General features: G+C 32.3%; 4 protein-coding genes across 5 annotated transcripts; 2 read left to right on the top strand and 2 right to left on the bottom strand.

Annotated features, from left to right (window-relative positions):
* Positions 1 to 234: 234 nt before the first annotated feature.
* Positions 235 to 11,408, bottom strand: LOC132641753 (glutamine--tRNA ligase). The gene is made up of 23 exons (XM_060358839.1): positions 11,140 to 11,408; positions 10,192 to 10,242; positions 9,860 to 9,931; positions 9,346 to 9,445; positions 9,056 to 9,151; positions 8,349 to 8,410; positions 8,127 to 8,228; positions 7,939 to 8,034; positions 7,095 to 7,247; positions 6,877 to 6,932; positions 5,694 to 5,784; positions 5,538 to 5,624; positions 4,958 to 5,155; positions 4,774 to 4,872; positions 4,319 to 4,450; positions 4,077 to 4,213; positions 3,884 to 3,983; positions 3,134 to 3,229; positions 2,947 to 3,047; positions 2,743 to 2,848; positions 1,562 to 1,651; positions 1,335 to 1,464; positions 235 to 525 (listed from the first exon to the last, which is right to left on the bottom strand). Exons 1-23 carry the CDS (start codon positions 11,263 to 11,265, stop codon positions 431 to 433), a joined length of 2,376 nt encoding a protein of 791 aa, XP_060214822.1. The 5' UTR covers positions 11,266 to 11,408; the 3' UTR covers positions 235 to 430.
* A 13,269-nt stretch (positions 11,409 to 24,677) lies between these two features.
* On the top strand, positions 24,678 to 26,083 carry LOC132642780 (uncharacterized). Its single transcript, XM_060359823.1, has one exon. It carries the CDS (start codon positions 25,022 to 25,024, stop codon positions 25,874 to 25,876), a length of 855 nt encoding a protein of 284 aa, XP_060215806.1. The 5' UTR covers positions 24,678 to 25,021; the 3' UTR covers positions 25,877 to 26,083.
* An 11,905-nt stretch (positions 26,084 to 37,988) lies between these two features.
* LOC132641752 (uncharacterized) lies at positions 37,989 to 39,534 on the bottom strand. Its single transcript, XM_060358838.1, has 3 exons — positions 38,882 to 39,534; positions 38,689 to 38,766; positions 37,989 to 38,284 (listed from the first exon to the last, which is right to left on the bottom strand). The coding sequence occupies exons 1-2, from the start codon at positions 39,383 to 39,385 to the stop codon at positions 38,698 to 38,700; spliced, it is 573 nt and encodes a 190-aa protein (XP_060214821.1). The 5' UTR covers positions 39,386 to 39,534; the 3' UTR covers positions 37,989 to 38,284; positions 38,689 to 38,697.
* Positions 39,535 to 46,199: 6,665 nt separating this feature from the next.
* On the top strand, positions 46,200 to 53,427 carry LOC132641751 (cysteine--tRNA ligase 2, cytoplasmic-like). 2 transcript variants are annotated; one of them, XM_060358836.1, is made up of 9 exons: positions 46,200 to 46,512; positions 49,120 to 49,183; positions 49,349 to 49,510; positions 50,408 to 50,626; positions 50,702 to 50,983; positions 51,069 to 51,194; positions 51,736 to 51,957; positions 52,043 to 52,159; positions 52,507 to 53,427. In XM_060358836.1, the coding sequence occupies exons 1-9, from the start codon at positions 46,334 to 46,336 to the stop codon at positions 52,846 to 52,848; spliced, it is 1,713 nt and encodes a 570-aa protein (XP_060214819.1). In that variant the 5' UTR covers positions 46,200 to 46,333; the 3' UTR covers positions 52,849 to 53,427. The 2 variants fall into 2 exon arrangements, with proteins under 2 accessions (XP_060214819.1, XP_060214820.1); XM_060358837.1 differs by having other exon boundaries at positions 46,202 to 46,512; positions 50,456 to 50,626.
* The last annotated feature ends 18,662 nt before the right edge of the window (positions 53,428 to 72,089 follow it).

The raw sequence follows: 72,089 nt of genomic DNA, 5'->3' as shown, positions 1-72,089 counted from the left end.
AAAACTGCCAGATCATTGAAGAGGAATCTAAATGATAGTTTTTCCATCAAAATACCAGCGCTTATACCAGCGCTTAGAGCACGTGAAACTCATCACTACTTGAGACCATAGCTTATTACATGATCGCACCGTTCCGTTTTCTCACAACTGCCTTCCTAAAGAAAGAGTAACTCGCTTTGTAGTGTTGTCATACAAGATAAGTTTATGATCAATGATTAGAACCAAAGCCAAAGATTGAGTTGCCAAAACTGTATTGTCTTTTGAAGTATAGATGATTTATACAAATCTAAAATTGGTATATTCCTGAAATATGGAAAATTTGATCCCTTGGAAAATCTTCTATTTGTACACGTAAATATCAAGAAAAATACATTAGATAATCTCACTTAATCATACACTACCCTTTAACTACTATTTCTTCATGAAAGCTTCACTTTCCACCCTTGGCATAGCTATCACGCAGTGTAACAGTCCGATTAAAGACCAGTTTTTCAGAAGTTGAATCCTTGTCAACAGCAAAATACCCTGCAAAAGTCATCATTTGAAACAACTCAAGCGTTGACCTTCATTTTCTCTGAGAAAATTAAGAACATCAAGAAAAACGGAGGGCACTAGGAATTAAGTTCCTGCTGGGCTTGATCAAGAACGAGGTGGCTATTTCAACCCTCAGAATTTGTAACGCGAAAAATGAAGAACAAAAATCAGGTGGTCTAAATCTTTCACGTTTGTTTTCTGATGCTGTCGGTTTAAAATTGATATCGTTAAAGCACATCTAAAACTATATTTCGGCACATCAGACTTGTTAAGACGAACACGTGCTTATTACGCTCTATGAGGAATAACTGAGAGAATGCATCAGGCAGAAATCAGTATTTTGGTATTTGTGTTTTAAGGCCTCAAAAGAAAACATCAAAGTAATAGAGACAATAGAGGAACCTATTTTAGGACTCAAGGAGAGTTAACATAGGGCAAGCTGCTAAATAAATACTCCCTCTTGTCCCAATTTAAGTGACACTCTTTCCTTTTTAGTCGGTCCTAAAAAGAATGAGATCTTTCTAATTTTAGTAAAAATTAAACTTTAAACTTCCCATTTTACCCTTAATGAAATGATTTATAGCCACAAAAATTTCTATAACTTATTTTAGACCACAAGTTTCAAAAATCTTTCTTTTTCTCTTAAAACTCCGAGCCCACTCAAATACCTTCACATAAGTTGGGACAGAGGGAGTACAAATTTATTGAAGATCCCCAATTCATAAGTTGATGCTAAATACAACCTAAAAGCAACTTCCAGATAACTAGTCATGCATAAATTACCGGGAAGTAGAACTTACCGAGCCTTTCAAACTGAAATCTGTCTCCAAGAGCAGCATTTCTGACTGCTGGCACAGCATATGCATTTTGTATCACCACTTTAGACTCGGGGCTCAAATCACCAAGCCAGTCATCGAGTTCGGCGGGATTCTTATCAGAAAACCAAGCAACAGTTAGTTTCCAAAATAACCTCCGCATAGGGGGAAAGGGGTTATAAAGTAAGTTTGACAAAGTAAAGAAAATAAACCTCAGAGCGGAACAGTCTGTCAAATAGCCGGACCTCCACCTTAAGTGGATCAACCCCAGGTGAAGGTTCTGCAACCCAATGAAGAACACCCTGCAACAACATTGTTTCGAAGTTGAAGGTACATTAGTTTAGAGTAAGTTTTTTGGAATAACAGCACTTTTGGTCCCTCAATTATTGATAAATTATGATCTTGGTCCTTGTGATATTCTTTTTTTAAACCGGTAAATGTGGTCCTTGTGATATCTAACAACCTTCAATTACTCAAAATGTGTGTTTTTAGTTCCTTTATGTAAGAAGTATGTTGTATTTGAAGTTTTGATCTGTCAACTATGGAGCAACAATACAAGTTAATATACCAAATGAGTAATTAAGTGATGGAACGACTAATAATTATTAAAAATTTATGAATATTCACAAGCAAAGGGATCAAAAGTGCACACTTGAATTAGTTGAAGGTTAAATATGCTTAGTCAGATATATGGAAGAGTTTAGCACCAAATAAAGTGAAGTGCTTCACTTGGCTGGTAGCCAAGAGAGCATGTTTGACTCATGAAGTTTTAAAGAAAAAGGGTGCTATCGTAGTGTCCAGATGCTTTCTTTGCTAAGAAACAGATGAGACTAACAACCATTTATTTCTGAACAGCAAATTCACAGCACAAATATGGGCACTTTTTCTCAGCCTCACAGAGACAAAGTGGACCATGCCTGAGCAAGATGCAGACTTGCTAATTTGCTGGATCAGAAGAGGAGGTAGCAAAAGTCAGAAGAAATGGTGGAGGATAATACCACAATGCATCTGGTGGACTGTTTGGAGAGAAAGAAATAGATGTTTTAAAGATGGATCCAATTCCATTCAAAAAGTCAAATGGAATTGTACAGTATCTTTTTATTTTTGGTGTAAAGAGATAGGCTTAGAAGATATAGATCAACTTGTAGATTTATCAAGATCACTGTAAGTATTTCTTTTTACTCTGTTTGCTCCTTTTTGAAGGATTCCAGCATGTCCTTAATGCTGAGGAATACAATTTTTACCAGTTTCAAAAAAAAAAATGCTTAGTCAGACATCACAAGGACCAAAATTAAATTTACTAATAATTGAAGGAACAAAAATACTAATAACCCAAGTTTTGAAATACTAGCCAACCATAATATAAAGAAAAATTTAACATCAAAAAGCGCACCTTAGGCTTAATCGTCTTGGACGGATCATACTCTGCCCGAATCTCAAGAACTGTCTCTTTGTCATCAGCAAGAATTACATCTGTACACTTTATCGGGTATGCATACCTGTAAAGCAAATAAGCTTTATAGTTTGAACTTGTACATCTAAGGCAAGTGCTGAACAGAAATCAACAAATTTTTGGATGACCAAAGAGGGACAGTACCTCAGTAGGACAGATTTTCCAGGAGCAAGGCCATAATAATCTTTAGAATCTTTCAACCGAAAATCTGTACGTTCGATGTACACAACTCTAGAAAAGGGGACCTGCAAAATGACAGAAATAGTAAACAGATATAAGGGATCAATGACCATAAGCAGTTGATTATTGTTAGTACAAAACGCTTGCACACCTTGTAAAATGACGAAGCATCATCTGCTGGTGCTTCAGGCCATTTCTTTGCATCTAGATCCATTACTAATCCAGCTTCAAGGTTTGTGATGACAACCTGAATATGAAATTCGTAACTTAAGTTTCTGAAATTTGGAAGTAGATATACATACGCACACATATTCCATGAGAAAATGACAAAAATGATCCTTTATGTTTGAGGGTAGGTTCAAAATAATCCCTTTAAGTATGCACTGAACAGTTTTGGTCCTTTAAGTTCGCCAAAAGTTTAACACTTTTGATCTCCTACTGAACTGTGTCTGTTACATTTGAGGGAAACTATGAGGGAAAAAAATGAAATTAGCGGGAACTCACATTTAGAGTTACAAATTTTGTGGTTTCTGTAAAAATATATTTCTAGAGTCCGGTGCTGTATTGTGAGGCGTAATCTAATTTCTACTCATTTTGTTATATCTTTTGGTGTCTAGTGCAGTTTTTTGTGTCGAATATTTTTTTATTTGATGAGATTTTTCCGTGTTTATGGTTAAAAATGTTTTTCCCGCTGTTTCCGCCATATCTATCCAACATAAATTGTCAAATATTTGACGGAGACAAAAAGTGTGCAACTTTTGGCAAAACTTAAGGGACCAAAATTGCTCAGTGCATATTAATTTAAGGGACTATTATGAACCTACCCTCAAACATAAAGGACCATTATTGTCATTTTTCCATATTCCATCTACGAACACTAACTTAAATCTAGAATACCCACCTTAAGGGGATGTAGCACAACCAGTGTCCGAGCAGCTGTTTTATTTAGTTCTTCTCTTATATGGTATTCTAGGCGACTTAGCTGTATCATACTACAGTCACTGCATCAAAAAAAGGTCATTAACATGCTGTCAAACAGATTTTCTTTTGTACCAGAAACACACAAACGCATTTATAAATAAGATGGGCCTGACCTTCTAGTTATTCCAATCCCACGAACAAAAGCATTAATTGCTGTTGAAGTTACCCCTCTACGTCGCAATCCTGCTAATGTCATGAGACGAGGATCATCCCAGCCATCAACCCATTTGTCTGTTACAAGAAGGTTCAACTGACAACGATAAAAATCAAGCATCAGTTTGGAACAAGAAATTTACCAGCAGGAAACCATTATAGATAAATCTTAATAAAAGGAATACTCAGGATTCAAACTAACTTTACGCTTAGACATCACAGTGTTGGACACATTCAACCGTGAGTACTCCCAAACAAAAGGCTGGTAAAGGCTTAACGCATCCAATAACCAGTAATATGATGCACGGCGGGTTTCAAATTCCAGGGTGCAAAGCTGCATAAGAATGTGAAATTGAAATATGAATTAATTTAGGCTACAATTGAACAGCAATATTATTTTTCCATAATAATCCGGCACCAGCATGATGAGCAACAGAGAGGCCGCACAGCAAGATAGACCAGTATTTTATAGTGCACTCGAACAATATTTTTTGTGAAAGATACTCTATGTAATGGATTTATAGTTAAGTTCCATTCAAATGAAAATGAAAACAAAGAGCTACATGCAGAGGACGTATAAATCCAAGATAGATCATGCTGATTTGACAAAGTGAAAGAACAAACACAGTATTTGACAGCGACAGGTTACATCCGCACCGAATGAGTGATATTTTCCAAAGAATCAACAATGCAATGGGCGTAATCGTAACTTGGGTAGATGCACCATTTATCCCCTGCATGTGGATGAGGAGTGAACTGTAGAGCCAAATTAATACGGACTAAATGTCAGTAAAAACCATAACTGAATTCAAAATGTTTTTTTTGGTCAGAAAATACTTGCCTTGATACGATATGCAATGAGGTCATACATATTGAAATTATCATTCTGCATATCCTGTTTCATCCTCAACGTAGCCTTGCCTTCATCAATCATCCCCCTCTTCATTTCATCAAACAATCTTAACGACTCTTCTATAGGCCTATCTCTCCAAGGGCTGTTCATCTTTTTCTCCCGGTATTCTTTAACCTCATCAGGTGTCTGGGTCACGTAGAAAATCAGACCATATTTGTCATAATAATATCTAGATAGCGTAAAATCACAACAATCAATTAAGCCCCTAACAATTAAAGTGTTAAATGGGCGGGTTGGGCTGCATTTGGGTGGGTCAAAATGGGCTGAGTTAATAAATTGATCCACCCAAAAGTTACTTGGGCTGAAATGGGTTGGGCTAAAAAGTGGGTCATAACCCAACCCGCCCAATTCTTATTTAAGTTTTAATTTCTTCATTTGTTCTTTAATGATCTTCTGGTAAAATTATTTTTTTCTTTATTACGACTATATATAACATATCAAATTAAAAAAATAATAGCAATTTTCATGTATTAAACATATCACACTGTATTTATGTTAACCGTATTACCTGGTGGTCAACATATGCATGGCCTCTTCTTATCAGCTCTACGGCTAGCTCATAAAGGTCTTGGAAATAATCACTAGTGTAACTGATCTGCATAGTGCCAACACGTTAGCATTGATAACATGGAAAGTAGACCATTAGTATTGAACAGTATCATACCTTGAAAGGCTCCCATCCCATCCAGCCAACAATTTCTTTAATATGATCAATGTACTCTTTCTTCTCAGCTTCAGGGTTGGTATCATCAAACCTAAATACAACAGCAAAGTCACAAAGAATTTAACACTCCAAAGTATTAAAAAAAAAAAAAAAAAAAAAGAGGTTCTGTTATGTAAAATTAGAGGTTTCATGTGAAGAGCAGACAGAGGACACAAACCACCTATTACTGCATTGTAAAACTATGTCCAAAATTCTACCATTTCTGGAACTATTTTTTTGCCCTTTTTCAAAAAAAATCTACCATTTGAAAATTATCCAATATTGGCATTATGTTGTAGGGTCGTTTGGTAACAAATACAACTCTGCCTAACCACAAACTACTTGGGATTGACGATATAAATCCTTGTCTCATTTTCAATCCAATACTCAATAATTAGTTTTTTAAGACAAATTAATGGTTCTCAAATTACACATTCTATGAATCTCACTCTTAATCCTAATCTATTATAATACCTTTAACCAAACTAAAAAGATTATAGGCTAACATTGAACTTAATGTAAGCATGTCAACGACGACTAACCTCAATTCTGACTAGTTGATACCGCTTATATGGGTCCTTTGATTCCGTTGTATTATCCACTTTGCTAAGTCCGTATGGATCTCAAGAAGTTTTAGGTCTTGCGAACAACTATCCACTATGTGATTCTATGGCGTTCTTGTCCTCTTTAATATCCGCAATGATCATAGTATTTCACCTATGCACCAAAGCGTTTGGAATTCTAGATATGATATTTACTAACCATCTCGAGTGAGTTCTCTTTTTATCCTCTGCGTGTTACTCGCATCTTCAGTCTTTCTAAACTTGCCTATCTAATCTTTTATGACCGCATATATTCCAGCTTAATATCAGCATTTCTATGAGACACATCTTGTGGATAAGTAATTGTAAAAGCAAAACTCAATATCTCACTCCCATATAATGTTGATAGTTTCACGGTCATTCTATAGAACTTGAGAGAACGGTTAATGGTCCATTCTCACAACACACAAGTATGTATCCTTTCCATAATTTATTGCTTCATCTTGAGCACAAATCAAAGCTTTAGCAAAAATCGTGCTGTAGTATTTACATGAGATAATGAGGAAGGAAAAGCACATAGCGAGAAGAACAGGAATGCCTACCTCAAGTAACAGCCACCACCTCTTTCTTTTGCCAGACCAAAGTCCACAAACATAGCCTGTTTAGTAACAAAATAAAGGTTTAGATTTTTTTAGTTTTTATTTTATTCTATTTTCACTTCTTTTTAAATTATTATTTTTATTCTTTTTTATCAAAAAAAAATCGAGATTTAGAGCATGATTATAATCACAGTTACCCAATATTTAAGATGTATATATACCTTTGCATGTCCAATGTGTAAATATCCATTAGGTTCAGGTGGAAAGCGTGTCTGAACTTTTCCTCCAGTCACTTTCAAATGTTTTTCGAGTAGTTCTTTGGAATTGCAAGCTCGAAGCACAGGCCGGTCACTGAAATATACTTCTGTATGCACCTAATTATCAGGACAGCAGATGTTCATACCACTAAAAATAAGAACATAGCTAACAATCATTCCATAAACTCTTCTAAAGAGCTTGAAAGTAGGAGAATTTGACAACAAATAGAGTGCTTTGATCCAACAACTGATGCTACAACCATGCAAACTAGCCCGACAAGTGACTACCTAAGTTTTATAACAGAAGTTTCACATACATAACACCAGAGCTGCAAAAGAGGATAAACAGACCAAGCACCATATGATAACAAACTTCGTCCCAATTTATGCAACACTCTTTCCTTTTTGGTCAGTCCTAAAAAGAATGACACATTTCTATATTTAGTAACAATTTAACTTTAAACTTAGCATTTTACCTTTAATGAGACGATTTCTAGTCAGACAAATGTTTATTGCTTATTTTTTACCACACTTGTAAAAGTTCTTCCTTTCATTCTTAAGTCCCATGCCTAGCCAAACACCTTCCCATAGATTGGGGCGAACGTAGTAGTAAGGATGTCCTCATGCAGCCAAAGTGTATCTGTTCTAATTTAATAGCCGTGTACTTAATCATGTAAAAGATGTGAAGCATGGAAATGACATTAAGATTTCAAGTGAACAGAAAAATCACAGTATTAAGCTTAAGACTGACAACAAATAAGACATAAACACGAGTACACCACAATGGATATAAAATTAGCTTAAGCACCTTATAATTTTCCTCAGGTGAGGGGAAGATCAAATATGGATTTAGCTCTTCTTCAGACTGATTTGGTGCAGAGGTCTCCTCAACTTTTGCTTTATCCTACATAAGAGGAAGAAACAGCAACCAGCCTAGCTTAGGACAAAATAATATTAGATGAAAAATCTCCACCTAAACATCAGATGAAGCACCACCTCAGACTTAGCAGGCTTCTCTTTCTTCTTTTTAACAGGCTTTTCATTATCTGCTGCAGTTCTTTCCCCAAGTAATTTATACAACTCCAAATCTATTACTTCCTGTGACAAAACATAATCTTTAAAGATCAAAAAAGAAGCACAATACAGAAACAATCTTATAATTAAAACCATTTGTAGCACATAATATAGCCTAACCATCAAGACAAAACGAGAACACACCTTGACTACTTTCGGATCTGCCCATGGCAACTTCTTCCGAACATGAGCAAAGAGTTCACCAACTATTAAGGAGAGATCAAATAAAAGCATATTATGGAGAGAGATTATTCCATGTCCACTTTAGTTATTAAAAAGAAAGTCCCAGATCAAAGAACATTTATAGTTGCCAACATTTCAATAAGGTCACCACTGCACATACATATGAGAAACCCCCCCCCCCCCCCCCCTTCCACGTCAAATCATATCAGAAAGCTTATGAATTTATATTGCTCAGAGAAAAAGGGCCACAAGTAATAATTGGAAGTTGAAACTCCTATTCTTTTTATGTCTAATTTAGCAAACAGTAAAAATATCTTTATCAACCTAGGTGATAATTTGATCATTTTTATTATTAGTATCATATAAGAAGCATCACAACAATTAATTAATCCACACTCTTTCTTTTACTGTTTTTTAAGAGATAGATACCAGTTGGTATAAATGATGGACTGAACTTTTTAAAAAAAATTGAAGACTTGGTTGAAACCCAAAAGATACGTTCCCATATCATGAGGACTTACTGTCTTATGCCTTTTGATATGTGTAATTGACCAATTGCTAACATTTCAGAGCACTCAATAAATTGCATACAAACACAGAGACAGACATTGATTTTATTCAATCAGCGAAAAAGTAATCAAGTGAGTTATAGAAGAAACAATACTAACCATTGGTTCTATAACGCTGCTCTAATATATTGGTCTTCTTCTCTTCAAAGACCTCATTGACAGCACATTCGATGTCATCCTTGGATACCTCAACTCCTGCTCAAAATTAGAGGGAAAAAAATATTTTCTTTTGGTTTTAAAAGGAACATATTTAATTATTTCTAATAAAGAATAAACCAACCCACCGCCCACCCTCAAAAGTATACCCCAATTATAATAGAAGAGATTCATAAATTCTAATGTCATAAATATTACATAGTTGGACTTGAGAAAAGATGATTTGTTCGTACCAACACCACAAGCCTCTTCAAAATCATGGACCTTCAGATTTTCAGAAGCGGTTGCAGAAAGAAAGGCAAATGCAGCTTCTAACTGTGCAGGCGTTTTAATCTGCAAAGGTCCAGTAAAAGAAAATTTTTGAAGGGGCATCATCAATTAATCATATCGCCTCAATACTTTTCCAAGCCTAACTCAGACAAAAGAAAAGGACTTATGCTGCTAGTGCAACAGAAAAAGATGATTTACAAAAGTTAAGGGCCAGTATACTTCTATGCTTGCATAAATGGATCACCAAATAAAAAGGCAAGTTACAAATTCGGCCAGTCGGCCGAAAAAATTACATTTGCTAGCTAAATATACAAAAAATATATACGAAATAACAAAATGTATATTTTATGTATATTATACCCTAATATACAAAAATATATATTTGTTGGCTATTATTTTGTTCGACAGCTATTTATGTCAATTTCTCGAAATAATAAAAGAGGAGTAGATAAACGTTGCCTTGAGTGAACAACAAACCTTTGTAGACACAATGTATTGAAGCAATGTGGGCCGGTGGTTAAGTGCATTGGCTGGAAACTTTGTAGCAACCTATCATGCAAAAGGATAAAGCTCGGTTACATCTTTTACATACTCATAGTACTTTTCCTCCCAGCATAATGGAAAGGAATAAGATATAATTGGATTTTAATCTTCACAAATAGATAAATTAAAAGAAACAGAATGTCCCTAAGCTTTGAATAACGCCTTGACAGAATATGAACCTCACACATCTTATTTATTTATGCATAAGCAAGTAGAACATAAAGGACAGATTTGCCAATTTATATCTCAAGATTCTAGAAGCCTACCGTGTACAGCATGTTGCCTACAGCACGATCACAACCATCGGTCACAGCTGCCTGGATTAATCACGACACAAAGTTAGGAGCAAATTTAAGACATAGAATTTCTCTTCTGGGAAATATTGAGTATAAATTATCACATCTCACAAGATGCTTAAACTACAAGTAGGGTGTTAAACGGGGAGATCAGATCAGATATGGGCGGGTTGACAACGGGTTAAACAAATTTACACAAATACAGAGATACTCATATGCATCCAGAAATCTTTGAGCTACAACACTTCCTCAAAAAATCAGATCTTTTTGCATGCTAAGTAGAAAATTTACACAAATATAGAGATACACATATATATGCATGTAAAAATCTTGGGACTAATACTAACATTACCATTCTCAAAAAAAAAAAAAAAATCTTGGGACTAATACACTTCCTGAAAAATCAAACTTTTTTTATAACAAGTAGATCATTAACACAAATATAGAGATACACATATGCATTTATGCATCTAAAAATCATTGAAGCTACAAAACTTCCACAAAATCAAACCTTTTTTGGCATAAAAAGTAGGAAATTTACACAAATATAGAGATACCCATAGGCATCTTATGCATCTAAAATCTTTGAGCTACAACACTTTTTCTCAAAAATCAAATATTTTTGCATACAAAGTAGTAAATTTACACAAATATAGACATACCAACATGCATTTATGCATCAAAAAAAAAATTAAGCTACCTTTTTGCCTACAAATTAGGAAATATACACAAATATATAGATACCCGTATGCACTTTATGCATCCAAAAAATATTTGAGCTACAACACTTAAGCAAGAAATTCACACAAATATAGAAATACCCAATTACCCATATGCATTTATGCATCTAAAAATCTATGAGATACAAACATTCCTCAAAAAAAAAAAATTGCAGCTTATAAAGCTAATGGGGTTTACCTCATGAATAACAGCAGTAAGATTAGTGGTAACTTTATTGTTAGCCAAAGTATTTTTTGCAGTTTTTTCATCCAATCCAATTTTCAAGAACAGTTCCAAAACATTGCTGTTATCTTCCTTCACCATAGCTTCAAGCTGAATCTTGACTTTTTAGTACTATGATCACAAAAACACAAAATTTGGCAAGTTTAACAAGTGATATACTAATATAAAGATTCTTAAAGGAGGAATCTTTTCCAAGTTTTGGACAATAAGAGATGATGATATTTTTTCATGGAGAATTTTTAGTAGGTTTTTTCCGTAGTTGGGCTACAAGATAGGCCCGTTATAACATGGGCTTCAGCTATACTTCAGGCCCAAATAGAGTTGGACTCTTTCAATTGGCCAATCTAGGGGTTATTCCAAGGGCCCAAACCAACTGAGATCAAAAATTTGCAGGATTGTCCTTCGCTGCGGATGGTCTTTAATTTTTGGCCCTCAAATCAGTGGTCTTTAATTTTTGTCCTTCGCGACAAGCCTCTTAGTTTCAGGTTCGAACTCTCGCTCAATAAAAAATAAAAAAAATCGCAAGGTATACGTTGGGATTCACAGGGTATAAGTTGGGTTTCAAACTCTGTCTTAAGGCAAAACAAGAAATATATATATATTTGCTGGAATTTTACAAATTTCTGCCTTAAGGCCTAACTTTGAGCCGTTAAGGCCTAATTTTTGCCTTCGCTTAAAAAGGTGGTCGAAATACCCCGAGATTCTAGGTTCAAAACCCAGCAGAGTCAAAAAACAATAATAAACCTATGCCTATTCGAGCGAAGTTACATAGAACTTGTGCCGAAGACGACAGACTTTTAATTATGTCTTAAGGCAAAGTCTACCGCATAAGATAGACTTTTTGCATAAGCCTTGCCTTGCGAAATTATCATTCTTTTGACTGAGCAGGGGTTCGAACCCAGAACCTCGAGGTATTTTCGGCCACCTTTTTAAGCGAAGGCCAAAAATTGAAGACCACCCCAAAAGAAGGACATTCGCACAAAAAAAATGAATTTGTAATAGGAATTTGCGGCCAATGTACTTGAAAATGGGTGGTCTTAGCTAACGTTTAGCCACAGATTTTGGATTAGGTTTTGAAAATTCATCTTCAACTGTCTGTTTGGCCTAGGGTGGGCATAAACACCGAAAACCGAAAAATCGAACCGAACCAAATTAATTCGGTTTTTCGGTTTCGGTTTCGGTTTTTCGGTACGGTGTTCGGTTCCGGTTCACCAGTTTTTCGGTTTAACCGAACAGTGCTGCTGCTACAGTGCTAATTGCTCATGTCTTTTCCAATTTCCAGTTTTCTCAGTGCTAATTGTTCATGTATTAGACCATTTTTTTTTATACTTTATTTATGTTTGCTATCGGCACTGTAAACTATTGGCACCATTTTTTCACTAATGCTAATGTTCTAATGACTGCTGTGCGTGTTCTAGTTCTAATGACTACTAATGTTCTAATGCTAATGTTCTAGTTCTAGTGCTAACAGTTCTAGTTCTAGTTCTATGTATAGTACCTTTAGGCTTTAACAGAGGGATTGAGCCAGGTTTTTCGGTATAGTACCGTTTGGACTAGCAAGGTGTAACGACATATGTGTTTAAATTATCTAGCTTACATTCGGTAAAATATATATGTTTAAGAATCGGTAAGCATATACATAAAAACAATAAAATAGCTCATTTTTAATTAAAAAGAAAGTCAATTTTACAAGCAGAAAATATTCCATTTTAGGCCCATGCAAAAAAAAAACCGAAACCGAACCGAACCGAACCGAACTAATTCGGTTCGGTGTTCGGTGTCCACTTTCAAAAAACCGAAACCGAAAAAACCGAACCGAAGTTTGAAAAACCGAACGCCCACCCCTAGTTTGGCCATAGACTTTTTATCATATTTTGAAAATTTGTCTTCAAAAAATTCCAGGACCAGTTTTTGGGTTTTTGGCTCACAAAACTTTAAATTTTTTCCGAGTAAAATGCATGTCCAAACACAACTTCAAATTCCAAAATCAGAATTTTAAAAACTCAAAATTCCAGGTTTCAAGTTTCAAGTTCGAAATTTATGGCCAAACGGAAATTTAAACTTTTGATTTGAAGGTCAAAAGTTCAATATCATCAATTTTCAAGGTCATTCTTGTAAATAACCCGATTTATAATCAAATTTTATTTGATTTGAAGTGTGTTTTTATTTCTAGCCCTTCTCACATGATTGAACACTTAAGTCGTTACGACACCTCGAAACAGCCGAAGTGCGCAATACCTGATATTTGTGTCATGTTTAAGTTATGCCTAAGCGTCGTTTCGTTGTTGGTTAGAGTTATGCAGGATTTAGTTATTCATATATTAGTTATTCCATCTTTTCCTTACGTAAAATAATAATACACAAATTGACTCAAAATTTATGCATGTTTTAGTTATTTGGGATTGTAAAATGATAACGAACACCATACGTGGTGTGGTAAATTTTATACAAAGCAACTAAAAAGCTACCATACATGGTGTTAACTATTTTAACTTTAATACATGAATAATTCGCTTTCTAAGTTTATAAACATTTGCAAGTCTACTTATTTCAGAGCAATTTCATATATTCAAAAACTCGATGGTTTTATATGAATGAAATTCAGTCATTGTCAATATACATACGACTTAGGCCATCTCCAACCTTGCGCCATTTTTTGCACCAAATGCTATTTTGGTGCAAAAAATGATGTTTTGGAGCTCCAAACTTGCACTATTCATTGCACCATTACTATTCATTAATAATTTATTTTTTATTTTTATTATATAACACTTTTAATTTAACATATTATAAATTTTAATTTTTACATTTAGATTCCTAATATACCTATTCATCTACACCATTACTATTCATTAATATTTTATTATTATTTTTTTATTATATAACACTTTTAATTTAACATATTATAAATTTTAATTTATAATTTTAGATTCCTAATATACCTAATTATTTTTTATGTAATATCTTATAATATTAATTTTACATCTTAATTTTGGAGTGTAAGTTTTATAAATTAATTTTCGTATATATTATTTTATATAAAATTGTAAGTTAATTTTATTATAAGTTATAATTGTATTAAAAAAATATAACCATCACAAAAATGAAAAGTGCAAATATAAAATATAATATTTTTTTAATAAATAACACAATGTTCAATAACATAATAATTTCGAATATATAACATAATTATAACACAATGTTCAATAACAACACAATGATCAATAACATAACAATGTTCAATACATTAAAATTGAAAATACATTAAACAACATAATAATTTAGAAAATTATAACAATAATTTAGTACTCTGGTAGGTCGTTTCCAGATCCACCAATATCATTAAAATATTAAGTGTATGGGGCAGAGGATTATTGTGGTTGTGGCTGTTGAAATTGTTGACTTCTTTTATCCATTATTCGTTTTTGTTCTTGTCGAATAAATTCACGAATATTTGGATCACCAATAGAAGAAATATTTCGCGACGAAACAAGAATCATGTCGAAAAGATGTTGAACGTGCATTCGGGGTTTTGCAATCTCGTTTTGCAATTATTGGAGGGTCGTCGCGTTTTTGGAGAAAAGAAGTGCTACATGATATATTAACATCATGTATTATACTGCACAACATGATAATCGAGGATGAGCGTGATCTTAATGCACCAATTCAAGATGCTTGGGAAGGTCCAACTCCAACAGTAGAAATGGTAGTAGGTGAAAATTATCGATTTGAATAATTTTTAGCTCGACACAAAAAAATTAAGAACAAAGATGCTCATTTTGCACTTCGTAATGCATTAGTAAAGCATTTATGGGAGCAACGTACAAATCATGGAAGTTGAATATTTATGTAGAAATTAAAATAAATTCTACCTTAATGTAATAGTATTTATTTAATTATATTTTATCAATGATTTCACTTTTATTTGAATTATCCATTAATATGTATAACGTATAATATTTGCTTACAATTTATATTATTTAAAATTTTATGGTATAAAATAATTTATATTAAATGATTATATAACAAAGGATTATGAATTACATGGGATGGATATGTAAAAAAGAAAGAAAAAAAAAGGATTTTTTTTGTGAAATTTAAAATAAAATTTAAGTAAAAGAAATTAATATAATATAAAAGAGAGAGAAGAGTATAAAAGGAATATTCTTTTTTGATGCAAAAAATGGTGCAATGGGTTGAAGTTAATTTGCACCATTTTGATATTTGCACCATTTTGATGCAAAAAATGGTGCAATGGGTTGGAGATGCCCTTAAGTAAATTACTATAGCGCAATTATGCAGCAAGACTTGGAGCTAAAAATGTAATTACCTTGGGAAGACGAATTTGATGAAACCAATATCCACTTCGTAGATGAAGTTAGGCAAAATAATTGACTGAAAAAATTGTTATATGCATTGCAGCATTGGTCTCCAAGAATATTTTCTTGGGTTGCAAGTTGTTTAGAGTTTAAACAAAGCAATCAAAAGTTTCTTCCTCGAAGCTGACTGATGTAAAGTTGTAAACATTATATGAGTCGAAGTACGAGTAAAGTGAAACACAAGTTTTGATTTTGAAAAATATGTTGGGTCTGACTTCGACGTTAGCTGCTCTAGTTTGACTACTAAGTCAAAGATGGTTGTAATCCCAAAAATATATATACTCCCTATGTCCCAAAAAGATTGTTCTCCTTTTATTTTTAGTCTGTCCAAAAAGATTGTCCTCTTTCTATATTTAGAAACAATTTAACTTTATGAAATAATTTAAAGTCATACAAATATCTAAGACTTGTTTTGGATCACACATTTTAAAAGTCTTCATTTATTTCTTAAACTTTGTGCCAAGTCAAAAGAGGACAATCTTTTTGGGACGGAGGGAGTACTACCATGTTAATCGGTTCGAGGTCGGGCTCAAATAATTTGTTCGAAGTGATTGTCAAAATAGTGTTAGTGAGTCGTTAAAGTATTCGTAACGCAATGATCCGTCGAAATTAGCTCGTCAGAACGTTTTCGACAGAAAATCTCATAACAACAAGCTAATTTCCAACGAAACATCCATAGAATATGTTTTTTAATAGTGACACTAGAAATTCAAAATCAAACCACCAACCCTTGATTCAACATCATCTTGATTTCCAAGCACATGAATCATGCTCTAGACATTGTAAGTATTTTGTTTAATGCTAAATCAAATATTAAATCTATTGTTATTTTTCCTCTCTTGATTTTCAGGCACAAATTTGTGTTACATTGACAAAGTTAGAATTATACATTTCTAATTTGATTAAATATTATATTTTATAATTCTTAACTTGTTCACTCGTTACAAATAATTATGAAATAGTTGGGATAACTTAGAACAGATTTGTAGCCATGATAAGCAGTGGCGGAGCCACATAGAGCCGAGGGTGTTCATCCGAACCCCCTCGGCAGAAAAAATACTGTTTTTACAAGGTTAAAATTATTTTTTATGTATATGTAATAGATGTTGAACCCCCTTAGGCTTCTTCGTATGTTTACATTTTTATATTTTGAACCCCCTTAGGCTTCTTCGTATGTTTACATTTTTATATTTTGAACCCCGTCGCCGGAAATCTTGGCTCCGCCACTGATGATAAGCGAGAGGCACATATTTGGAGGGTAAAAACTTAACAACACTTGGTGTTCACATCAAATCAATGGACGCATGTCATGTGTATGAATATATAATAAAATTACTTAATCATGGTTAATAAATCTATATATTTATAATATAAAATTATTTGTAAATTACACTAGTTTGGTGTAAACAACCGACGTCAGTAAGTACTTATCATATTTGAAGTATGATTTGCTTGAAATTTGAAGAAAAGAAAATTAAAGTTGAAGTTGAATTGCTTTCCTTTTTAGTATTTTTTTTTTTCTTTTTCCCCCCTATTCATTTTTCTTTTCTTTTAAATGGTGGCCCTATGGGCTACGAATAGATGGAAAGACTCCATTTGAATGCAACTCTAATCCCAAAATGACGCGATTTGTTTTCATTTTCTCAGCCATATCCGTTAAAACAACAAAGTGGTGTGATTTTCAATGGGAAGTATATACGTTGGTCGAAAAGAATTGCTAAAAATTTGAGTTAATATATTTATCCACTTTTTTCTTCAATAAACATATTAAACTACTCCAAAATTGTTTACTCCTTCCACCGAACAACTTTTCACAATTCGTTATTAAGAGCCCGTTTGGATTGGCTTATAAGTTGGCTTATAAGCTGTTTTCAGCTTTTTTGAGTGTTTGACTGGCCAGCTTAAAGTCATTTTATGCTTAAAATAAGCTCAAAAAAATAATTAGACCCATTTGACTTAGTTTATCTAAAGCAGCTTATAAGCTGAAAACAGCTTATAAGCCAAAAAAAATAAGTTGGACTACCCCAACTTATTTTTTTCAGCTTATAAGTTGCAAACAACTTTAAGCTGTAAGCCAATCCAAACGGGCTCTAAATACCATACCAAACATAACAAACTCTCAAGTCTCAATCAATCAAGGTGTTCAACGACCTGTGGCAAATCCAGCTCAGGCAATGAATCATCTTAATTCAATATATTAGATGTAGAACATAAATATATATGTTTGAAATTTACTAAAATCTTAATACTATTTAGGAGATGGATTCATCTTATTTCAATATATTCGCTGCAGAACATAATATATATGTGAAAATGAAAACTTATTAAAGTTTTGAATAAATACTTTTTCTAAACCTATAATTAGATAATGGATTCATCTTATTTCAACATATTTGAACGTATCAAATTTAAATTTTGAATTTGCTCGTCTCTAATAAAATATTCTAAACATTGGATGAGATTATAAAATGAATAAAATGGAGGCAGCCACGAGATGAGAGAATGGAGAAAGAAACTAAGAAGAAGGTGCAGTTCTGGCCCAAAAAATGAATCAAATTGTAATTGTGTCAGGTTGATTATTAAGGGAATACTATAATAAAAATACCACACAGGAGATGCCAAATGTGTCCTGAAAAGGACAAGGAGTTTTGTTTGGAGAGTGGGTCTATTCAGTAACATGATGTGCTTTCAAGAATGATTGAATGGCCAGCAAGGATGTATCTGATGAAACTTCTCAGTACCCTCTGTTACTCCTCCACGTGTGATCCTCCATTATTATTCGCTTCCATAAATTTTTATTTTTCATAAAATAAATACTACTAGTTAGGATATTTATGAGATTTTTCTGATGAAAATATTAATAATATTAATCAGTAAAACGAGTAAAAGAATAGAATCAACTTATCGGATTAACTGTTGCGTCGTGACAAGCCACTGTCTTGAAAGTGATTTTGGACCGACTCGGGTGCAAATCGTTTAGCCTGGTCGCTCCCCAAGGTTTCACAGCACTTCCAAACACTTGCATTAATGGCTGCAAGTTTGAAGTTTCCACAGAACCAATTGCCCAAAAACTAACTTGAAAAGAAGATAGAATTTTACTCTGTCATCTTTTTTCTCTATCTAAAGATGATCTCATAAGATCATATATTTAGAAGTATAATTAGCTTTTTTCTGCAAAATATTTTCTACTGAAATTATAAGAGTATTAAGACCATAAAGGCAATATTTAATGAAGGTCATAAAAGCTATTCAAAAACGTTTTTCCTTCATTATGAAGGCTACCATTAAGGCTCATAAAATATATAATAAATTTTGCTTTTGACCAAAATTAATAGTAATAAATTTCAAATATAATTCTTATTCTTTATTTGATATATATATATATATATTTACATTTTCTTGTAGAAGCAGGTAGATAGCAAGCACGATTTAAGGCAACGATCATCAGGGATTTTCACTATACGCATGAACTTCCTTTGTTCACAACCTAAAATATCTTCTTCTAAGATGAGAGAGTACTTTTCCCGTTGAAAATCTTAGCCAACATATCTTGGTCGAAAATTTATATCTTATTCACACCAATAATAGTGTATCTATATCAAATGAGCAAGGAGCAAGGGCGAATTAATAGTTTCGATTACGTGAGTTCTCGTGAACCCACTAACCGAACCGAAGTGTGTATATATATATGCTTAGAAATTCCCTAAGTATGTATAAATATATGATTGAAACTCAGTTATTATTATATATATTTACTTGAGTCATTATAGGAACACATAACTTGAAATCCTGAATCCCCTCGCTAATAAGCAGGGTTTACAAGGAAGACAACTTATTGAGCTAATGGTCTCTTTAACACCTCTAGTTGTTTTTTTTTTTTTTGGGGGGGGGGGGGGGGGGGGGGTGATTCAAATCAATAGTATTTTCCAATAATTTTGCACACATACATTCTTTTAAGTCGTTATTTGTTTTCATAGCTTGAATTTGAAACCCTCTCAGTAGCGACAGACAGATTAATTTCAACCACTCCGATTAGGTCTGGGATCGAATTGAGTCTGAGCTACCTAATCAAGCTTACTGCAATATCAAATTAAAACTAAACTCAACCGAGTTTGTTATAATGCCGATCAGATAATATATTCAGTGGCGCCATAAAATTCCTTTAGCTGCTTTTCACACTTTTTGTAAGGGTCTGTTTGGAAAGCCACCTGGTAATTGGAATTGGTGTAATTACTAGGATAGTAATTACACAGCCTAGTAATTACGCAGTATTATAATTGTAACGACCTGTTTGTTTGTCATCGCTAAATTACAGTGTAATTACAAACGTACTGCTTGGTTGCACAAGTGTAATTACAGAGTTAGTTTAATTTAAAATAAAATTTTTAATTATCAAAAAATAATATTTGAAAAATATGTGCCTTTGTAAATGATATTGAATTATGTATTTAACAACACATTATTTCTTTGAAAATATATTAATTAATAATCATATATTTGTAACTAATATTGTAAAAATTAATTGATATATATTTTTCAATTTAATAATATTTTAATTTTATTATAAAAATTAAAGCAGGCTTTTTTGTGAGAACATCGTGGATTTGATGTTTGACAAAAAAAAATTAAAATGAAGTAGTGTCATAACATTATTCAAATGTTTGACAAAAAAAAAATCTATCAACTGTAAGCGAAAAATAAACAACATGCAATGTGAAATAACAAGTCAATACTACTAAAACAAATAAATTAAAATCGAAAATATAACCTAAATTCAAAATCCAAAAGAAAAAAGTTTAACACAATACTCTTATGTCAAATCCATCATTAAATAAGTAAGTTTCAACGTAACTTAAGTAAATATAATTTAAAAGAAAGGAGAAATATAAGTGTATAACCTCATTCACAACAAAATGATACTTTAATAACATCACTCATTATATGCAAAGTTTGTTAATGACTCATTCTTTCTAATACAAAGAGGTGTAGTTTCACAAAATTAGAATAATAACACAGTTATGCCAAACGAATAAAGCAAAAAAATATAAAATATACGAACAATTACATGGCATCACAAGAAGTAAAGGCTGGGAATCAGAAAAAAAAAATGAAAGATAAATAACATAAAAAGAAAAATATATTTTTAAAATAAAAATAATTTAAAAATAAATAAAAAAGAAAAGAAATTAAAGTAAAATAAAAAAGAAAGAAACTAAAAAGTAATTACAGAGTATAATTACACCCAATTCTCAGCCCCCTGAGAATTGGAAAGTGTAATTACACCCTCTCAGTTATATTTAATTCCCACCCAACCAAGTAATTACTTGGTCAAACAAACAGATCAAACTGTGTAATTACACCCAATTACATCCACTGGGTGGCTTTCCAAACAGGCCCTTAAGGAATAATATCAAATGATTTTACTATGGTCATGTACAAGTACAAGAGCATAGTGTAAAACTAATGAAGCCTATTACACAACGGTCAATGTTTACTCTACATTACCTAGATTTTCCTACTTTTACCTTTACCTTTAGATAAGGCTTTCCACTTCGACTTGAATAATTACTTGTATTAAGTGAGGATTAGACGGTTACTTCGGATCCATCTAGAGAACAACTAGTCACAACTTTTTGCTAGTGAAATGTTGACCCCATTTTCTACAGATTCAAACGGTTATTAGGACAAGTTACATTCTTCTTATTCCATAAAGTTTTTTATCATTAGGTATTAAAATTTGGGAAAAAGATCAAATATTCATCGAATTATCAGGAATGGTCTATCTATGACACTCGCTAATAGTTGAGCACAAAAATATCACCGCCGTGACACATTTGGTTCATTCGTGTCACTAATCACTAACAGAGCTCTACTATACCAAATTTTGTTACGTGACATTATCTAAACCCTTTGTCACTTAATAATTCCTGCCCCTCTCACTCACTTCTACGAGTGTCATATGTGAGCCATTTTATTAAGTTCAGTAGCATATTTAATTCTTTTCACAATCTCTTATAATACATGACTTACATATGTCATTTTACGGCAAAGAGTTTATTAAGGGAATAAAGGTTTTTCCACCAAAAATTCTCTGTTCTCAATACTATTCAATAAGTCACTATTAAAGTAGTGTCACTAGTTCTAATGCAAGGATATAGCTTATTTTGGTCCTCTCTCTTAACTCCGTAAAAAATGTGTTTTTCCTAAATTTTGTATTAAGGGTGAATTTCATTTCAGATTTTTGTAACATTCATCGGTTCAAGCTCTTTTTAATAACTTGATCAAACGACGATATATAGTCCGAATAATTTATCAAAATTATTTTGGAAGAAAGACTTTTGACTTTTGAGTAAATTTACTCAACACAAATTTGAATTAATCGAATTTCAGAAAATTTCAATACCATTTATCTAAAGAAGGAAAGAAGGAATATCAAAATAGTAAATTAACTCGAGCCAAGTTGTAAATGTGAGGCAAATTACGTCTGTTCTACTCATAATTGAAACCATAGGGAGAAATGTCATTGTTGCTTCCACTTTCAGAATGATACATCCTTGTCTTGTTTTTTCAAATCATAGAACACAATTAGGGAGCTAGGCTTCTGTTTTAGCAGACATTAGGCCTTCAACATGCACGAATTAAGGTCCATAAATTCAACTCACTCAAAATTTTCCACTCATCCCATCATTTTCAACTAAAGTTATAACCTTTATACAATACAGATCAACACAAGTTTTGTACTATCAAATCATCTAGTTATTACTTGAAAAATTGAAGTAAGCAACTTATTACTACATGATAACATAAGTTATTTCAATAATGGTTATGTTCAATAAATCCGATGTAATTCTACTCTTTTGAGAACTAGTGCATAGCGGAAGATTAATGCATCTAGTCAAGAATGGAGTTAGTGGGGCGCAAGGAGGTTCATCCAAACACCCTTCGCCAAAAAATTATATTGTATCTACATGATTAAAAATATCTTTGATGTGTATATAAACTACAAGAAATTAGGATTTTTGTAACGATTATTTGTAACAACTTCCTAAGTCGGCGCAAAAAGGGATAGTTTCAGTCGCAACCCTCCAAGTCGGCACTAACTATACTTAAATCGCAATAAATATGCACAAAATTTGTTACGTCCTGCTTGGAGCAAAATTTGGCTTAAAACCTATTTTTACTCCTCCCAAGAGTCATCACAAAAACATTCAATATATCTTAGAAGTACGAGCCCAAGATTTTTGTAACCCCAAAATAAATTTTTGGAACCAAAATAACCCATTAAAAAAAAAAACGTAAATAGGCTTCACGCATAGATTATGTGCGTAAAAGGACCAAAGTGTAGTTTTACACTAAAGTTCCTTTTACGCACAGAATATGTGCGTAAAAGAGCCAAATACCCCACCCCAGCCTTTATTCTTTGGAAATCAAACTGAAAATTAAGCTTTTTTCCATACTTTGACTGAAAATTAGTCACGTTTCAAAACACCGGAATATAAATATTTTATATAGAACTTAATATCTTTTTTAGCGTACAATAATGTCGGCTCATTACATCAGGTATGCCTATATGTTTGGATCGTCGTTTTAGGGGTTGTAAAGTGCTCCAAAGTAAGTTTGGAAACTTGTTGTCTTTAAGTTTTTTTTGGTACTTTGACTGAAGATTAGTCACGTTTCAAAACGTCGGAATATAAATATTTTATATAGAACTTAATATTTTTTTAGCGTACAATAATGTCGTCTCATTACATCAAGTATAAATATATGTTTGGATCTTCGTTTTAGGGGTTGTAAAGTGCTCCGAAATAAGTTGGGAAACTTGTTATCTTTAAGTTTAATTGTCATATTTTATAGGGTTTTAATTAATCTAGGACGTCGCATGAGTTATTAATAATCAACAATAAATACTAAAATATTACATTTTTCTTTTTATTTGTGTGTTTATTTCTTTATATTTCTTAATTAAATTCTAGCTACGCTATTTTACCTAGCTACCTTTTTATACCAACAGTTTCAAGCATTGTTGCCCACCAAAATTGTTACTACTCTCTTACAAGTTCTTATTATTCTTGTAAGGTTGCAGCAACAATAATTGTTCCTTAAATTTAACTCCAAGTTACCATAAATAGGATTTGATTAATCTTTCTAATTCTTTTATCCTGACAAGACATCCTAATAATTTGTACTCTTCCAATGTAATATGGTCCCACCAGATTTAATTTGCCGCAAAATGCCAGCGTTTCTTTTATAGAGTAATTTTCACTTTCACTAGTGAAGTAGATCCTTGAAGGTGAAGAGTGTTTTACCTTTTAAATCATTTCTTATTTCTCTTTTGTTCTCATTTTCAAAAAGTAAAGTTTCTTGGGAAATTTTTAACCCCCTATTAGGTGGAGGAATCTTCATTCCTTCTCTTAGGCTTTCGGTGGCAATAGCCAATTAATTCAATCACTTTTCCTTTTTTTTTCTTTTTTTCTTTTATAATTGGTAGTGTTTGGACTAGTTTACACGCATTTCGATTATTTTTTTCCTACTATGAGGGGCGTAGTCAGAATTTTACTAGAAAGAGCTAAAATAGAAAGAAGTAAACATACAAAGTAATCAAGGAGATCAACACGTTAGTAGTATATATTGAAAATCAAGGGCAACATGCTATAATGTGGAATTTTCCAGCGAAGTGATGTCAATTTGATACATTGACACCCCTTGGACAACAGTGACTCCGCCACTGCCCACTAAAAGTGAATTCAAGATGCATATACAAAATCTAGGTAATGCGTCAAGTTAAAATATAATAATATCTGGGTTCAAAGTCTAAAATTTATATATTTTTGTGGATTTTTAACGCTTATACAAAATCTAGGCAAAAACTACTGAATTCATGTGAACCCATATATTACATTATAGATCCGCCCTAACTGCCTACTACATCCCACCAATATTAACATCAAGTAACTTTGTCCATAAAAATTTAGACGAATTAGAAGAAATCATCTGATTTTTTTAGTTTCCGTTCACTTCATAGATTACTGGGCTACACCTTGGATACACTTTTATATATATATATATATATATATATTCCGTTTGATCATTTAGCATATAATGTCAATCTCAGTGTTACTCCTAAGTGAAACAAGCCATTGTCTAGGCAACATCACTTTGTTGTACCAATAATAGAATCTTGAAAATGCTCTCACCCCTTAGCATAGTAGTATATAAAAGCAAAAGCTGACTCTTCATTCCTACAAAAAAAATAAAAAAAATCATTCCCTTCGCCCCTTCTTCTTTTAGCCCTCTCTTTTTGACTCCAAAATCTTACACAAACAACACCTCAAACAATACAATCATTATCTACACCTTTATTTGGCCATCTTTTTTGCTTATAAATTAAATCCGCCTCTTTCTGCAACTGTTGAACCAACACCAGAACAAATCAAGAAATCTTTTAAAAATAGCCATTCATGGCAGTGGATGTGTGTTTTGAGATTGCAAGTTTAAATGTTAGCCCAAGAATCTCTTTCTCTCATGATGATGGAATCCCAATTGAATGCCAACAACATTATAGATCAGATGCATTCCTTCTTGAATCAACCATAGATTTTGATTTCTGTGTTACAGATATAGCACTAATCTCCTCTGCTGATGAACTTTTCTCAAATGGCAAGATCCTACCTGTTGAAGTCAAGAAATCAACACCCTTTAAAGAAATCAACCAATCTGATCCAAAATCTTTGCAAAAACAGCCAAAAAAATCTTTGCAAAAACAGCCTGAAAAATCAGTTCTTGAAAATGGTATTGACACAAAAAAGAAGAGTTTAAAAGAACTCTTGTCAACTGATCTTGATGATGATGAAAAAGAAACAGATAAGCTTCCACAAGCAAAACCATTTTGGCAATTCAGAAGAAGCAGTAGTTTGAATTACCAAAATAGCCAAAACAATGGATTTTTGCAATTTCTATCAAGAAGTAACTCAACTGGTTCTGCTCCAACTCAAAAAAATCCAAAAATGTATCAAAAACAGAATTCACAAAAAGAACAAATAAAAGTATTTAGAAAGAGCTCATCTTTATCTTCATCATCTACATCATCATCATCATCTTCTTGTTCATCTTTGAATCACAGCCATCCATTGCATTCATCATCAAAGAAGGGTCAATCACATCCATTGAAGAAGAGTTATAGTAGATCTTATAGCAACGGAGTTCATGTTAGTCCTGTTTTGAACATTCCACATGCTTACATTTCTAAAGGTACTGTTTGTTTGTTTGGTTTAGGTTCATTGTTCTGTAATGGCAAGTCCAAAAAGAAGAAATAATTTCTCTGCACAACTTTTTTTTTTTTTTTTGTTCATAAATCAAAAGTTGATATAGTTCATAGAACATAATTCTTGTTTTATTTCTCAGATTACAATGTACTATAGAATATTTACAGTGGCACTCTAATTTAATTTTTGCTAACAGGTTAGCTACTATATTTTCAAGAGTTACTGATTCTACTTTACTCATTATGAATAGTTACCCTTCATTATCCATTGAGTTGCAGTGCCATAATCATCTTTGTCCAAGAAGGGATCGATGGTAAATATACTTATTCATTGTTTACCCCATACGAATTTAATTTACTATGGTTAAGTGCTATAATAAAGTAAAATATAAATTAATTAATCATAGTTAATTGCTAAAAAAAGTTATATGCAAATACATGTCATATATTTATTGATTTGATGTAACCACCTGATATGAGTAAGTTTTTTGTCAGAGTCAATTTACATCCCTTAGTCGAAAAATTAAACTGCATAGATAGGTTAATCTTTTATAATATATATATATATATATATATCCCTTTGCTTCTTCAAATTTTTATTTCCTGACTCCAATAACTGATTGAATAAAATTTCTTTAACGCTATTAATATGGAGAAATAAAAGTCTAAAGGATCAACATATGTGAAAGAACCTTAGTGTAAGAGTGAAAATTCAAAAAGGTTGGATTAATATCAGCCTAGGATTCTTATATATAGGTTAAAAAACAGCTACTTACTATTCTAAGAATATAGGTCAAATGTAAAAGGGGACAAAAGAACAAGAGCCACCTACCTTTATGGCTTTTCATGCCTTTTTTCCTTTCTTCTGTTTAATATTGTTGTTTAGGAGAGTATTGTGCTTTTTTTAATTTTCAAGGTTACTTTTTCATTTGTTGTCTACAATAACTATCAAGTGTTTTAGCAAAAACTAACTTTAAATCTTATCATTTGAATTATATCTTCAATTCTGGTCCATTTTGTGCTGTCTAATGGCATCAAGACAAGAAATGGATCTCAATAAAGTCTTAGAAAATTAAGCAATGATTGAGGCCCTTTATTTGAAGTAATACAATACTCTGATTTGATTGCAGATGTGATTAATTTAAATATTTGACTACCTTTCAATTTTGTTGTAGCCATATTTTAGATCTCAAAAACCATTGGTTGAGGCCATATAGTGAAATCCATACAAAGCATGGTCTATTCATTCAATTGTTTGGCCTTGTCCCTGTCTTGGATGTGGAACTAACATTTTATTACTAAAGTCGTGAAATGGGATATGAGAGGTCGGTCTCTAGATCGAGCCTTCGAAATTAAAAAAAATCCTGATAGAAAACATGTTCTCTTTTAATGAAACATGTTCTCTTTTAATGAGTTTTACACGGTGCAAGATCAGATTAATCGAGGCCTCTAAGCTAATACCGATAACGGATAGGAAAGACATTTTTTAGCAGTTGTAAATTATGTATTGCTGTTATGAAAAAGTTTCAAACTTACTTTTGAAATCTGTAATTTATGTTTAAAGATAAATAATTATTAGAAACCATTCAAAATGCTAGTCAGCTTTAGTTTTCCATTTAAATGCAACTAATTGTTCTTTATTGAAGGCTTTCTTTTCATCGTTTACCTAATTTGTGGCTGCCACTTTCTTTTAAAAAAAGAATGAGGTCCTGACACACAAAGAAGCAACAAAAAATAACATGATCTTCTTCAACTATAGAAAAAGACACAAAAAAATATTATCCTAAATCTAAGTAGAACTCTTATCTCTTGTCAACCAACTACCAAGAAAGTTCATAAATAAAAGGAAAATCAAATAAAAGACTTCTAAAATAACGAAAAACTACTAAAATTGGACAATCATACTAAGCAGAGAAGTTTTTTTTTTTTTTAAACAAAAAAAATACTTAGTAAATTGGTTGATACACCCCTTTAAACCTATATTAGGCTAAGGAAGGCAATTGAAGAATTTTTGCTATGTCAGGAGCTCGAATCAGAGACCTCTGATAAATAGTGAAGGGACCACGACCATCCCACTACAATTAATGTTGGTGAAGAACTTACTAACTAATTAGTTCACGTGGCTATAACTTTGCACTCAATTTGGCATTAAGAACATTTGTGACTACAAACCGGATTTCATGCCAAAACGTCTGGAGAAGTTTGGCCTTGACAAGGCCACAATTTCAGTGAAAACTATTCAAAAGTGATCTTGGCAAGCTAGGTCAAACTTCAAGCAAAAATATATGATGTTTAGCCTTGACAAAGCCACATTTCAGACAAAATATTTCAGGAGTTTGTCAAATCTCATACTCGAATTTTTGTAACCTCGGTCTCGTATGCGTGAAGTAGTTCCAAAGTGGCATATTTGCAAAACAAAATTCAATTTAATTACAACTTAAATGGAGACTTGAAAATCGGATATTTGTGCGCTTATTGAATGAATCCAAAATGGATGGAGCCCACTGGATTTGTACAGAGGCCCAGAAAGCAACAGTGGGCCAATATTGCACTGGGCTGTGCATCACACCTCACATTGTATGACCCAATTGTGACTTGATCCTTGGACATTTTGGGCTTATCAATATGATTTAATCCCAGATGAAAGCCCACAGTTTTTCGGATTAAGATCCAGTCCAGTACATTTCCATCCGGTATTGTCCAGCGGAGCATTTGATTTTTGACACGTGTCCGAATGTAATTTAAATGGACAAGATCTATTTGTTTTAACCATGATTAACTTCCCTCTCTTACTTCTATCTTCCTTCTTCCAAAATCCAGACCAAATATTTGTCTTCTTAACCTTCGTCACTTTCTTCTCTCTTCTTCCTTGCTTTTTCAAAATCGAGAGCTCTCATGTTATTATCCTCTTCTCGATCTCGTTCTCTCCTTCTTCCCATTTCTGTAACACCCCGCATTTTGGGACTGAGTTTAAGCTCATATCATTAGAGTTCTAGTGGAAACATGGAAGGTTTGAACGTTTTGCGAAAATGGTTGATAGGCCTATTTCGGGCAGCGATAACTCCTTGACCGGTTTGGAATTTTGGAAGGTACTATCAATGAAGTTGTAGTATGTAGAAATACCTTTCTAACGATATAAGGATCAAGCCAATCAGAGATCGGAGCAAGGAGATATGATCGTCTCAATATGGCTAATAGTAAGGCACTTGAAATCCTATAGAATCGGCTAAGTTTTTGATACGTCTGACTTCCAGTCAAATTTCATGAAAATCCGTTGGGACTTTGAGAAAACTTCCTTGATGAACGTTGTAGCCCTTTGAAATATATTTCCAACGGTATCTTACGGGGGTTAAACGGACATCTGTGCAAAGAGTTATGCCCATTTTACTGAAGCCTGTTCGCTGGAAATTCTGCCAACGTAACGGCGACGTTACGGGCCGTATTTCGTGTTACGGTCCGTAACAGTGGACCGTAACGTCCCGAAAATTTCCAGAAACTCACTGGAAAGATTCACCAAGATACGGTACCAAGTTACGATCCGTATCTCGTGTTACGGGACCGTAACAGTGACCGTATCTTGGTCCGTATATACGTTTCGGGTCACCTGACTTCGGGAGGCCATAACCCTATCATAACTTGGGAATTTGGGAAAACTCAAAGAACGAAAGTTGTAGATAATTGAAAAACCTGTCCAACCATAGGTTGTGGGTTCACAGGAGACGTCGGGATAAGGATATATGGACGTTTTAAGACAGCAAGGTCCCAACCCGTTTTCAAGTTGGGTCAACCCATTTTCCCCTTGGTATATAAAGAAAATATTACCCTAACAGCCCATTTTTCCTCCAAAACTCAGATTTTAGAGAGAGGAAGTGAGAGAGAAGGGACATTAGAGAGAGAAAGTAGAAAATCAACCAAGTTTAAGGCCCCGAATCCCAAAGCTCGTGAAGGAAAAAGTGTAGTACAAGTCGTTGTCGTCATTTTAAGCCCAAGATCGGACTTGGGGGTGTTGATTTCGTGGTGACTACCCAAAAGGTAATATTTCTACTCCCCAATCATTTATAGTTAGGAATTGATGAATTCTTGGGAGTATAATAATTGGGTTTGTTGAAGATGATTATATGAACTATGTTAGAATTGTTGGATTGATGACTTGGGATTGTTGTATTCATATGGATTATGAAGAATGATGTTAATTGCATCTAATTGAGACTTTAGAAATTGTTAGAAGTAAAAGAATGGGGATTTGGTGAAGAAAACACCATTAATGGGGGTTATAGAGCTTCATGCCCACTAAGTGTTTGATAAAATGCTTAGATGAACAAAACATGGATATTGTTGCTAATATAGAATCACTATGACTTGTATGCTATAGATTGAAGTTGAAGGGGGTGAAGGACATTGTGATACGCCCAAAAGCGGAAGGTTAAGGTATGTAGAACTTCCATCCACATGTGGGAACTTCTATGTTCTTCCCCATGATCCGTTTAGTAAATTATATGAAGTTCAACTCCTAGGGCATTAAACCCAATGTATTGGTAGCCCATAATTATGTATGTATGTATGTATGTACATGAATTCCGTATATATGTTCGTTATTGTGTTCCTAAACCTCCATTTCGGACATTAGGAATCCTAGCTTAATCCATGAATCATGAATTCTTCCTCATGTGTTCTCATGATGTTTATATGAAATTGTAAAATGTTATTTTACAAATTACAAGCATGTTTTCAAGTCAGCTACAAACGTATGATTATGCATTATGGTATTTCTCATGATCAAGTTTACAAGTTATTTCATGAAAATATGTTTACAAGTCCTTTCGTGAAATCATGATTTCAAGACAGGTACAAGTTAATTCACGAAAGTCATGGGCTTCTTAGCCAACTATATTATTTTCATGTTCGGGAGTTGTAATAATACCGAGAAGGCTCAGATAGCCTGAAACGACGTATGCCAACGTAGGATAAGAATCGCTCCGCCCAGTAGGACGATTCCTTTATATGTTCCCCATTGAGGGATTTGGATCCATTCATGTTATGTTCATGTCTCGTGCCCCGGCAAGGTACGAGATGGCTTAGCTGATCGGGCAGAGATCAGACTCCACGCTCCTCCCCGTGGTGGTTTATGTCGGTATTACAGATTATTACAGATTATTACAGATTACTACAGACTATCTCATGCTTCCAGTACTCAGTTTCAGTTCTTACTATGTTATTCCATGTTCCATGTTGTTTCTTCCGGTTGCTTTACATACCAGTACATTCAATGTGCTGACGTCCCCTTTTTATTGCCCGGGGGCCTGCATTTCACGATGCAGGTACTGATATACAGGACGACACATCTGCTCAGTAGGACAGCATTCGTATCAGCTTATTTGTGAGCCCCATCTCATTCGGGGTTTGGTCAACTTTTATCTTATGATTAGTTATGCATCTAAAGGTATGCTGGGGGCCTTGTCGCAGTAAGTATGTTTTTCAGTCAGACTCATGGTAGAGGTTTCATAGACTAGAACAGACAGTTATGTCATGTCAGATAATCGAAGTCGCACAGCCATTTTGGCTCACTCATGTTTAAACAAGTACTTTATTAAGTATTATGACTTATTATGTTTTATAAAGGCTCATCATGCATTCACGTTATATTCCGCTTATGTTATGCATCATGATGATTCAGCAAGTCATGTGGTTCGCTCGGTCACATGTAGTCAGGCACCGAGTGCCGTGTTACGTCCAGGCCATGGTTCGGGGCGTGACAATTTCATTGCTCTTTATAGATTTGGTAATTGTCGGTTTTTCATTGTTCCCAAATATTTAAAGCCCATGAAGGCATCATTTGATGACGTGATCTTGGATAGTTGCAAACCATTGTATTATAAAATCTTGTCCTAAATGATATAAGGATGTTTTGTGCACAGAATGTGAAATTGAATTATGAAAATCCTTCAGCATCTCAAAAAATAGAGAAATAAACTCGAACATATCACGTCTCCTATAAATTAAAAAAGAAATAATTACACTATATGTTAGTTAGAGTAACAACGCTATTAAAATTGGCCCATATTTTTAAATCGTAAAAAAAATGACCCACTCCCTCTTCCTTCTCCTCTCTCTCTCTCTCTCTATATATATATATATATATATATATATATCTGTCGCGCCTCCTCTCTCTCGATCACCAGAAAATCTGCTTAGATCTAGTGGTGGTGAGCGAGGTGGTGTGGCTAGCGGTTTTCGCCGGAGCTCTGGCGTGATCTCGTCGAGGGAGAGATAGAGATGATCGTAGAGGGAGAAAGTCCGCTGCCGCTCGTCGGACGTCGTTTGTGGTGTTGGAGTTCGTTTGAGAACGAAACTCCGGCGATGGCTGGTAGTTGCTGCTACTCTATCGTTGGTCATGTTGGAGTTAGTTTCTATATAATAGTGTATAAAAGGTGTGTATACAACCATATACACACCTCTCATACACTATTACACATTTTTATACGCCTATATACATAATGTATCTGTCTTGTATAAAAGTGCAATTTTTATTCAGAATCAGTCTAGATCTATGTTTATACCCACTTATGCAATATTGTATAATTGTGTATAAATGTGTATAAGTTCATATTTTCGTGTATAATATTGTGAAATTATATCTTTTAATGTATATACCTACACATTATACACTTTCATACACCTTATTTTGTGTATATAACCCGTCTTGTGTATATAAGCGTATAACATTGTATAAAAGTATTTTTAGGCTGTATTTTTACAGTGTAAGTTTTGAGCTATATTTTTACAATGTACGAATTGTACATTAATCAAATTTTCCAATGAAAAGATGATTCAAATTATAAGCCTAAAATTGACGTTCTTTTTAAAAAGTCTTCAGAGAAATAGACCCATAAAGCTCGGAAGTAAACTTGGAAGTAAATGGAGACATCATTGAAATTGACGAAAGAGGAATAGATGAGAGGGAGGGAATCAGAAGTTAACCATAGTTGAAACAAATAGACGTTCTTCTGCTTCTTCTTCTGCTTCACCTTCTGCTTCTTCTTCACCTTCTTCTTCTTCTTCTTCTTCTTCTCCCTCTCCTCCCCCTCCTCCTCCCCCTCCCCCCCCTCCCCCCCCCCCCCCTCCTCCTTCTTCGCCTTCTTCTTCTTCTTCTTCTTCTTCTTCTTCTTCTTCTTCTTCCTCTTCCTCTTCTTCTCCTCCTCCTCCTCCTCCTTCTCCTCCTCCTCCTCCTTCTCCTCCTCCTGAGTCCGGAGCCAAAATGGCATATTTTTACAGCAATTACACCAAAATAGGCTGTCTTTTTTTTTTTATACCCAAATGGGTATTTCGTTGATCATTCAACGAAATACCCCAGTTACTGTTCATAGCAGCAACTCTTTTTTTTTTTTTTTGCTATTTCGTGGATTGTTCCACGAAATAGCTTTTTTTTAATTTTTTTTTTTTGCATTTCGTGGAACAATCCACGAAATAGCTTTTTTTTTTTTTTTTTTTTTTTTTTTTTTGCTATATCGTGGATTGTTCCACGAAATAGTTTTTTTTTTTTTTTTTTTTTTTTTGCATTTCGTGGAACAATCCACGAAATAGTTTTTTTTTTTTTTTTTTTTTTAATTTCGTGAAAAAAATGATTTTTTTTTTAACACAATCCACGAAATAGATGTTTTTTTATTTTATTTCGTGAATAAAAAAAGAAATAGGAAATTATAATTTTTTTTTGTTTTTGCATTTCGTGTATTAAAAAACGAAATAGGATAATTTTTTTTCTAATTTCGTTCGTATAAAAAGGAAATTGGAAAATATATATATATATATATATATATATATATATATATATTTATTATTTCGTGTATTAATGAAGGAAATTGATTTGTTTTTTTATTTTTTTTGCATTTCGTAATCTAATGAACGAAATAGGTTTTTTTTTTTTGTATTTAGTGAATAAAAAAACGAAATAGGAAATTATATACATATATATATATATATATATATATATTTTGCATTTCGTGTATTAAAAAACGAAATAGGAAAATAATTTTATTTTCATTTCGTTTATATAAAAATGAAATAGGAATATATATATATATTTCATTCATGTACCAATGAAATATTTCGTGGATTGTTCCACGAAATGCAAAATAAAAAAATAAAAAAAACATATTTCGTGGATTGTTCCACGAAATGCAAAAAAAAAAAAAAAACAGTTTTATTTATATTAACGAAACTGTTTTATTTTTTAATTTAAAACTGTTTTTTTTAATTTTTTATTTTGCATTTCGTGGAACAATCCACGAAATATAAAAACAAACAGTTTTTTTATATATTTTTGAAATTGATCTTATATATATATATATATTCCAAATTGATTAAAAGCCATTTTTTAATTTTTTTAAAATATATTTTTCAAAAAACTTAGTGTTTAACTGTAAGGTTATTTTAGTCAACTTTATATATCGAGAAAATTAGTCAGCTTTATTTTCAAAAATTGAAACCGCAGAAGTGAAATTGACATTCACAGATACATTATCCCTGGATTTTTACGTTGAAATCTATTGCGTATCATCATCTTATAAGTAAATAAAACTGAAAATTTCATGCCAATTTGGGGAAAAATTGAAATTGAATGTGATAAAAGGCGTTTTTTTAAAAATCGGCTCGGCCAAACCGCCTTGCGGCAGTTTGTGTGCATAGATCTCGGAAAAATACCCAAAATCAAAAAAAAAATCGCGTAAATCGGACGTCCGAGCGCAAAGTTATGACCATCTAAAGTTTGACGACTTTACGACTAGTTTTTCTCCCTATAGTTTTTAGAATTATATTTATAATTAAAATAAAGTTATGTCTTGACTTTACAACTATTTTTTTTTTCGTTTATTAAAAAACGAAATAAGATTTTTTTTATTTCGTGAATATATAAATGTTTTTATAAATGAAACACAAATATATATATATATATTCATCCTATTTCATTGGTACATGAATGAAATATATGTATATATATATATATATATATATATATATATATATATATATTCCTATTTTTTATTTTCCTATTTCGTTTTTTAATACACGAAATGCAATATATATATATATATATATGTATATAATTTCCTATTTCGTTTTTTTATTCACTAAATACAAAAAAAAAAAAAAAAACCTATTTCGTTCATTAGATTACGAAATGCAAAAAAAATAAAAAAACAAATCAATTTCCTTCATTAATACACGAAATAATATATATATATATATATATATATATATATATATATATATATATTTTCCAATTTCCTTTTTATACGAACGAAATTAGAAAAAAATTTATCCTATTTCTTTTTTTAATACACGAAATGCAAAAACAAAAAAAAAATTATAATTTCTTATTTCTTTTTTTATTCACGAAATAAAATAAAAAAACATCTATTTCGTGGATTGTGTCATGATATGTAAAAAAAAAATCATTTTTTTCACGAAATTAAAAAAAAAAAAAAAAAAACTATTTCGTGGATTGTTCCACGAAATGCAAAAAAAAATTAAAAAAAAAAGCTATTTCGTGGAACAATCCACGAAATAGCAAAAAAAAAAAAAAAAAAAAAAAAAAAGAGTTGCTGCTATGAACAGTAACTGGGGTATTTCGTTGAATGATCAACGAAATACCCATTTGGGTATAAAAAAAAAAAGACAGCCTATTTTGGTCTAATTGCTGTAAAAATATGCCATTTTGGCTCCGGACTCTCCTCCTCCTCCTCCTTTTGAGAAATTTTGACAAATCATTAGATTTAGACATTGTTTTTTGTTATAACAGTAACATTCCAATCAGCTTACCCAACTCAACTATTTTATCAAATATCTACTCTACAAGATAAATGACCCCGCTTTTAAAAAAAAAAAAAATCTTGGTTTAATAATAGCATTACTTTTAGCATCCATCTTTCTTATTATGCTCCTTAAACTTACATTTTCAATAGTCAAGCTTTGACCCTATTAGTTTATGAAACGAACTACGATATTATTTTTAAGTGCTCAAAAGTAAATGACAAAAAGAATAATTACAGCAATATCAAATGAAAAAAAGAGAGCAAAATTGTTGTTTTAAGTTGAAGCAAAGCAACTCTTTAATACTACAAGGAACTAAAGTGAAAAAGTATAGCAATGTTTTGCAATAAGCTTAACTATTTCCTAACAACGAAAGAAGAGTTTTCATTATTAAAACGCCCCCCCAATTGGAGAAGAATCGTGCTTTTGTCAACTAGTTTCATATAGTTTAATCATATCAATATAAAATCCCGTACTATAACTATTTTAAAATCTAGGGACAGTAGATAGATAACAAGAACTTTTCTACTTCATCACTGTGCCTATAGTCAAATTCGTAGACCTAATAGTTACCCTCCAGAATAATTTTTCAAGGCGAACTATATTTATCTTTATCTGAAGGAAAATATTTAGAGAATCAATATTGTCAAGTAAATGTTATTTTTAATAACAATAGTGTGCGCATCTCAATTATTTCACTCTCGTAACTGCTATCTCGCACTAGCATTAGATAAATTTGGCCAACAAGACTTAGGCAAATATGAATAAATTGGTGTTCAAGTAAATTATATAAGTTGAGTAGCGCAAATCTTTTCAATTTATTGTAAAGAAGCATTTTATGCCTCAAAATAAGGACTATAGTCCAATTCAAATTAGCCACGCATGAGTAAAAATTAAACAATGTAAAGACATGTTTTTTATTCCTTCTTTGTTCTTTTATTAAAATGTTACTTGTCTAAAAAGTATCAGCCTGCCACATAAATAAGGAAACTTTTACCAAACGGAACCGACTTAACTTCTGCCCATCCCTCAGTGCAGAAACATGTACCAAACAAAGCATTAACCAATAGAGAACATATTTTGACGATGCACTAACAGAAAACATGTATCACTATCGATAGTATGAGATGAATAGAATCTCTCCACCTTTAACAAAAGTCTCGAGTAAGAGTCATGAATATGAAAAAAAATCATGATACGGAGCGTTTTCCCCTTAAATGAGCCTTATGCGACCCAAATTCGAATTAGTCAAAGGCCCAATGAAAGTACCGGTAATTGGGTGGGAAGCCAAACAAAAGAAAAGGAAAACATGTATCCATCATAGCACGAAACATTCATTAATAAATGCAACCAGCTTCAAGTTCATTTGGTTTTGCAAAACTTGATGCATTGAAGTGGTTCGTAGGTTCTTTCCTTTCAAATATTTTTTGCTTCTTAAAACCAATTATTGTAAAATGGCTGAAACCAAGATAATCCCATCATGGAAAAGCATGACAAGTGGAAACTCAAAAGCAGCAGAACAAAGAGATCAGCACCCAAAAATTTGTAATCTTTCAAGAGAACCAATGAAAACAAGCTCAAGTTATGTACTCCAAGCAAAACCAGTCTGATCATCCTAACATATTATAATTAATGCACTCAGGGTATGAACAACGCTAAATGAAGAGGACGAGAACCATGAGAGACTAAAGTTTAAATCTCAACATCGGCAAAAACGCCAGATAGTTTCATTCCAATCCAAACACCCTCTAAGTCTTGGTATGTGCTCAGTGTGTGTGCTCGTGGAAGGTAGCAGATACCTAGCCGAACGGTGGAGGTGTGTGTGAACCAGCCTGAGCACCACTATTATATAGTAAGAAAGATGCAGGAACAGAGACAACAGATGCAAAAGTAAAAATATCTAAACCATTTTTGTATATATCATAAGTTACCAAGTATATTATATAGTAAGAAAGATGCAGGAACAGAAACAACAGATGCAAAAGTACAAATATCTAAACCATTTTTGTATATATCATAAGTTACCAAGTAAAACCCCAGCTTAATAAGACAAGGTTCTAGACCAGTTACAGATTTTGGCTGCGCCTCAAACAACAAGCCACAAAAGCCAACACAATAACTACTGTGTTTTCTCGTTTTACACCTTAATACAAGTAGCTTCCGATGAAGTTAATCGGAACAGAGAAAAATTCGAAGGCTATGAATATCCAATAACCAGCTTTGTCCGAATTTTACCTTAGTGATGTGAAACCAGAATGAATTTAAAAGGAATTGCAGATACCAGACACGAGAAATGAGTAACCATTGTCACAAGAAGACAAGAGTTTCAAATTTACGAAGAACGGGAACATAACATAAAGTAGCACGTAAATGCACTTGAAAAGATTAAAGATTTTTTCACTATATGAACAATCGTCTTTGATCTACGAACATCCAACTATGTTAAAACTTATTTCAATGATAAACGAGAGAAAATATGAACAAATCACCTCTAAGCAAAATTAGCCTTGCCGCAGCAACTTTTATCCTCTTAAACCCCCTTTCTGTTACCAAAGGAAATTCAACGGTTTCATCAAACTCCCAAAATCAAAAAGGTCATCCACCGTACCAGTGTCAAAGTTACCATCTTTTGTCAGACAAAAACACAACTCCCCATCTGCATAAACAAACATTGTACAACACAATTAGGTTTCATGCATTGGAATCAATCTTGATATTCAAATCTGAAACTCCATCAGTTTATGGAGGAGCAGAGTATCGGCTATGGGTAAAAATTCATTGAATACAGTAAAACCTCCTTATACCAACGCCATTTATTTCATTGCCACCTACAGCGACATGCTGTTATAAATAACATCTAAACATACCATACCATGAAAGATCGGTTCCACGGAAAACATAAATGTTGTTATAAAGAACATATAACATAACATAATAGAAAAGATCGGTTCCATCAGAAAACATAGTTGTTATATAGAGATGTCCGACCATATGTATATATCAGCTTCAAATTCCAGCCCCGCCGCCGTTGTTTACCAAGCACAATAATAAAAGGTTTACCTTTTGAATCTACTGATCATCAGCAACTTTGTATAAGTCCGGTGTAATCTCCGTTAACCACAACCCTGGAAATAACGTCTGCAATCCACCAATAAAACAGTAAATTTCAAATCACAATTCACAAAAATGACCATCATATAAACAACAACATAATATCTAGTCAAAAAAAAAAAAAATGAAATTTGATACTTACGTCTAAATTCTTTTGAACCAATTTAGCTCTTTTTTTGGGTCTACGTGGAGGTCTATGTCCAACCATTGTCATAAAATCCTCTTGAATCTCTTTCCTACCAAGCGAAACCGAAAACGGCACCCTAACAGAATCACTTGGAAGAATCTCCGGCGACGGAATCTTTGATCCATTCATGGGGGCTTTACACGCCGCTCTTCTAGTCCTCAAATTCCAGGGCCTAGAATCTTCCGGCGGCGGCGCCGGAACTTGGTTATCTGTAAAAATAGCGTGTTTCATCTTATCGGTTTCTTCTTGAAGATCAAACATCAGTTTCTCTCTTACAGCAGCGATTCCATTACCATCACCGTTAGATCTCCGGCGGTTGATTTCTGGCCGTCGGATTGAGTGTGATGATGATCTACCATCAAGTTTAGCACATCTTAAGTGTTTCTGATTACCCCACTTTAAACCACAAGGTAACGTGAAATTATGAAGAGGTTTCGTTCTTTCATGTCCCATTCCCATCAAACCATTCAAAGATAACTCAAACTTCCAAGCTTTATGTGCATATATATGTGTATATCAGTTTATGAATATTATTTTTGAAACGAATAGGGTTTTTTTTTTTTTTTTTACTCTGTTACTATTTTTATGGTGTTATGGGTATTTGTGTGAAATCGCCGGGAATGGTAAGTTTATATAGGAGAGGGGAGGGGGGGTGGGGTATTAACGTTCGGGTTTGGAGAAAGAGTAGGTGCTAAAGTGCGCAGTGCTGTGACGGTCTCCTTTTCTTTTTCTTTTTTTTTAAAGGAGGGTTTTCTACTATAACGACGTCGTTTTATACTCATTGCCATTTTTTTTTTCCGATATATATGATACAGGAAAATGGTCAAATTTACACTCCAAGTATGATTTATAGTCAAAGTTTGGGATCAAATTTGTCCTCGTTGTTAAGATATTTAATAAATTTGCCATTATATGGATGAAAATGTAACTTGGACTCCACATCACAATAAACATAGCCATATCTGATCCATGTGGACTCCCAAATTCAATTCTCTTTTTAACCCGTAATTTGTTTCCCAATTCTAATTCTCTTAACCCATCCCCACAATTATTAATATAAAATTAAATGATTTAATCCTCATCCTTCTATCTATTCAATTATTTAAAATAAACAAATGAAGAGAGCAGTATTTATATTACAAACATAAATACTGGTTATACAAATATTTTAATGGCTTGTATATGTTTAATAAAAGCAAAATTAAGATAAATTTTAATGGCATGTATTTTCTTTGAAACATTTAATGCTGCACTTTAGTAGAATTTGAAAATTTATTATTAGTAAAACTAAAACGAAAAATACGCTAAGAAGAGTTTGTTAATGCTTACGACGGATCGAACTAATCTATACTGAGAATGTATTTCGCCAGAGCTACAACATGAAAGAAATTGGTAGAAAAACTAACATGACCAAAAAACTAATTAGGGCACAGAAAATTAAAAACTAAACAACTGGAATTTAAAAACATCTCTATATTGGGCGAACATACAAATCACCCACGAAAAAGATCCAGCAAATTTACAAATCTACCCCTCCTAAACTCTCTCACTTCCTCGTCTTTCTTGCAGACGCCCTCCTCGCCGGCGCCGCCTTCTTCACCGGAGCATCCATATATACAAGCACAGAGTATCGTGGATTGTGGAGACGGGTTAAGAGAATTGGGTTTGTGAAACGAATTATGGGTTACGAGTTAAAAAGAAAATGAGGTTCGGAAGTCTACATGGATCTGAAGTGGCTATTTCTTTTGTGTTGTGAAGTCCAAATCACACTTCCATCAATATAAAGGGCAAATTTATCAAGTATCCTAACGGGAGGACAAATTTGATCCCAAACTTTGACGGAAGGCAAATTTAAACTATAAACCATACTTGGAGGATAAATTTGACCCTTTCCCTATCTGAAACTCGCTAGTTGTTGGTTAGGGAGGTAAAACACTCCATATCAAGAGCTTCTTTTTTACTACTCAAATACGAGATTTTTTTTTTTTTTTTGGTTTCTCAGATGGTGTTCAATATCCTTATTGGAGCTCAACTAATCTGAATTCACGCCGCATAAGACCTATTTGAGGGGGGAAGTGCTCCCTAACATAAGACACTATTGTAGTAGGCATTTATTTGGCCATGAAAATCAAATATCTTTCACTTTTTTGGGATTTTGTTGGAGTTGAAGTTGTAGTTGAAAATGAAGTTGTGTTTGGTTATAGTTTTTGCAAAGAATATTTGGTTGTTTGAATGTACTGAAAGTAAAAACAAGGTTTTAGGTGTTTACTAAATTTCAAATACGACATCAAGATGTATTTGAAATTTTCACGGTCAAAAGCTGATTTTCAAATAAAGTAAAAAAAAATCCGGAAAAAAAGGTAAAAATTTGTTATGGCCAAACAGGTCCTTAATGTTGAAGGGATTCTAACTATCTCATTATGATCTTTAATGTTCGTTGTCTACTGTCGAATTTGAGAGATTGGTGATGATCATATGACCTAATTGACGTTTAGCTAAAACACTTAAAGGTGTTAAAGAAAAAATAAAAAATAAAAAAGAACTAGATGAAAAATAAAATGTTTGTCTAGGTGCTTGGACAATATTTGGTTGAAGTTTGACAAGAAACTATTAAAATTGAAGTTGAAAAACGCAATTGGAAGTTGGTATACAAAATAACAAAAGCATTTTCAATTTAACCTTTTGTACGATTTTAGTGTTGAATTTTGGTAATAACAATAACAAGTATGCTTCAATTCAAATAAAATGAAATTGCCTGTATGAATTTCCATTAACAATATTTTTTATTTTAACGTCATCTCAAACCAATATTACACAAAATGAAAAGTAATAGAAGTCCTATTTGTTTCCTACTAGCACAAATACCTCCAGAAGACTTTTAGAAATCATAAGGCCTAAAACATATTCCAAACTAATTGGTATCGCCTGTATAAATCTTATCTTTCGTTCTATTATTGCTTACATTTCACTACGTTCGTATTTATTCCAATAGATTATGTAATTCTTCTTTCCATGTGATTTTAAGACTATTTCGTTTCTTTACAACACTTTCATTCACTACGATTTCATTCACTACGATTTAACACGGTCCGGTGCATTTCGAGATAGACATATGAAATGTCCATACCATCTCAAGCGGCCTACATAGTGATGTGTCTAATACTTGCACCTTTTAATGAATTTGGTTAGGTTTAATCTTGTCTATTATTGTATAATCGTACATTCATATTGCATTGACGTTATGCTCGACACTCGTCTTGTTGATGTATTGAACTTTAGCAAACCAACATTCACTCACACATAACATTGTTTCTATAATAAAATTATTACGAGATGTAACTTGCTTTTCACTTTAATAGGTAGTCTCTTATAACATAACATCGTGGTAACACTTCTCCATTTCGATCATTTGATTTTAATTCGATATGTAATATCTTCATCTATAATTTTATTCTCCTAAAACAAGCGTCGAGCAGTTCCTCTCGTCTCATGAGGCACTATAGTCTTAATGCACCAAACGTACTCTCTTATGTATGAGAGCACACGTTCTTCGCAAAGATGCAAATAAAAGATCAGTATTAGAATAGAAAAAGCAAAAACTGAGAAAATGAAAAATAAAGTAAAAGTAAAAATAAAAATGGCAAAATCATATGTATAATCATTAAAACTTCTCTCGTAATTTGATTTAACAAAACATTCCCCTTAGTTGATTTAGGCCTCTCTTTTCTTGTCTAAAAAGATTCTAGTCTAACGGCCAAATCCCTAAAAATACTACTGTATGATATCAAATAGGTACTCCAAACAAAAGAAAATTAAAAATTAGATAATCTGCCTGCCTAATTCAAGAGCTTGAATTGACTACATCTCTATGAGACGATGAAAAAATGTGTTACTTGAACCAATTCAAAACTTAATACAATTTTCTTTCTCCACATAGTTAACATGCAAATAAAATTTTTGTACCTCACCAATAAGGGTGTGATGGGATGAATAGGATCCTGGTGATGAATAGGATTCTTTAACCAGCTGTCTCGAGTTCGAGCTTTGAATTTAGCAAAAATCTTGTTAGGAAGCGCGTATTCGCATTAATTGTGGCCCCAATGTGAGTAACGTTCATTAGTGAACCCTCCCCCACCCTCCAAAAAAAAATTGTAACTCAGGAGTAGCTAGATTATGAGACCGTCAATTGAATTTAAACTTGTAACACTATGTTCGAATTGTGATTTCTAAGTTATTGAGTTGTTTTTTCTGATAAACATCAATTATCTATGTTGGTCGGATTTTCTTTTTTAAAAAATTGCCCCGATGCTTGTTAAATCTTTCAAAAATTATATATACTTTTGAACGATTTGACACTAAGTATGACAACTTTTTTTAAGGATCCGAACACCTAGCCAGTTTCAAACAAATTGTGATAGGTAGGTAACTCTGTGTTGTAAGATCAACATTAAGATTCAGAACCTTGAAGGACACATTTTTTCATTCACTAATATAATGATCCAACACTCTAGCCAATAAGCCCTATTACTAGAGCTCACGCCAAAAACTTTCCTCAAACATTCTTTTATAATTATAAAAATAATAATAAACGAGGGCTTCAACGTGTGTGCTTATGTTGATTAAAATTCAAACTAAGGGCAATTTGGTCATTTGAAAATACTTCCTTTTGCTACGAGTCTTTCTAAATTATATACGACTTAATAGCCATGTACTATAATCTTGTATTCCTCTTCGCCTTTCTATCCGGCTCTAGAATGTTCCACCTCTTCCCATCGCATCTCTTCTCTTATCTGTTAGCTTACTCCGTTCCACCTCGCCTTTACTTCAACAATTGCCAGCGATTTTGAGGATCAAACATCTACCATTAAAATCACCGTGGTAGATGTTTGACCCTCAAAATCGCCTGTTTTATTCTTTGTTCCCTGTTTTAGGGTTTTCGCTAACATCAGAAACAACTTAAAATCGTCGATATCAATATTGATGAAACTCTCGATTCAATCGTGGTTAAAAGAAATTCGAGATTAGAATTTAGGTAAGAGCTCCTCATATCCGAAAACCCCAAAGAAATTTATTTGTGTTTTATGTAGTATATAGATTGTCAATAAACTCTAATGAAAAAAGGGTGCCACGTTTTTGCTTACAGAGATGTTTCAATATTGTACGGAAGATGAAAGACTGACCACATAGGTTTGTAAAATTCCCCCCCGCAATTTATTTAGTCGGGAATATTGCAAAATAAGCATATAGTTGTAAATTTCACGTGTTTTAGAATTTGAGTCTGCAGATTTTGTAAATAAAAATAGAATTTAAAATTAAATAAATAAAAGTCTAGATATGACGAAATACATTTGTAGATGTTCCTCCAAATTAAATCATAAAAAAAAGGACTGAAAAGTTAATAGAATTATTTACTATAATCTTTTCTCTTCCTAAAAAAAAAAACATGTTAAGAAATGACGTATTATTTTATTTTAGTTTACTTTATTTTTTTAAAGAAATTACATATTGTAATTTCGTAAACGTGTACGTAATTACTTTTTTCAAATATTTTTAGCTATATATAAAAATAAATTTTAATTTAATAATTAAACACGTATTAAGGTAGAAAGAGAATGTCACTGCAACTTTTTACTTGTCTATAATAAATTTTATACGAATAAAATAATTTGAAACAAGTTTAATAAAATTATTTCCACATAAAAAAAACGACAACAAGCTTGTTGATCAATTTTAAATTTGGTTGAATAAATAGATATTTTTTAGTATCACTGTCACATTTTCCTCGTCATCACCTCCTTGTAGCATTAAAATAGTCCATATAGTTATTTAAATTTACGAAAATAGGTGAGAATTTGCAAAGTAATTAAAGCTTTAATTAAGGGTAAAATGGATAAAAAACATTTAAATTTGGTTGAAATATAGATTTTTGTAGTGTCAATATCACCTTTTACACATCATCACTCTTTGTAGTATTAAAATGCCTATATAGTTATTCAAATTTACCAAAATAGTTAATAACTTTTAAGGTGTTAAAGCTTCAATTGAGATAAAATGGACCAAAAAAATATGTGAGGACTACAAAAGTTGGGAATTCTCTCTTATATTATAGTAGTAATTTGGATTTTTAAACACGAACCCCCCCCCCCCCCCCCCCCCAAAAAAAAAAACCCGCAGAAAAAACACGAGCATTTAATGGGCATACTTCAACTAGTAATTGTAGAATAAAAAGTTAACTGCCGTTAGCTTAGGGACTAAGACAACACACTTAGTTTAATTGAAGGTTAAATGGGCTATCAAGAATAACACAAGGACAAAAATAAGAATACAGCAATAACTCGGGACTAAAAATGTTATTTGCTCATTTATGTATCACCAAAAAATTCCAAATTCATTTAGGATTGGGTCAAAATAAAATAAAATATGCCACTTTCTTAATTGCAATTTAGTATATCTTCAGCAGATTTAGCTCATTCTTCTCACTAATAAAATTTTCTAAACCTTTACCTTTTCTATATACTTAAAATAAAAAACATTTCCCCCAAGTATAACTAACTTCTTTATTACCTTTAAGGGATGAGATAATAGCTCTTTTAGTCCCTAAATTATTTTTTTGTTCCGTATGATGTACTCTATTACACAGTATGTTTAACATTCAATTAGTTGTATTTTTGTCCTTTCCTTAATTACTCATACTATGTTTGACTATTGATAGAGCTAACATCAAGTAGTAACCTAACATATGAGTAATTAAGTGGTGAAACCATTAATACCTATAGTAAATTTGTAAAAATTTATAAGCAAAGCAATTAAAAACACACTATTCAATTAATTAAATATTTAATACGCTTAGTCAGATACCATATGAGCTACATCAGATAAGGGATCAAAAATACTACTCCACGTGTCTCCATTTATGTGATACATTTTATTTTTCGAGATTCAAAGTGCACGAACTTTAGCTAACATTTTAAGATGTATTTTTTACCAGATTGCAAACTATAGTGATTTTCATTTAGTTTTTAAATATATACACTTTAATTTTAAAATATTAAGTTAATCTAATACAAAATTTGGTCAAATTGATAGCTTAAAAAGTGAAAAATATCACATAAATTGAAATGAAGGGAATAGCAAATGCATATTAACCTTTAAAAATTACTCTACTAAGCAAATAAAGTTACAACCTGTTTGGTCAAGTTTATTTATTTCACCAAATATTTGAGAGAGAATAAATATTTTTAGGGAATAGTAAATAATTTTTAATCAGAAGCACTAACAAAACAGGGGAAAAAAAAAAGAAAAGCAACGCTCCCTAGTATCTCTCTCTGTCTCTCTTGTACGCTAACACACACATGTGAGCGGCCGGATTTAGGGTTTTTGTGGGTCGATCTGAGCAAATTCAGAGAAATGAATAAGGGGAAGGATAAGGTGGAATTTCAAGTGTACAATACAATGACTAGGCAAAAGGAAGTGTTCAAACCAAAAGAAGCTGGAAAAGTCAAAATGTATGTGTGTGGTGTTACCAGTTACGATTTCAGTCACATCGGTCATGCCCGTGCCTACGTCGCTTTCGACATTCTCTACAGGTCTAAATTTTAATCCTAATTTTCTTTTTGTAAAATTGTGCTGGAAGTATTACATAGAGGAAATTGATTGATTAAATCGGACAGTTTCATTTAGGGGGATCTAATTCGAGTTGTTTGTAATTTTTGCTTGTTTCTGTGTTGCTATGTTATGTGTTGGTATAAAGTGCTGAAAGTTTTACATAAAGGAAGTTTGAATACGACAGTTAATGAATAGATTGCCTTCGACCTTCTCTGAAAGTTGTGCTGAAAGTTAAGTTACTCGGACTCTTCAAAAGTGTTGCTACATCCGTGTCGGATCCTCCTAAAATACACTACTTTTGAAGGATGCGACACGCACCTGATGACGTTTTAGGAGAGTCCTAGTAACATAGGCTGAAAGTACAGAGAGGAAGTTGATTGGAGATAGAACAGTTTCATTTAGGGGAATTGGGGGATCTAATTGGAATTAGTCTGAAATAACTAGTTTTAAATTGAAGGAACTTGGCAAGGTGAAAGTGTACTATGTCGCCTTCGCCGTTCTATACAGGTTAAATTTAGTGGATTTTCTTTTCCAATTGTAGCTGCATTAAGTTGAGTTTTTTTTTTTTTTGTTTGTTTTTGGTTTTGATTCAAGTTGTTTGTAATTTTGGCTTGTTGCTTTGCTGCCTTGTTATGTGTTTTGTGTAACATTGAGCTGAAGGTATTATGCAGGGGAAGTTGATTGATCGAGAAACATGATTGGACATTTTAGAAAACCGGAAGTTTGAGTGAAACAGTTTCATTTAGGGAATTTGGTAGGAGTTATTCTGAAATAACTAGTATGAAAGGAATTGAAAGTTTGATTTTGTTTGTTATATGTGAGTGGAGCTAAGTTATAAGTAGAGGAAGTTGGTTGATTGAGAAACATGGTTGGAAATGGAAATTTAGTAGGACGTTTGAGTGAAATTTAGTATCTCAGTTGAGGAAATTTTGGTCTACCTGTAATTATTTTGAAATAACTAGTTTAAATAAAAAAAAATTGGAATTGTACCATTGTGTTCTATCCATATAGGCTACCAGTTAGTTGGTATTAAGGTTTAGTTGTTGTTACACTTATATTATGTTACATCATGTCCGGCGTTTATGAGTAGTTGAGTGTGAGATTTAGTGAATTTTAGTTTAAGGGGCCCCAAATTACTAATAATAAAGTAATATTGGAATGATGTTGGACACAAATAGAGTGGAATGGTTACAGAATATTCATATAGCCAATCCTAATTTTGTTCGGGATTAGGGAATATTAGTAGTTTTTGTTGAGCATAATTTTGAGATTTATTTTATTTGTTGGATGAAAAATATGTGTTGATTACTTCCCATCTCCCAAAAAGGACACTTCGGAATATGAGGTTCAGTCAATTGTTGTTTCAGACCTTGTCTCGTTGACTTATTAAATTAAAGAATACATAAAAACTAAGACTACTTTTAATAGTTATAGTCTTATAGATATCTATAAATTTGATTCAGAAAATTGTATTTAAAATAAGTTTGCTGATTTATAGTAAGTAATTGAAGACGTCTTGTTGCTTCTCTTGGTGTCTTACAATAGTGATGCTGATTTTTGGAAAAAGTGAGATGTTGTATTGATTCTGCTAATGAAGATGGAAACCGAATCATTGCATGAATGTCAGCGAATAACATGGAAGCTGTTCTGATGAAATTAGATTTTCTTTATATTTTTGGTCTCTATCTTGGATTTGAAATTTCGCATTACATGGATGTTTCGACTTTTTGTATTGCATTTTCTGTAGAATAAGCATTGTCGCTGTTTCAATGTGTCATAAATGCCACGTGTTTGCTGCAAGTTGGCACCTCTTTACTACATTAACCTGGACTAGTCTGTCCTTGTGGTCATTGAACATGGGAGTCGAAAAGAGGTTTACTTACCTACAAAAAGGAGAAAAAAAACCCATGAAGAGCTTCTGTTTAAATTATGACGGGGCTTATGTAGGCGTTTGGACATGCGATTTCATGTCATGATTTGAAATCCCAAATCATCCAAAAAGGCATGATTTGGGATTACAAATCATGATTTCAAAATTTTTAAATGTAAAACTTCACCCATAAGTTTATATTTTGTAAAAAAAGACCCATCAATTGGTAGACATTTTTAACAATTACTTTACCAACCTCATTAACTTCTACCAACCGTTATATATGTTCGTACCATGTGGAGGATTATATTAAAGAGTAGTTAAATTTTTCTTTTTATTGAACTAAAGTTTGATCAATTGATGTTGTATTTTTTAGAAAGGCCCTCTAGTAGCGTATTAATTTTGTTATGAACGATGACTTGCTCATTTGGTAAGATTGTATAAGAATTGGGAAAGTTTTGATAGTTTTCACAACTTGTGGAGTTTTTATGTCTATAAGAAAAAATACGACTCAAGAAATTCAAATTGCATGTCTAAACATGATTTCGTCTCATGGTTTCAAATCATGATTTCAAATCATGTCCAAACGGCTATTTATCATGTGTTTTGGTTCAATTCAATGTCAGTGCATTTAGATTAGTTCTTTAGTAGTCTTTGATAGTTTTTACATCAAATTACTAACAGTCTGATGGGAATTTTCCATATCTGGAATTTACAGATATCTGAAATACATGGGATATGATGTTGTGTATGTGCGCAACTTCACTGATGTAGACGACAAGGTGAGATGTACAATTTTGGGGAGTAAAGTCTCTTTTACGTTCTCTCTCCCCAAGATAAAAGGAGCTTTAGGCCTTTTTCTTTTTATTCTTTATGGATAAACTTGGCAGTATCAGTTATCTCACTTTATATAATACTTCAGATGCATAACGGTCAGTTCTTTCCAGATAATTAAGCGGGCTAATGAGCTTGGAGAAGACCCAAAAGCTTTGAGTGGTCGATACTGCCAAGAGTTTCTTAAAGACATGGATGATCTCCATTGCCTCCAACCAACTCATCAGCCACGTGTTACTGATCATATGGAGCAGATTAAAGAAATGATAGCTAAGGTACTCACATTTAGATAATCTCTTCCAAAACCTGTTCTGACAAGTAAAAGCTAATTGATGTGATCCCTCCCATTTTCTCCCTGTAATAACAAAATAAGTTGAAATCCCACTTGAGCAGAGATGGGGTCTGTTTGATTACTTTATTTACCAGTTTTTTTAAAAAAGAGATGGGCAGTGGCGGAGCTAGGATTTCCGCCGAGGGGGTTCAAAATATAAAAAAGTAAACATACAAAGAAGCCTAAGGGGGTTCAACATCTACTATATATACATAAAAAATAATTTTAACCTTATAAAAATAGTGTTTTTTTTGCCGAGGGGGTTCGGATGAACACCCTCGGCATAGTGTGGCTCCGCCACTGGAGATGGGGTCTGTTTCTGTTAAAATCTGCAAATGCAGTTTTCTGATGCAAACTTTTCTCTGATTTCTTCTCCCTGGATGGAGGTTGTAATAGACCCAATCTTTAGATAGAGATGTTTTCTAAATACTCTTGAAAACCATGTATGTCATTTGAATCTTTGATAGTGTAGGATCTCGGATTCATCTTATTGTGTTTATTTGACATTATATGTGGTTTCTTCTGCTCACAAGTTTAATAACATGGATGCTCACCCAGTTCTGTAATGCAAACTTGTTTGTCATTTACTTGCTGCTTTTGAAAAAAAGCAATAAGAACTACATCCCAAGGTAGTATCCTTTGCACCAAAAGAGAGGCTGGAAAATTTATTCTTGTTTATAATGAGAAAAATATACATATGTAGTAAGGGTGAACATATTAGGTAAGCAGAAGTAAGTGTTTGATGAGAGAAAAGTTTAAAATACTGCTTGAAGTATGGAATTATCTTATCATTCTATATTAGATCTACGTTAAACTCCTGTTTTTTTTCCCTTTTCTCCAGATGTCTGCTTTCTTCTTAATGCTTATGTTCCTGAGCTGTCACCTGCAGATAATGGCTAATGGCTGTGCATACACAATCGATGGAGATGTTTATTTCTCTGTTGATAGTTTTCCAGAGTATGGTCGATTATCCGGACGAAAATTAGAAGATAATCGAGCTGGAGAACGAGTTGGAGTTGATTCAAGGAAGCAAAATCCTGCTGACTTTGCCTTGTGGAAGGTGAGAATTTTTCTTTTAGTTTTTCTACAGAGTTAAAACTTTTTAGCCTTACATGTTAATTTCATTTCTTTACAGGCTGCAAAGCCCGGTGAACCAAGTTGGGAGAGCCCCTGGGGTCCTGGGAGACCAGGTTGGCATATAGAATGCAGTGCAATGAGTGCGTACTATCTGACACATTCCTTTGATATACATGGTGGTGGAATGGACTTGACTTTTCCTCACCATGAAAATGAGATCGCCCAGAGTTGCGCTGCTTGCCGGGAGAGTAATATTAGCTACTGGATGCATAATGGTTTTGTGAACATAGATGACGAGAAAATGTCGAAATCATTGGGGAACTTCTTCACTATACGTGAGGTAGAATGTACTCATTAGCTACTGTGAACTGTCTTAGTGTGGTTGTTCTTATGATGTTAAGGATCATAGCATGGATATTTTGTAGGTTACTCGATTGTACCATCCCCTTGCATTGAGGTACTTCTTGTTGGGAAATCACTACCGATCTCCGGTTAATTACTCAATATCACAGATAGAAATTGCTTCAGAATCTGTGTTCTACATTTATCAGGTCAGGAAAAACATTTAATGTCCTTTTAATACATCTTGTTCAACTATTTTTGCTTCTTGCTTTTATAGAAGCTTTGAGATTGTAATTGTTTTAGATTTGTTGTAGGTTGTTTGGTTCCAGTACCTTCTTGGTGCTTGGTTAATGTAATTTATATTACCTTATCCAAAAAAAAAAAGATTAGCTTCTTGATGACTGATACAAGCGATTCCTATGCAACATTTGGTGTCTCTCTTTAATTTCCGTCTGTCCATACATGTTCCTTTTAGATCTGCAGTCAAGTCTTTTAGCGGATTGTGGTTCTACTGCTACTTCGTATGCACAATAGCTGAACTGAGTTATATGGTTTATGGCTAATGGTCTCAGCAACTTGCTAGTTCAATTAAAAAATGAAGGTTGTCTGAAGCTTTTGTATATATTTATGATCTTTCTCCTATTACATGATTGTTCATACAACTTTCAAACTGTCTCGCCAATACAGAATCTATTGTTCACGTATATCTTATTTTTAGACATTTATTTGGGTAATTTTTGTGATTGATAGACCTCACATGATAGTGAAGAAGCCCTCTCAGTTTTCCAACAAGGAACTGAAACTGCAACAAAAGTAAGGGGGCGTGTTAGCCCTCAGGCCCAAGAATGCATCACGAAGCTGCGTAGTGAGTTGGAGACAAAACTCTCTGATGACTTGCATACACCCACAATTTTAAATGCTGCTCTTCAAGAAGCGCTTCGACTCATGAATAGTTATTTGAACATGCTGAAGGTGAGGACTCTACTTTACTTTTTAATTTCCGCATATGGCTGGTGTGATATAAACAAAATATTCTATGATCTATTGATCTTTCCAGAAAAAGCAGCAAAGGCAACAACATTTAACTGCTTTTTTGTCCCTAACCGAGCTCCTGAAAGAGGTGAAGGCAATATTGGATGTCCTTGGCTTGCTTTCCAGTTCAACATGTGCTGAGGTACTGCCAGAATTAGTACTCCCTATGTCTCAATTTTTTGGCACTCTTTCTTTTGTTTAAAAAAGATTAGCACCTTTCCATATTTAGAACTGGTTAACATCGTCATTTCCATTGTGTCAGTTTTGTTATAGTCCTCATCCCATACGAAAACAATGTTTCAAATACAAGTTTACATTTGGTATTTTAATTACCTATGTGTCTAATGTCTTTCTTTCTTTCGTGGTAATCTTGTTTGTAGTCAAGAAATGCTGAAACAAATTGGAATGGAGAGGGCACCTTTGTTTCCTGTTACTATATGAGAGTTTCAGATGTTGAGTCTTATTTAACTCGTTTATTTTGCTGTGTAGGTTTTGCAGCAGTTTAAAGAGAGGGCATTGAAAAGGGCTGAGTTGACAGAGGAAGATGTTTTGCATGCAATAGAGGAAAGAACACTAGCAAGGAAAAACAAGGAGTTCTCTAGAAGTGATCAGATCAGAACTGATTTGGTGGCAAAGGGTATCGCTTTAATGGATATAGGGACAGAAACAGTGTGGAGGCCTTGTGTAAGACCCGAACAAGAACAGCCTGCTGCACCAGCTCAATCAAATCAGTCTGCTGCAGCAGTGCGTGAACAGCCTGTTGCTCCATCTCAACAAATGCAGTCTGCTGCAGCACCGCAAACTGAACAGCTTGCGGTGCCACCTCAGTAGCCCTTCTCTGATGACTCGAGTGGAAATTCTTTTCCGGAGTAATTTTCATATTTGTTTGAGATCTTTAGCTTGTGAACCAGAGAGTTTATAAATGAGACATACTTGATACTGTTTATAGCATTGGGCATGTAGCTAAGATGAGCTGAAGAATTATTTTCGCGGTTCATTCTCTTTACAAGAAGGGAGGATGGCCCGAGGCTGAGTGTCCCTTTCTGTTACATTTGACGGCCTTGCAGCCAGCTCAAGGAACTGACATTTTTGCCTAGGGTTAAGCGGTCCGATTGACATGTAAGCTTTAGCATGGAAGAACGGAGATATCAGTGCAGATGTCTTTACTTGACCGAAGTGCTGCTAATGAATGAAAATAGCGTATTTTTTTCAAGGGAGAGACTATATATTCGCACTAGCCTGTCATTGTTGTACTGTTGTACTGATAAAACTATGAATATGGCAGATAGCACCACCAGTATTTGGAGATATTTCCAAATATCTTATATCATTTCACTATAGTGATTGAATAAAACTGGTGCCAATATGTGTTTTTATTTTAGTTATTGTGAAGATGCATTCCTTTTGGCTTGTGCTGCATAGTGTTAGGATGGCCATTATGTTCATCCATTTTGGTTGCTCATGTAACAATTGGTAAGGAGTGAATGTCAATGCCTGATGCCATTTTTCTGGACTTTGAAAATCCGATGCTTGTAGCTGTCATCGGTATAATCAAGGAAAACAGTAACAAATTTATTGACAAAGCCAAGCTTTGTTCATCCATAGAATGTGCTTCCCTATGTGCTTGTAAATATTTATTAGCTTTGTTCATCCATAGAATTTGCTTCCCTATGTGCTTGTAAATATTTATTAGTTTATATTGAGTTCTGAGCTCTGTTTTCCCACATTATTAAGAATAGCTATAATGGAAGTTCTTATCTTTCTTTACAGCACAAGCTACAATTAAAATGTCTGATTTATATGCCGTGTCTGGACAAGTATGATTTTGCGTCCTAAGAATCTTCCATTGACTATTTTTTCCAACTTCATGTTCTGTTGCTCGGGCAATTTGAAGGATAGTCCTCGCTGGGAGTGGTCTTTAATTTTGTCCCTCAAATTGGTGGTATTTAAATTTTGATCTTACCTTTGCAAATTCTGGGATAGAAGGCAGAATTTGCAAAAGCAGAAAGCAAAAGTTAAAGACCACGAATTTGAGAGCCAAAACTTAAAAACCACCAATTTGAAGGACTAAAATTGAAGACCACCACAAGTGAAGGTCAATCCGCGCAAAAAAAAGCTGTTGCTCGGCATAAACTGAAGTGGCCCACCTCCTTATCAAGATGGGCCTAAGAAATAGAAATTGGGCTACAAAGTAGTTGATATATGGACCATGTAGCCCAAAGTTTTTTAAAGGTAAAAGTAGGCGTAGATCCAGTTAAAGAAACAAATGCTCCAGTTTTTTCAAGTGGTAATATTTGCTATTTTGTAGTACAGTTGTTTTGCTGCAGTATTTTCTCTGTCATCATTTTTCGAATTTGAAAATTGACTCTGGTGTATATACGTTTATATGGATCCGACACACGTTCGGAAACTGTCCACTACTTTTTACATTGATTCGGTGGTGTTTATCTGTTATTTTTGGTTAATTGATTTAAAATTATCTTCTTTCTTACTATTAATAAAACAACTTTAAAAGAAAAACTTCTTTTACCTCCCTACACTAATAAACTTATTACACATGAGGACCTTTGGGGTTTTAAATCGTGGTCTAGTTTTATTTTTGAAATGGGTTATATAAGAATTTAAAGAGTTATAAATCGTGACAAAGAATGATTACTACTCCCAGAAATGTGGCCTGGATTTGTGCAAGTGATAAAAAATGATGATTTGTAAAGCTAAAAGATGAAAACCATTTTGCAGGTATTGAACGAATATAAAATTGTCAAAACTCTTGAATTCAAGCAATGGAAGAAGAACTCGAGCAGTTTGAGATTAACTCAAGTTTGGGCCTTAGTTCCAAAACCTGATGCATCTCCTCTTTTCACACCCCTATGACCTATCTATAACTGACCCATGAAATGTTAGTCGACACAAATCGTTTTCTATTTACATTTTCTAACGATGGGTGTATTCGATAGTAAGTAAAAAATATTATTCTAAAAATATTTGTATGTAATCTAGAGAATGGGGGTGGTAGGATAGGAGTGGGGGTGAAGATGAGGTGTGTAGGAAAGCGTGGAGGACAGAATCAATGTGTAAACCGCATGTGCAACTTGTTTTTCCTACTTTTATGCATAAGAAAAGTTATTTTTCTCATTTTTAAAGAATTTTTTTTCTAAAAAAAATATTTTAATATTTTTTTTAATCAACCGAACATGATCCATACTGAACTCGCCTAAATAACAAAGTGATATAATTTTTTAAAAACTTTAGCAGGTTGGAGTGGACTGGATCTATCTATGTGGTGCAGGGCGTGTAGAAAACAGAAAATGATGTTATGCGGGTCGGGTCTTGATCTTATATGCTCCTACATGGACTCTAGTAATAATTTAAAAATGTTGAATACTTTCCCGTGATAAATTAAATGATTCAAGAAAAGGTCTTCTTAGAAAAATCAACAAATACAGTTGACAGGATATAACGGTCCTGTAAGGGAATAATATGTGACAAACATAGGACGTCAAATGGTGTGACAGATGCTATGGCAAAGTATGGAAAACAACTAGCAAGGACTAAGGCACTAACCATTAGGACATATGTATCCCCACCTTCCTTTACTATATTAGAACTTTAGTTTCAATAAAGCAGGGATTCCGACCCTTATATGTACTGTAATATACTCCTTATGTTTCTTACTTTATCAAAGAAAATGCTTGTTCAAGCACAAAAAACCAAAAAAAAAAGAATAATATGTGACATGTTTCCCTTAAGTAAAAAGAGTTCAACAATTCTACCCAACTGTAATATAAACCTATCACATGCCATAAGTAGTTTTTAATTGTAGTGTGTGAGTGCTTACATTTTAGAAAAAAGTACCAAGATTTCAATTGGATGTCCTTTTTATCTGTTCTGGATAAAAGTCTTAAGTCAAATTTATAAAAAGATTCAAATATGTCATTAACATGCATGTGAATCTTACTCCTGAAGTCATGCCACTAACTTTGGGCATCTGGAACATGCATGACTTTAAGAATGGAGTAAGACTTAGTCTGGGTCTTTATATAGTCTTTAATCCTATGATATGATTTATCACCGTTATCATTTATCATTACCTTATTATATATCTGATTTTTGTATCACGTGATATTTTTTGTCCAGACTCTATGCATATATTAAGAAATTTATTAAATATTTGTAAAAATTTAATCATAAATTTAATTACTTTTATATATTAACTAAACTTTAAATTATAACTCCGTTTCTGCCCGAAGCAATTAATCCTTAGTCGTAATTTGTATGATATGATTTATCACCGTTATCATTACCATTATTACATATCCTATTTTCTGTATTTTTACTTTAAGATTATAGGACTTAGTTTGGGTCCCATTGAGTACAAGTGTTGAGTTGTTCTTCACTAATAACTATAGTTGTCGTCCAAGAAGTTGTCTTGAATTCTAAGTTTCCAATAACGCCGCAAAGTGGAAGGAAATTGAAAAAAGGAGGAAACAATAAAGGGATAATATGTCCACTTTGTTGGCCTTTCATTTTTTCCACAGAAAATGTACAATTTTTTTGATATTTCACATGAAGTGTCATCATGATCCATGAGTTGTCTGATGAAATTACATACTTCACTCAATGGAATATTTTCTTTTTCGCTTTCTTTCTTCTATCTTTACGCAAACTAATTATATTTATATTGTGCTACTAAGTCAAACTATAATTAATTACTTTTTTATAATGAAGACTAAAAAAAAAAAAATCAAAAAGTCTTTTTATTTAATACTCCAATTATGGCATTCATTCTCTTCCACTTCACACTTCGGAAATAACGAACCCAACCCTTCATATAGAGATAAACACATTTTTTCATCTTCTTAATCCGAAATGCCTAATATAGGGAAAAAAGATAAGGTTCCTTTTTTTTTTTTTTTTTATTTTGGGCGGGGGGGTTTGGGGGAGGGGGTGGGGGGTTTAATCATTCTACTAATTAAAATTTACAATTTGTAAAGGAATTGTGACGAATTTTTCCGTCATAAAACTTGATTTTTCTTGCGAGATTCAATGTAAATACTGGGCCCATCAGTGAGTTGGTTGTCGACCGGATATTGGCCCGATTTTGATGTACGCATTTTGACTGGATTTGCATCTAAGCTTGGTTTTATGAGTGTTTAGTGATTATTAAACTTTTTTCTAATCATGATGTGCAGATCAACTAGCGCGAATCTTAACTAATTTTATAAGGTATTAGTAACTAACTCTATCCATTAAGACTTGTACAGAAGGAAGAAATCACCTTAGTAATTTTATCTCCGTTGAGATTTGAACCCGAGACCTCATGATTTTCACTAGGAGTCCGTTTGGATTAGCTGAAAAAAAGTGGCTTTTAAGCATAAGTGATTAAAGTACTTTTTAAGTGCTGAAAGTTATTTTATAAATAAGCGGTTATGTGTTTGGATAAAAGTGCTTAAAGAGTTTTTAAAAGTAAGGGTAGTATTGGAATTAACAGAAAATATAGGGGATAAAAGAGTAAAGTTATTAATCAAACCAAAATGACTTTTAAGGAAAAAAAACACTTTTTAATTTAATTTAAGTTGTTTTCTATTTTGACCAAACACCCAAATAAGTTTAAAAAATGACTTATAAGCTAGTTTGACCAATTTATAAGTCAATCCAAACGGGCTCTAGGACTCAATCCTCATCCTTGGATCTATTATTAAAATTTATTTAGTATCCAATGTTTAGATCAGATCAATGACACATGTCTTTCATATACACATTTATAGCTTAACTTAAATACGGTCAAGTGATACACATTCTCACTTTACTTTTAAATTACTACACACATTTTAATTAACGAAGAAGGTACTACTAATTGGTTCTAAAATTAATAATAAATGCATGATTGTACTAGTTGGATCTTTCGAAAGCTAATCTTAGGTTATCTGTTCCTATAATATTTGTAGAGTACAACCCTTTTTTTTTTTTTTTTTTTGTATCGTACATAGTCGATCCTTTAATTAATAAAATAATATAGACATGACCTAATGTGTATACCATATACGACACTGGAGCACCATCCTTTAATTTAATTAATATTCGTTCTAAATAAATAACCTGTCTTGACTTCTCGTTGGATCAAAATTCCTTTGTTCCTTAATCCTTATGCCAATAACATTGCATCTAACTAGCAATTTTATTTATTTATTTATTTCTAATACAAGTGATTCCAAAAACCTCATTGTTTTGTTTAAATAATCCTAGCCTTGACCAAGTCCACATGCCTACGATTTCTCTGTGCATGTGTCTCTCTACATAATTTATATATGTATACAAAATACAAACTTCCACTAGTGGATTCTCTTTAGAGACGATTACCTGTATTCTTTATGCTATAAATATATTGTGGTTCAATCAAAGTGGCCGGATCCAGAAAATAAATTTTTTGGATTTGAGTTCAAGATTTTACCATAGTTTATTTGATTTATTGGTCTGAAATCTATTATTTATGCTTAACTAGTGAATTTTTTTGTTCATATGTACGGCGTGAGACAAAATTGATGGAATTTAATAAGTTTTTTTTAGTTGTTTTGAGTGAAAGTATGCAGATTTAAGATTATACAAAAAGTGAGAAATCACAAAATTTTAACTAGAGATATCCATGGAATTTTTAATATAAAAAGAGCCAAGAAATATTTTTGTTTCTCTCTAAATAATGATAGACTTTTGAAACATATTTAGCATTAATTAGGTCTGCTAAATGGATCATCTATGTGAGGAAGCACAAAACTAAGAATCGAGTGATAAGTGATCTAATTTTAGCCTTTTTGATAAGATAATTATGAGATCGAGTGATAATACAAAAGCTACTCGAAAAAGAAATAAAATTAACTAAATATAATAATAGGAGTAACAAAAAAGGAAAGACATGGACCACAAACACGTGGCATGTTTGAAGTTGTAAACAAAATAAACAAGTAGAAATACATTAAATAAAATTAGAATATAATACACTAATGAGTATGATTAATTTATTATTTCCATCTCATATTACTCGTCCACTTTTCCCTTTACACGCTCTTTAAGAATTCATAAATAAAAATGTACTTTCTCTGTCCCATATTATTTGACCGCATTACTAAAAATATATGTCCCAAATTACTTATTCATTTACAAAATCAAGATAAAATTAATTAAATCTTTCCCATCTTACCCTTACTATTAAATGTTCTTGAAAATAGTCCATATTGATTTAGGAAGTATTTATTGGAGAAAAATAGAGGTAAGATAGTAAAATACATCTTTTATTTATGTTTTCTGAAGGAGAGTGCAAAAAGAAAATTGACCAAGTAATATGGGATGGAGGTAGTATTTTTACTACATTATCCCTATCTCTCTCCAATTAATTGTACGTACTCCAATCAATATTGGTTACTTAAAAAAATAATTAATGTTAAGGGTAAATTAGAAAAAACTTAATTAATTTTGTCTTGATTTTATAAATGGATAAATATTTTGGAATTAATATTTATAGTAATGTGGACAACTAATATGGAACGGAGAGGTAAATCCCATTCCATCTGGAAAGATATCCCAACTAACTTAGTTGTTTTTGCACGACATGTTATGTTGTGTTAATGCATATAGTTGTCTACTTTATTATTTGATAATAATATAACCCAAAATCAAAGCACATTAAATCTGTCTTATTGAGTGAACAAGTGCCTTATTGCTAATCCTCTCCTAATTCACGGGTTTTCCTATTATTAATTAATTCTTATTTCAAAATCAAAAAGGTTTTGATGGGATTGCCGTCCACTTAATTAAAATAGTCTTGATGTGTCTACTAGACTACTCTACAAACTAGGCTTCATGTTGTTGGACCGAAATTTTTTAAATGCGTCTCACACAACTTACACTAGTTGTGTAAGACACATTTTTATGAGATAAAAAAGTGGACCGAAAATATGTGGATCCAACTATGTAAGATGTTGATCCACTTTTTTGTCTCATAAAAAAGAGTCTCACACAACTAATGTCAGTTGTGTGAGGCATATAGTGAAACTTTTCTTGTTAGACTATTAATTATTCTCTAGCTAATAGATTAATAATTAACACACATAAGTATATACAATAAAAGAATTTAAATTCTATGCACCGACTTGCTAAAATATTTTACATAATGAGATAACGTATAAGGTAATTACATATAAATCCATGTGATAATAGTAAACGATAACTTGGTAATGATAACTAATATGTCATCACAAAATTAAAATTCACTAAACACTACAACAAATGTGATATATAGCTACGAAATTACTAGTTACGACATGAAATTCGTCACCAATTATTCGTTTTCTGTGACGAAAATTATATTTCGTCTTTAAATACATGAGGCACATACTTTTAATGACGAAACACAAAAAGTCATAGCAAAGTTTTGTCTACCAAAATTTACCACCAAAAAATGAGTTGGCGCCAGTTATTGAGTACTATAGACACACTATTTTGTAATTAACGATGTACCCAATATTTGACGAACCATTTTTTATCCTAAACTTAGTTAAATTTTAGACACGAAAAACTTTCGTCCCAAAAAATATATTCATACAATAATGATGAATTAGTATTTGTAGTTAATCATTGTACATTTTAGCCACAAAATTTTGTATTTAATTGTAACATTTGTTTTTGTCGCTAATGGTTGAAACAATTAGTGACGATTGTATTATTATCTCTATTTAACCTAAAATTTAGTGAAGACGAAATTTTGTCACAGAAAAGACATATGTCAAACAGCTACAACATAAATTTCGTAGTTGAATAGTGCAATTATTGGCTACGAAAAATATTCGTATTTATAAATTGAAAGATCATCAATGATAGACATATCTTTAATCTGATAAAATAAAAATTACAGTTTTATCCATCAATAAACATGCAACACACAAGCGGATTGTTGCATTGAATAGGGTCTAGACTGCCAAATGTTGGACAATTAGGCCAAATTTTGAACCTTGCATTTGTAATCAAATTCTATTTAACTCGTAGCCAAAATTATTTCAACCATAGCAATTAATTGCCAGACTAGTCATTTTTGTTTTCAAGTGAAATCAATTTCTTGCATAATTAAACCAAATTCAAATATAATATTAAAAATTGACCAAATTAGATTAAAATTGAGATTGAATTATGTATTAAATTTAGTAATTAAACTTTTAGGACTAAACAAAGATGAAAACAAATACCGTACATAGATTAAATATATAGTAATAAGCTGTAAATAGTTATAAATTAGTAATTGTCTGATTGAATATGTATGTAATTAGACAATTTTTTTTTTGAACTGATTTGTAATTTCTAAAATAACAAATACATTTTGTACTTTAGGAAATAATATGTAATTAGTTTGATATTATGTATGTATATTAGGGTATTTTGTCAAATGAAAATGGCAAAATAGCACAAAAATAATATGAAAATTATTTTGGACTTTTATAATAGGAGTAATAATAAGTAGATATTTCTAATCAGTTTAAATTCATGAAAATTAATAAATTAAATTAAAACGTAGAGATCCAAAATTGAATGCCAACACATATATGCATAATTAATTTTACATTCAATAAAATGTTTCAATTTTGTTTTACTGGATGTACATGTTTTATATGTTCTAATTCTTACTTCATAACTCAAAAGATCATACTAAATATATATACAGTTAGACCTCTCTATGACAACACCTCTCTATAACAGTTAAATTTTTTGGAATCGATTTTTTATGTTACAATTTACTTCTCTATGATAACATTTTACATATAACAGCAACAATCAACTTTATAACAACACGCTCTTTGTAAACCCTTTTATAACAACTACATGCTTTTTTTGGTAATATGATAATTAACCATATTTATAAAAATAGAATATCTGTGATTACTAATAGCAAGTGTAGAGATTTTAAATTAACCATATTTAATTTAAAAAATATCATTGTCTTCTATTTTTATTTATTTATAAATATTTCAAGAAGGAAAACAAAGTGAATAAGGTGGACGAATCCTATTATTTAGAGCAACGAAAGAAACAAATCTTTAATTTCTTCTAATCTTTTGTAAGCAAGCAATAATTATAAATTTCTTCCATCAATCTTGAAAGAATTTAATTTTTAAGTAGATTTAAAATGTGGGCCATAGAACTTAAAACTTTATACATTTAGTCATGAACTTATTGAAATTGTACTAACTTTCTTCAATGTTTAGTTAGTGAAGTATGCATATTTTTTAGGTTAAATATTTTTTATTACATTAAAAGATAAAAAATAGATTTTATGCATCTTTTTTGCTATAGCGTCCAACTATTATTTAAATGTCAAATGTTGTTATAGCTATATAACAATAAAAAAAATTCCCAGCAATGTTGTTATAGAGAGGTTTGACTGCATGCGTGTGTTATATATATATATATATATATATATATATTTAGTAAAATATTTGTAATGACTAGCACACTGAACATCTCTAATGACCAGTTATATTAAAATCGTGATAGTAAATCTATCGCTAATCCATTACAATACATAATATACTTATTATATGAACACTTTTTTTTTCTTTTGTCGTAGTTCTATCACATAATTTTGCATTGTTATTAATTTTCAAATTATTTGGCCATCATTCTATCATTGTATTGGTAAGACTTACTGCGAGGAACTGTTTATCTCAATCATTTTCAATTTCATTTATTTGAACCTTGCAATTGTAGCCAGATTCTATTTAACTCATAGGCAAAATTATTTCAATCATAGCCATTAAATTGACCAAATTGGAGTAAAATTGAAATTGAGTTATGTATCAAATTAAATAATTAAACTTCTTGGACTAAACAAAGATAAAACTATAAATACCCTACATAGACTAAATAAATAGTAACTGGCCGTAAATAGATATAAGTTAGTAATTCTAAATGTGTATGTAACGAGACAAGTCTTTATTTTGAAATGATTTGTAATTTTCAAACATCAAATACATTTTGTACTTTAGGAAATAATATATAACTAATATACATACACAAAATTAATACTTCAAAACATCAAATGCATTTTGTACTTTAGGAAATAATACTTAACTAATATACATAAACAAAATTAATATAAATTATATAAATAGTATATACTAAGGTATTTTGCCAAATGAAATGGTAAATAGCACCAAAATAATATGAAAAAAATATTTTTGAATTTTGTAATAGTAATCAATAGATATTTCTACTATGTTTAGAAGTCACGGAGCTTAATAAATTAACTTAAAATCTGGAGAGTTATAATATGATTTCTACACATATATGCATAATTAATTTTATGTTCAATAAAATACTTTGAAAAATGTTTTACGTCATAGATTTTTATATATTCAAATTTCTACATCATAACTCAAAAATTATTCTAAAATATATATTCAGTATAATTTTTATAATGATTAGTGCACTACACATCTCTAATGATCAATTGTATTAAAGTCGTGATAGTAAATCTATCGCTAATCCATTATAATAGATAATATATTTATTATATGAAAGGTTCTTACGAGACTCTATAACATAAATTTGCATTATTATTAATATTGTTTTTTCAAATAATTTTCAATGATTTTGTCACTGTATTGGTAAGAATTACTGTGAGAAATAATTTATCTCAATAATTTTCGATTTCATTTATATGAATCTTGCAATTGTCGTTTTAACTCGTAGCGAAAATTATTTCAATTATAGCCATTAGTTTCCAGAATAGTCAATTTGTTTTAAATTAATATCAATTTCTTGCACAATTAAATCAAATTCAAGTATAATTTTAAAATTTGACCAAATTGGAGTAAAAATGAGATTGAATTATGTATCAAATAAATTAATCAAACTTCTTGGACTAAAAAAGATAAAATTAAATACCGTAAATAGACTAAATGAATAGTAATAAGACGTAAATAGTTATAAGTTGGTAATTTTAAATATGTATGTAATTTTGAAATGATTTGTAATTTTCTAAACATCAAATACATTTTGTACTTTAAGAAATAATATGTATTTAATTTACATAAATAGTGTTATTACTCAAATTATATAAAATATACATGTAATATATATTAAGGTATTTTGGAAAATGAAATGACAAAATAGCACCAAAATAATATGAAAAAATATTTTTGAATTTTATAATAATAATAAATAGATTTTATGCTCTTTTTAAAATTCACAAAGCTTAGTGCCCGTTTGGTCATGAGAATTACTCACTTTTTTCCGGATTTTTTTTCATTTTATTTGAAAATCACCATTCGACCATGAAAATTTCAAATACAACTTGAAGTTGTACTTGGAAAACTCGTAAAACCTTATTTTTCACTTTTTTCTTTTAGTACATTCAGACAACCAAATATTCGTTGCAAAATTATAACCAAACAGCACTCCATCTTCAACTTCAACTTCAGAAATTTCAAATAAAGTAAAAACATATTTGGTTTCTATGGCCATATGCCCACTTAATAAGTTAACTTAAAATGTGGAGAGTCAAAATTGAATGTCAACACATATATGTATAATTAATTTTATGTTCAATAAAATATTTTGTAAAATGTTTTACGTCGAATATGTTTTATATGTTCTAATTTCTACTTCATAACTCAAAAAACCATTCTAAAAATATATATATATTCAATACAATTTTTGTAATGATTAGCGCACTGCGTGTCTCTAATGATCAGATATATTAAAATCGTGATAGTATGTCTATCATTAATTCATTACAGTAGATAATATATTTATTATATGACAATTTTTAAGAGATTTTTTTTAGCGTAGCTCTATCACATAATTTTGCATTATTATTATTAGTTCTTAAATAATTTGGCCATGATCTGTCACTGCATTGGTAATAGTTACTTCGAGAAACAATTTATCTCAATCATTATTTATTTCATTTATTTGAGACTCTTCAGTATTAATGTCATGCCCTAGATTAAAAGGGATGCGACCAACACCCAATGCCTTAATCTTATCCCATATTCATGGTACCATATTCTAGTTATTTTTGATGTTGTATGGGTCACACAAGCCCGGAATTACTTTAATTGCATTGTTAAACTTGTAATTAATCTATTTTAAATATAAAAATTTGTGGTACCTTACCAATAATATGTACAATTATCCTAACATTAAGCCTGCTCATGTGCATATATAATATCGATCATATACAAAATTGTTTTCAAAGTGAATTTGTGAGGTAAAAAGTGTTTGAAACCATTCATAATGCAAAAATCAAATATAGGAATATAATTTTAATATTTAATGGTAAGTCGTTTTTTTTTTTTAGTATGGGAATTTTACACGAAATATTGGAGGGAAAGTAAAATAAGAAAAGTTGACTTTAAATTATTTTGGCTTCCCTCTAATATTTTGGTGTAAAATTCCCTATCTCACCCATTCCCCATATTTCCCCCTGTAACCCACGACCAACCCCGGTCAGATAAACTTGAAGTATCCAACTCAAATGCTACTATATACACTCCAAAGAAAAAGGAATTCCCTACGTGTATTTCTCATCTTTTTTTCTTGCTATTACCCGCCTGATGGTCATCCAACTATCGCTGCCCCTCTCTTGTCTAGTTTTTACCCAATATCTCTACCTAATAAAAGTTCCTATTATATTTTTTGAAGATTTATTTCGGTTAGCACAAGGAACAATTATTCTATCCCGCACATAATTTGTCTTAATGGAGGAATTCGTAACATCCTTTGATAAATCGGTAAGTTTTTATTGATCCTTATAATCGAATAGTTAATGATTCTACATAGAAGTTACTATTTCTTTCTCATTCTTTTGTTTTCTTCACTAATTAATGTTAGTTTTATGATTAAAGATTGAACATATATTTTGCTTAAATCATGATATCAAAAAGTATATACTAAATTATGATTTTTTTCTTTTCACACAGGTACATGATAGTGCAAAAAGTGTCTCAACAGTGAAGTTTTTAGTTTAAAGATGCTGCATTAGCACATGAGGAAGTAACATACTTTTTCTTTTTCAATTTACCATTATTCATGTATTTCAATTAGACTTTTTATGATTGAGTGATTTCACTTTATTTACTCAATTTTTGGACCCATATTTTATCGCATAATTATTGATGTAATTAGTAGTTGGTTTTGTATGAATTTTTGTGATGTCTTTTATTTAAAGATTTAAATATTCCCTAGTACGCTTTTGGTCACAAAGTATCTATTTACAGAAAGTAGATTGTATTGTACATTTTCATCCGGTCTCAAATTTTAAATTAAGTGAAAAAAGTAATTTATTCCATAATGGCCTTCATATTAATAAAATAATTATATTTTTAATTAAAAATTAACTTAATATTTGATGACAATTGAAATTGTCACTAATTAAGATAACGTATAGTGACGAATTAGTCCTGCCAAAAAAAAAAAAAGATTCAACGACGAAATTGTTGCCTTTCCTAAACAGACAAATCTGTCACTAATCTAATTATTTAGAGACGAAAATTTCCTTTCGTACACAAAGCATATAGCATTTAGTGACGTAATCACATTCTTTTAACTACAAATTATGCATAGCTTTAAAGACAATCTGTATCGTCACTAATTCAAATTATAGTTTGTGACAAATTAGATTTGTTGGTAATAACCACATTTTTAGTGACGTACAATATTTTAACTACAAAAGTTTTACGCTATTCATGACAAATAGGTTCGTCATAAATACTACTCATTTGGGGACGAAAGTTTATTTTTGTAGTTAATATAACTTTATTCAGTGACGAAACACTAAGTTGTCTTCATATACTTTTAGCGACCCACTTTTAGGGATGAAAGAGTGACAAACTTTTTTTTTTGTCACGAAACATCTTTTGTGACGAAGTATGACTTTTAAGTGACAAGATAATTCGTCACAAATAATGAAATTTGTTGTAGTGTAATAATTTTGATGGACAAAGTTATTGAATATCTGAGCTGGTAAGAGTTAGTAGGTGCCTCGTGAAATTAGTTGAGGTACGCACTATTTGACATGGATACCACGATTATTAGAAAAAGGATTCATCAATATAGTGTAAAAAAATATTTATGTGTTATAAAATAAAAACTATAAAATAAATACACGGAAGAAATATATAGAGAGATATATGATTTTATTGCTCATCCAATTCTCTACATATGGCCACTATTTATAGAGGAAAATATATGCTTAATGGCTAAGCCATCTAAGATAACATGGCTAAGTAACTTAATGGAATGGCTAAGCTATTTAAAATAACATGGCTAAGTAATCTTAATGGACAAACAAACTCATAACACCCCCTCTTGGATGTCCATTAATTAGATGATGTGCCTCGTTAAAACCTTATTAGGAAAAACGCTGTGGGAAAAAGCCTCAATAAAGGAAAAAGAGTACACATATCTAGTAATACGCTTTGAGAGCTGCCTCATTAAAAACCTTAAGAAAACTCAATGGGACAAAACTTGGTTAAGGAAAAAAGAGTACAACGCGTATTTCACTCCCCCTGACGAAGACCAAGATTCAGATGTCGGAGCCTTCGCATTCCAATCTTGAATATCATCTTCTCAAGAGTTGAAGTTGGCAAAGATTTGGTGAACAAATCTGCAGGATTGTCACTTGAACGGATTTGTTGCACATCAATATCACCATTCTTCTGGAGATCATGTGTGAAAAATAACTTTGGTGAAACGTGCTTCGTTCTATCTCCTTTTATGAAACCTCCTTTTAATTGAGCTATGCATGCAACATTATCTTCATATAATACTGTGGGTATTTTTGTATCACACTTCAAGCCACATATTTCTCTGATGAAATGTATCACTGATCTCAACCACACATATTCTCTACTTGCTTCATGAATAGCGATTATCTCAACATGATTTGAAGAAGTAGCAACAATGGACTGCTTTGTCGATCGCCATGATATAGCAGTACCTCCGCATGTAAACAGATAGCCCGTTTGAGATCGAGCTTTATGTGGATCAGATAAATAACCTGCATCGGCATAACCAACTAGATCTGTACTACTATTGTTAGCATAAAACAGACCCATATCGCTAGTTCCTTTCAGATATCGCAATATATGCTTAATCCCGTTCCAATGCCTCTGTGTAGGAGAAGAGCTATATCTTGCTAGCAAATTAACAGAAAACGATATGTCAGGTCTTGTAGCATTAGCAAGATACATAAGTGCACCTATTGCACTAAGATATGGTACTTCAGGACCAAGTAACTCTTCGTTTTCTTCCTGAGGTCGGAACGGATCTTTGCTCACTTCAAGTGAGCGAACAACCATATGAGTACTTAAAGGATGCGCATTGTCCATGTAAAACCGTTTTAAAACTTTCTCAGTATAGGCAGATTGATAGATAAAGATCCCTTTTGCGAAATGTTCAATTTGCAGACCAAGAGAGAGTTTTGTCTTTCCGAGATCTTTCATCTCAAATTCTTCCTTCAAATATTCAATCGCCATTTGGAGCTCTTCTGGAGTTCCAATGAGATTTATGTCATCAACATAAACAGCAAGTATAATGAACCCTGATTTTTTTTCTTAATAAAAACACATGGACAAATGACATCATTTATATATCCTTCATTTATCAAGTACTCACTTAGGCGATTATACCACATGCGCCCTGATTGTTTTAAACCATATAATGATCTTTGTAATCTGATTGAATACATTTCCCGAGACTTTAAACCAAATGCTTCAGGCATTTTATATCCTTCAGGAATTTTCAAATAAATTTCATTATCAAGTGAGCCATAAAGATAAGTTGTAACCACATCCATCAGATTTATTTCAAGGGTTTCATAGATAGCTAAACCGATGAGGTATCGAAATGTTATAGCATCCATAACTGGTGAATACGTTTCTTCATAGTCGACGCCGGGTCTTTGAGAGAATCCTTGTGCAACAAGGCGTGCTTTGTATAGCACAATTTCATTTCTCTCATTTCTTTTCCGTACAAAGACCCATTTGTGGCCAACTGGTTTTACACCATTAGGCGTTTGGACTACAGGTCCAAAAACCTCACGTTTAGCAAGTCAATTCAATTATAATTGAATTGCTTTGCCATTTTGGCCAATCATATCTTCGTCGACATTCTTCGACAAATTGAGGTTCCTGATCCTCACTGCCTTTCATAATTTTTAGTGCAACATTATATGTAAAAACACTATTCATCACAATTTTCGAACGATTCAAGTTTCCCTCATCACCAGTAAAACTTAATGATAGTTCTTTACTCACTGGAGTCTCGGGTTTGCTGATTGCTTCAGGAATATCAGGATTAATCAGATTTTGAATCTCTTCATGAGATCCTTTCATATTGTCATTCTGATCATTGTTTGTATTTCTTTTTCTAGGATTTTTATCCTTGGAGCCCAATGGCCTACAACACTTCAGGCGTGGATGAGATTCAGAGGCTATGACACTAGTAGATTGTCCCTTTGGAACATCAATTCGAATAGGCACATTCTCTGCAGGGATATGCGACTTAGTTATTCTTTTCAAATCAGTAAATCCGTCTGGCATTTGATTTGATATTTTCTGCAAGTGGATGATTTTCTGGATTTCCTGCTCACATATAGGGGCACGTGGATCAAAATGAGATAGTGATGGAACTCTCCTCGCAATTTCTCTTTTGATTTCTTTTCTCTCTCCCCCTAATTGTGAAAAATTTGTTTCATCAAATCGACAATCTGCAAATCGGGCAGTGAATAAATCTCCCGTCAATGGTTCAAGATAACGAATAATGAAGGGTGATTCAAACCCAATATATATTCCTAACCTTCTTTGGGGGCCCATCTTAGTGCGCTGTGGTGGTGCTACAGGCACATATACAACACAACCAAAGATTCGAAGATGAGCAATATTTGGTTCATAACCAAATACTAATTGTGACGGGGAGTATTTATTATAATGAGTCGGTCTGAGACGAATAAGAGATGCTGCATGTAAGATTGCATGACCCCAGACGGTTGTAAGCAACCGTGTTTTCATAAGTAATGGTCTTGCTATCAATTGCAAACGTTTAATAAATGACTCAGCAATGCCATTTTGGGTATGAACATGTGCTACAGGATGTTCAACATTTATCTCAACTGATAAATAATAATCATCAAAAGCTTGGGATGTAAATTCTCCAGCATTATCAAGACGTATAGCCTTTATAGGATAATCTCGGAACTGTGCCCTTAAGCGTATTATTTGTGCCAATAATTTCGCAAACGCCAGGTTGCGAGACGATATGAGGCACACATGAGACCATCTCGAAGACGCATCTATTAGAACCATAAAATATCTGAATGACCCGCAAGATGGGTGAATAAGTCCACATATATCCCCATGTATACGCTCTAGAAAAATAGGGGATTCACTACTTTAAAGAATCTTCAGGTTCTTAAGTGGATGCCCTTTTGAATTTTCAATAATTCGTCTCATCATTATTGATCCAGGATGACCCATTCGCTCATGCCAAAGCACAAAAGTTCCTGAATCGTTAAACTTCTGGTTTACGATTGAGTGCGCTTCAATTGTACTAATTTCTGCATAGTACAGGCCAGAAGACAAAGTTGGTAATTTCTCCAAAACATATTTCTGGCCGGAGACATTCTTTGTAATAATAAGATATTCATCATTTGTTTCATTTAATGTCTCGACGTGATACCCATTACGACGGATATCTTTGAAACTCAACAAGTTTCTTGGGGATCTAGAAGAGAATAATGCATCTTCTATAACAAGTTTCGTCCCTTTAGGTAGAAATATAGTAGCTCTTCCAGAGCCTTCAATTAATTTCGAATTTCCAGAAATTGTATTAATATTCCCCCTTTTTCTACGCAAGTGAGAAAAATATTTCTCATCTTTGAATATGGCATGCGTTGTTCCACTATCAATCACACAAATATCTTCATGATTGGTCATTGATTCAAATAATATTTGAGGATTTTCCATATATTCTTCGAGGCTTTTAAAGTATTTGCTCGAGATAACAGAGTCTCGTGCTGATAACGTGTTATAAAATAAAAACTATAAAGTAAATACACGGAAGAAATATATAGAGAGATATATGATTTTATTGCTCATCCAATTCTCTACATATGACCACTATTTATAGAGAAAAATATATGCTTAATGGCTAAGCCATCTAAAATAACATGGCTAAGTAACTTAATGAAATAACTAAGCTATTTAAGATAACATGGCTAAATAATCTTAATGGACAAACAAACTCATAACATTATGTTATTAGTCTGTATATCTTAATTAAATCGAGATAAAATTGTCACTTCACAAGACTTAAGCATCACTCTTAGTTATAATATAATATGATATAAAAGAGTAGGTAGGTGTCACTTGGAATACATGGGCGGACTAATTGAGTCATACCCACATTGTTTGGATAATTAAATATGCTTTTTGACACATCCCAAAAAAGGAGATTACGACTTGAAAACTAAGTCAGAATTGTAGGGTATTATCTTTAATCCTTCCAAAGTAATGGTTCCAAAATGGAAGTAAGATGACTAGAAAGTTAATGGTTTAATTATTTGTTTTGTACATTATGATGGGATCATGTCTGAAATATATTATAATCTCATGTTTAAAAATTCGTGTAATAACTTCTAATTCGTTGATTAATCTTGATAAACACAAGTTGGTGGGCCATAATCAGGATTTGGCAGATCTTTGAACAATAATATCGCCATCACTTCAATCAACAACAAAGAAAGTTTATTAGCATGATTAAGGCCCCCCTTAATTAAAAGTGTTTTACTATGTATTAAGATGGTGGAAAACCATTAACAAGAAAAAGGAACAATTTGTTTAAGGACAGTTGTTGCTGATTAATCAATAAGAGGGCCTAACAAAGTTTGATTGGACAAGAATGCCATAACATCCTACAAATATACTTTTTCACACCGGATACTTGCACTAAATCAAACAATTTAACTTAAAAAGTTATAATTAAAAAGAGAATACACTTAATCATGATTGACTAATATATTAAAAATC

The sequence above is a fragment of the Lycium barbarum genome, chromosome 5, assembly GCF_019175385.1.
Source record: "Lycium barbarum isolate Lr01 chromosome 5, ASM1917538v2, whole genome shotgun sequence".
NCBI classification, from domain to species: Eukaryota; Viridiplantae; Streptophyta; class Magnoliopsida; order Solanales; family Solanaceae; genus Lycium; species Lycium barbarum.
The sequence above is the reverse complement of the archived record's forward strand: the minus strand, read 5'-3'. Positions and strand labels throughout refer to the sequence as shown.

Excerpts from the sequence above, each read along its gene's own strand:
- LOC132641753 (XM_060358839.1), bottom strand. The coding sequence starts at position 11,265 with ATGGTGAAGGAAGATAACAGCAATGTTTTGGAACTGTTCTTGAAAATT. Across the intron at positions 3,230-3,883 it reads TTGTGCTACATCCCCTTAAG|GTTGTCATCACAAACCTTGA; the intron begins GTGGGTATTCTA and ends TTTCATATTCAG. Across the intron at positions 526-1,334 it reads ATTTCAGTTTGAAAGGCTCG|GGTATTTTGCTGTTGACAAG; the intron begins GTAAGTTCTACT and ends TGACTTTTGCAG.
- LOC132642780 (XM_060359823.1), top strand. The coding sequence starts at position 25,022 with ATGGCAGTGGATGTGTGTTTTGAGATTGCAAGTTTAAATGTTAGCCCA.
- LOC132641752 (XM_060358838.1), bottom strand. The coding sequence starts at position 39,385 with ATGGGAATGGGACATGAAAGAACGAAACCTCTTCATAATTTCACGTTA. Across the intron at positions 38,767-38,881 it reads TGGTTCAAAAGAATTTAGAC|ACGTTATTTCCAGGGTTGTG; the intron begins GTAAGTATCAAA and ends GGTGGATTGCAG.
- LOC132641751 (XM_060358836.1), top strand. The coding sequence starts at position 46,334 with ATGAATAAGGGGAAGGATAAGGTGGAATTTCAAGTGTACAATACAATG. Across the intron at positions 49,511-50,407 it reads TTAAAGAAATGATAGCTAAG|ATGTCTGCTTTCTTCTTAAT; the intron begins GTACTCACATTT and ends CCTTTTCTCCAG. Across the intron at positions 50,627-50,701 it reads CTGACTTTGCCTTGTGGAAG|GCTGCAAAGCCCGGTGAACC; the intron begins GTGAGAATTTTT and ends ATTTCTTTACAG.